The following is a 72,089-nucleotide window of genomic DNA, read 5'->3' on the forward strand; positions in this document are numbered from 1 at the left end:
AAAGGAACTGACTGAAAGTAGGATGTGGAGTCCTGGAGAGTCTAAGATTTCGTTGGCAAAGAAGACTGGGACTAGATGAAGTAGTTTGAGGAATTAAAATGGTAATTAACCAAATGAGGAGAATGGAACCTAAATGAGAGGTCAAAGGGTGGGAGGAGACAGGAGTGGGACAAGTTAGAGGATACGGGGGGGGGTGAAGAGGTAGGGAAGAGATCATGTTTGGAAAATATGGGTGGATGAATTTATACTTCTCCAAAGCCTAGAATGGAATCCTTGTGTCAGCAAATATCTACAAATGACTGACAAAATATACCATCACCTTCTAGTGGTGGCTCACATACAAGATGACAACCTATTGGTATCACTTGCTCTGTGGGCTCAAAGGATAGGGGTTTGTTCAGTAGATCAAAAAGTTCCATCCCACTGATTACTCGGGTGGATATCAATGGAATATCACAGGATGGATTTTCTGAGATATACTCAGTTCCCTTTCTTAAACAGAAATTACACAACACAATGACACCCCCCCCCAGCCATATCACAAATGGTAATATATTCAAACATGACAAGAACAGAGCTTGTAAGTGAGGCACTCAAAAGTTAGGAAATAAAGAATCAAGGTTACAGGGGCAGGCTTATCCAGCCTTCTTTGGCAGGTATGTTATAGTACAGTCTTTTAATACTAGTTTATTTATTATTTTTTCCACTAAACCTGTTCTACCTGCACAGGATGGGTCTGCTCTGCAGAGGAATCAGGATTATGTAGTGAAGGAGACTGTCCCTTTTAGAACCCTGGTTTCATTTATTGCATATGTTACAAGATGAGCACTAACAACTGCAGCAGAATTCAATGGGAGCTGTGCTTTGAACATTACTTAGTGTTATACAGCACTACTGTCTCAAAAATCAGGTCCTCAGTGGCTCAAACTGGGCACCCAGAGCTTTTTCAATACTTTTGACCTTACTCTCTCTGTGCTTCCCAATCCGCATTTTCTTTCCTCCCCCATCTCATCTTCTACGGGTATTGTGAAAAGCAGTGTATTAATATCTGTAAAGTGCTCGGATACCATTGTGCTAAGTGCCATAAAGAGCCTATAAGGAATTAATAATTGTGCGTTGAGAGCAGGATTTGAATAGTGTCCATTAAACAAGCCAATACTGAACCAAAGGTAACCAATTATTGAATAACATTATCCCATATGCGCAAAGGGGTCTGTGGAAAAAACTAGTGCATGATAACTTAATTTAAGGCTGCATCATGATGATTATGCACGAGGGGACTGACATTTCCTACACATAGGAAATACGCATTTCCTAACGCTTAAGTGCTTGACTTTGCAACACTGATAATGTTCTTCTAACCTCTTTTTGTAATATAAAGGGAAAAAAATGAAGTGCAAGTTTAATATATGTAATATTATTTAATACCTTCCACATTGATTCTTGGTTGATTGATTGGTACTGGATAGATAGAGAGACAGAAGTTTTGATGATAATTTCAAATACAAATTATGCAGCAGTCACTGATACTAAAGCCCCTAGTATCAACTGTTTTACTGAAGCCATAGAAATAGTGTTCAAAGAAATTATCTGTGAGCGGCAGAAAATGCACCTTGACATCCCCATACAATGTTAAACAAAATTGTATTAATTAACATAGATTTTTCTCTATAGTATGAACCCCTCCCTTAAGTAGAAGGTAGAGAAATGTGAAATTTTAGAAAAGAATTATAAATAACGAAAAACAGATAATTTGAATTTAACAGAACAAGTAACTCTGATTTACAAATCCAAACCCAGCCCCTGTACACAAAATTCCAATGGAAATGATAACCCTTATGGACTATTTCCTGAGGTATTAAGACACTTGAATAGGCATTAACTCTGTTTATTTTAATAATTAATAATTTCACAAGGATTAAAATCTCCAGAATAATTTCCCTACTGATTTACAATAACCAAAATGTTTTAGTAGTGGACAGGCATGTCTTTCACTTCACTTCGCTAGCATTTGAACAAACATTTATTGTGACCAGTACATACAGCTCTGAGTTCCTTTTGTTTCCCTTAAAAAATCAACCTAGAGTAGTTATAACTGGGTTCCTTTCTTCCTTTTTTTTCCCTTCCTTCCACATTGGTCTCCCTTCACTACTACAGTACCTGTGAGCCAATGAGCATTTGAAAATGTTTGGTGACCTCTTGTAATATTAGTTCAGTCTTATAAACTTTGATGTTCTGCAACTTGGCATATGAAGACCCAAAGAGAATTCATTTGCTTGCTTTTTGACAGAGTGCAGAGTACATCAAGACAACCTGAAAGCAGTGGGTTTTTTTAGGTTATCAAAAGTGGCAGCATCCGGACCATAAAAAAGAACAAACTGTTCAGATAGTCTTCCCTTTCAACGTTTCTCGGTGCTGTGTGCTGGTGGAAGATCTCTGGTGATAACAATAGTCAGGATGAGCCAAGTGTTCCACATGCATTAAGGTTTCCACATTCCTAGCATAGTTAGATGTCTTTTCCAAACAATTTACATGATTCTGAAAAGTCACTGGCTAGACCTGGTAATACAAGCATGTGAATGTTATTTTTCTTTTCCTTTCACTCTATGCTGACTTCTTGGGTGGAGAACTGAGCCATAGCCCAGAAATGGACTTATACCAGGGTGATGGGGCCCCTACCCTCTTACTAGAATGAGAAGAGGATCCAGGGGTACCTGTCCCCTTTCTCCTCCTTCACCCCCCCCGCCCTTTGCCTCGCTTACATTTTGTGTGCATCCTGTCTCTGGTAGAGGTCCATCCCCCCTGGTTTCCTGGTTGTCTAGTTCTGACTCGTCTCCCCACTTTCCTCTTCCTTCCTTCTGTTTCATCTCCGTCTCTTATGCCTGTGCTCCAGCGGTAATGCCAGATACAAATTCACAGAGAAGCCTAAAGTAAGATGGTCACTGGGTCCAGGTGCAGGCAGAGCTTGATGACACAGGAAGAGAAAGTAGGGGGTCATGTGATTTAGGGAGCCCTATATAAACCCAAGCCTCAGGCCAAGGGAGGCAGTCTGGCTGTAGGAGTCATTGTGGATGGGGCCTGCTCTGTGATGAATGAGGACTCGAGTCCAGACTGTGGTGAGAGGGCTCAGGTGGTAGCCCCAAGAGAAGAGATGCTGGGGAGTTGCATGGGAAGCAAGCTAAGTACCCCAGGAACTCTTTGTTTTGTTTTCCTTTCTACTTGGAGCCTGCCCCCAAGGGGTATAGCAAACCCCATGTGGGATGTTCCTTTGAACTGGGACTGGTACTTGCATTTTGTGGTTTGCGTTTTCCCCAGCGGGCTGAGTTGTGGCTTTAGGGGAGGCCACTGAAAGGGGGTGACTGGGGACACCTCATACTTGAAATTGCACTGAATAGACATAGGATAAAGACTAGAGAGTCTTCTGTGGCCCTCTGGAGGCTGAGCTTGCCTTACAGGACTGTAGGGCAGGAGATGGTAGGGGAAAAACAGGACTTAAGGCTCCTAGCTGCCTATGTGGCGATACTGCAGGTGCTGGGACCGAAGGTCATGGGACGTGACTGGTGTGGAGCCAGGAGCTTGTGGCTCTGAACAATGGGCCCTGCCGGAAGGCTCAGCAACAGTAAAATGGGATGAGACCAGGGGGAGCCTTGGATCAGACAGGGCCCACCTCTTCAGAAGTATGCCTTGCCCTCTGTGTGCAGCCTCCTCTACTAACTTTTGAAATAAATGTGTGGTAGGTGAGACTACTGAATAGGGGAAAGACCAAATGGTATAGATGCTAATATAGGCCTCTAGAGGTGAGGACCCTGTAGCAACACTCATAAGCAGCCTACAACCAGTATCTTTTTTTCTTTTTTTTATCTATATATTCTACCACCAGTGTCTTGGACACTGCTGATGTACTTAACACGTGTATTCAGTTGCTGCTCAAAATTACTCTCTCTCCAAAAGACTAATGGAAGCAAGGCTTGTGCTTCACTTTAACGCCTTCAAATTATACATTTACATTAGACCTAAGAAGCATATCAAACTTGTAAATTATAGATGGACAGCTAGAGCCAAGTTGTACTACACAGTGCTTCAGATAAATATCAGTAACTTAATTTCAGGTCTAGCACAAGATTGGGATTAGAATGTGGCAAGGTAGACTTCATGTGAACAACAAAATAACTCTTCTTGGTCCTCTTCCCCACCCCTCTTTCATTTCATCTCCTTGGGACTTGCTGTTTGTGAACAGCCATGCAAATACTTTTTAATAGGCATGTTCAAATACCAGTATTTCAATGCAAACAATTTTTCTTCTGTGAGCAAGAATATCTGTTAGGATTTGCTATTCATTAATCTCCTGATATTAAAAGTTTGTCATCCACTAGGAATCCAATACAGCATTGTGGGATGTAGGTAACCCATCACAACTAGAATGAGGTAAGAGCTGACAGGAACTATTCATTTAAAAAATACACAGGCTGAAAGACATTTGTCCAAACTATTCAATGAATCCTTATGAATAAAAAATATTTGCAAGAACATGGGCCTCTCTGCAAATGCTTCCAAGCAGCAACGAGCTATATTCATTATTTAATTTATGAATGATAAATATTCAGTTCCAGTTGTGCAACCTAGGAATGAAGGCAAAAAATGTACAATGAAGTTTGAATTCACACTTGCTCATGCTTCAGAGTATACGCTAGCCCTGGCCACTAATGGGATACAACTTTGTTTTTAAAAAAGGTATAATAGCAGCACTTGCCACATTGGGGTGTTGTGAGATTATTAATCTTTAGCACCTACACATGATGCCTCTGCACACCTATATACAAATGAATAATGATGTCTTGAACTAATTGTCCAAGTTAACAACAGAGCAAGATCCCACTTTAACACCACTATCTGGGGTACACGGGCACAGAGCGGTAAACAGGGCTAAGCGAAGTATGGGGACAGAGTGGACAGGGGAGGCAGGAAATAATTATCTATGCAATTCAGTATATAAAAGGTAATAATTTTGCTGCTGGTATAAACCCACAAGGAGGAATGAGAGGAAGAACTTTACTGAGAGGTGTCCTTCCCAGGGCTAATCCATCAATGATGTATTTTAAGAACCATCCTTTGCCTGTGACTGTGCCCAAAGTAAAAAAATTTAATCCCAGCTGTTACACAGTTTCTGTTCTGATCTCCATAGCGAGGTCACATTCAAGGTTTTCTTGCTTAAAATAGAGATTCAGCATCTTTATTTTGTTTCTTATATGGCTCTGAATTTTCTACCAGTTCTCCCTTGACTTGATTTGCTGTGGTAGTGTGTTAGTACTAAAATCAATGATCAGTTTTAAATCTATAAATGCTGCCATAATTCGGTTCCAAAGACCAAAAAAAACTAACAAACAGCAGCGAGTTGATAGTGATATTTTATTTAGTTCTGAATTCCCCAGTCAGATGAGGCACAGAGACTACATGCCTAAAGCATACTTATTCAGCTTACAATATTCTTGGTGGGTATTTTATTCTTCCTTTAAACTGAGTGTGAGGAGTTCATCTAAAGGATACATGCCAGACCCACACAACCGCTCGCTATGTCTAGCTATTCTTATCACTAGACACAGAGTAGAAGCCACTCCGGTGTAGGAATCTGCACTGAGGTCAGGTGCAATTGGTGAGCAGACGGCCACCTTGACTCCCCCTTAGGTGAGTTTCATGCTTTTACACACCAGCACTTGAACTTCCTTCCTCTCATCAGTCCTGGGCACAGACTGGCTAGATTTACCTAGTGTTTCTGTAACCTACCTCTGGTAAGATGCAGGCATGACCTCTGATGGCAGGTACCAACTGCAGATAAAGGGGCCTTGAATGAAGCATTCAAAGCTCCGCGTCTTCCCTCGCTTAGGCTGATCGAGTGCTGGGGTCAAGGATTCGGCTCCTACTTGGCCTTCCCTACTGAAGCAGGTTTCGATGTGGGCCTCCCTCTTTCATGTCACAGCAGATATCAGCTTCCAAACTGTTGAGCCACTGTCTGGTATTACTGCTCAATATGCAACTTCCATCTGGGAAGATTGTAAGGACTGCAGCTTTCCATCAAGTGCTGTTTGCTGGACACCCCATTCACACAGAGGGCTGCCCAAGAAGTTCATCTTGTACAGTGTTGTTTTAAAGCATCTGTCTCCGGATTTCAGTTTGTTCAGCTGGATCCACACTCCTCTGTCAAGATTGTGCCCAGCCTTTGGTGCTGGTACAAAACACTGTGGAAACAGGTCTGGCCTTTCCCCGCAGCTGGCCCACTCCAGTGATGCCCATAGATTCGGTTCGGCACCCACAACCTCTTCCAGGAGCTTGCGTGCTTCATATAGCTGTGACTTCTTGAAGCCTTTTCGGTCTTCAGTGAACAGTGATGGAGCAGGTGATTGTCATCATGTCTCGCTTTTATTGCCAGCCATGATAGCAATAAAATGGTCTGCATTCACACTTGGTGTGATGCTGAGCGTGTCTGTGTAGGTTATACAGCTGTTTGGTTTTTTTTTTTGATACTCTGCACGGGGGTGACTTTCTCTGCACCTGCACTCCCCCCGCTCCACCTGAGAGCACTGAGGCAGGAGAGAGTAGGGGAGGTCTGGGCCTGAGAGCAGAGTGAGGCTGAGGGGGGGCCAGGGCAGCGTGGCGGGGGAAGGGAGGTGTGTGCTCCGCGGCGCTAGGACCCCGCGGGGCACGGACTGGCCCGGGCAGCACCTCCCCGCCGCTTCCCCTAGAGGGCGGGCGCGGCCAGTCGCCGGCGCGGCTCCCGCTCCATAAAAGGGTCGGGGGCGGAGCCGGCTCCCGGCTGGCGCTCGCGATTGGAGGCGGCGGCATATAAAAGCGGCCGGCGCCGCGAAACAAAGCAGTGGGTCGGAGCGCGGCGGCGGGGGAAGAGGGTTGGGGCCGGGGACAAGGACGCGGCTCGCTCGGGCTCTTCCTCGCTCGGCTGCCCCCGCCCCCTCCCTGCCCCCGGCGCGGCTGGGCCGCCTGCTTTCTGCCGGACGGGGACGCAAGGCGACACCCATGAAGGAGAGAAGAGCGAGCCAGAAACTCTCGAGCAAGGCGGTCATGGATCCGAACCAGAACGTGAAGTGCAAGATCGTGGTGGTCGGCGACAGCCAGTGCGGCAAGACCGCCCTGCTCCACGTCTTCGCCAAGGACTGCTTCCCCGAGGTACGTCCCGGGCCGGGCGCGCTGCCCCCGGACCTGCTGTGTCCAGCCCCGTAACGCCGGTAACCACCTCTCTCCCCTCCTTCCCTCTCTCTTATTCAGAACTACGTCCCGACCGTCTTTGAGAATTACACGGCCAGCTTTGAGATCGACACGCAGAGGATAGAGCTGAGTCTGTGGGACACTTCGGGTAAGAGCTGTGCACCGTGGCCCGCGGGGGCTTGCGTTCCCCCCGGGCCCTGTTCGGGACGTGCGGAGCTATTTCTGGCTAAGATCAGGGACTGCGGCTGCCCCTCCGCACCAGGAGCTCTTACTGAACCGCTTATTTCCTTCCAGTGGAGATCACAAGTGCTCCCTCATGTAATAGTCACCTGTGATTAGGAGGTGACACTTTTTATGTGCCCCCATTTCATTTGGTTTCTCTTCCTCCTTCCCCCTTTTTTCTCTTCTAAAAGTTCTTGTGGAGAGTAGCTCAGCAGATGGGAGACCTATTACTATTGCATGTTGTGAGCCTTTCATCTTAATATTTGTCATTGCTGCTGTGAAACCCAGCGTGGGCTCTCCTTGGGTAAAACATGATTATACAGAAACAAGCAGATTAATGCTCCTACGGACATCTGAGCTGGTTAGGGGCATCTGCCTCTCTGACCTGATTTTCTTTTTTTGCTTACTAAGGGCTCCATCCCATAAACCCCTGTGCATGCATGCTTGGTTATCCCTTGGGCAAGCCCAGGCAAGTCTCTCACTTCAGTGAGACTACTTGAGTGAGTAAAGGGACCTAGGTGCATAACTGTTTGCAGCACTGGGCTGTTAAATGGCAAGTGAGAAGGCTTTCACAACACTAACAAGTATTTGGTGAGGAAGGTAATATAAGAACAGGAAGTCTGTGGTATGTATGATGCCTGAATTGAATTAAAGTGGATGCAGCCAGAGTTACAAATACAGGGGCTGCAAATGATCCTATTCCAAGTCATTTCCCAACTCCTTAACCTAAAATTAATGCACTTGCCCCTCACTGAACTTTTTTTTTTCTTTTTGAACTCCTAGTTTTCCCCACTCTCCCACCATGTACAGACTGATCAACACTGGCCATTCCCTTTCTTTGCCCCTCCTGGCCAGTGTGCAGAGAGGAAACCTTACCTACAGCTCCCTTTCTTCCATCTCCACTGCAGGGGTGTTGAGGGCAGGGCTGCAAGCTGGTGCCAGTGCTTCCTGTGGATTCCAGTCCTGTCCCTGAGACAGGGCACATGAAGTTACAGAGAATGGATACCACTCGGGGCGGGGGGAGGCTTTTTGGAGGAAACCGTTTTTGGTGGGAGGGAGAGGCCTTGGCAGAAAAAGGTCAAACTGGAGACTGAAAAGGACAACTTTTCTAGAGGCAGGAGATGCTGTACAGAAAGCTCTTCCTAAGGGACCAGCTTGAGGAAATCGGAGAACAAGGGGACAGACCCCACATGGAACGGACATGTTCCTTGAAAGACAAAGAAGGAGTATGAAAATGACTGACTTCCTAGTCTGATTTCCCTAGTACTGTTGAAGTGCACTGTACAGAGAACTCCTCTAGGACTTCTGGAGGGGGAAAGCAGAGCTCCTGAGGCACAGAGAAATCTTGGAGGGTAGGTGGTGGAATGAAAAGGGCCCAAGCTTTAGAAGGGAGAACAAAGGACAGGAGGCAAAGGAAGGTAGAGAGAGTGCACACCTCGATGGGAGGAAGACAAGGGTGTAAAGAGCATCAGAAGGCAATAAAGACAACTGAACATAGCGGTTGGCATGCAGCGAGATGCCAGTGTGGAAAGGGAACAGACCACCCAGTGTGTGAGGGGAACACTCGAGTCAGAGCAGGAAATGGAGCCCCTGTAGGGCAGGGGGATCTGAGGAAACCATTCCATATTGCTTTCCACTTCATAGCATTGGGAACAAAGCTTCATTCTAGCATAGGCCTTGCCTAGCTTTTATCAGAAGCAGATGAAAAAGTACATAATCCAGTTATTTTTGGCTCTACAGTAATTTTCCCAGGGTCCTAGAGACTTTTCATAAGAGCATCAAGTGCCAAAGCTAGTGGCTGTTTGTATTGGTGCATAAGGCTAGAATCGGGAAGGGAGTTGGGAAGATAAATCATTGTCTGATGAGCCATTGTTATCTTGTGAAGCAGCAGGCCATATGGGATTCTTGATGGAATCCACTGTAACTAGATAGGAACTAAAAATTCCCAAGTGCCCTGATGACCCTGAAGAGCACATTACTTCTATTAGCACAACTAGAGTGCTTGCTTCCAGATGTGAATGGCAGCTGTCCTGGACCAGCAGCTGCATCTGGTTCTAATTCTCTTATCTACAGAGGGATATTTTACTTAGCCATTTGCTGTACGTGAAGGGTGGAGATGAAACCCCCATTTAATAAGGAGATTGTGTATATTCCAGTGGAAGGAGAAAAGGCATGACTTCAGGAGGAAAACTCTCAGCATATGGCTTGTCATGAGAGAGAGGTCATCTCTAAGAGGTCTGGATGCTGATGTCAGGGCTACATGGCCATCATCCTGGCTGTGCAACTTCAACTCCCTGTGAGACACCAAGGAGAAATAAATAAGATGCATCTACATGGGTGTTAATGGTAGATGAAGCCAGCTCTTGGAGTGCCTTGCAGAAGGTTCTCTTTTATATTGAACTGATTTCCAAATACAGGACTTCCCTGGCTCTGAAAGGTGCTAGAGCATTAACAGGTAGAGGTCTAATGGTGAGCTGCCACTGACATCAAGAGGTGGCAGAGGGAATAATCTCTTCTCTCAGCTCTAAGCACTGCAACCAGAAAAGCGACCACTTCTTCCACTCTCACCCAATTCCCTCCCACTCCTGTTTTCAGGAAAAAAAAAAATACTGACTTGGATGCCTGGTGGTGGATCAAATTTCAAAGGCTAACTGAAATGTTAGCTAATGGTCAGTGATTCAGACCCACAATGTGGTGGTGGTGATTTTTGAGGGGGGGGCCTGATTCTCAAGCTACCAGCAAAGCAGGTCAGGATCACTTCTTAGATCAGCCACTTCCCAGCACTTATGCCCTACTGTACCTGTTTATCAGACTGAGAACTCTGCTCTGTGCTGGACTTGAATCAACTATATTCAGTATCATTCTTCATGTTAGAAGCTGTGGAGAGAGACTGGAACTGGGAACAGCCCACAATCTGTTGCCAATTTGAAACCACCTGAATGAGAGCTCATATAATCCAAGAGTGGGAGAGCTGAAGTGGCAGTATCAGTAGCTGTTGGAGCATGAGGGTCTGGAAACCAAGGCATTAAACTCTTTCCTAACAAGAAAGCTGAACAGCCCCTCTGCTCCTCCATTTTCTTGCTCAGTTCATATCCTATGTTGATGCTGATCTTGATGAACACAGTTGTTCGTCCAAGGGGGAGATGGGGAAGGGTGTTGATTTGGATACCAAAGCTAAATTTAGGAAGATTATTTTGTTAAAAACATGGGAAGCTTTTGGATGCTGATTTTGGCTTTCCTTATTGTGGCTGATTTTAGCAGTAAATGATCTCAAATTATTGGAGTGCTATGACAAAGCAGGTAGCTTTATTACCCAGGGTAAATAGTAGCATGTTTTCAAAAAGCAAAATACATTTGGAAGTTTGAAAAGCTAAAATTAGCATTCCAGCAGTGTAATAAAGCATGATGACTAGTTTGATTTTTGTTTTCCTTCATCTTCACTACTGCTTCAAAGATTTAAAAAAAAATGACTCGCTCAATAAAAACTCTACAAAAATGCACTAAATTTCTAGAAAATTAGCAGTTAATAATAAACTTACTCCAAAATGTATGTGTCTGTTTTGGATTCATGAAATTATGATCCCTTCAGAAGTCAAAGTCTCTGATATGTAAACATCTTAAACTGGCCTGGAATAGTAGTCCAGACATGCTTGGGTAGTGGAACATTTTGCCTTTTCCCTTTCAGGGAAAAAAAAGAAATGGTCTAGTAGGAATATACATCTTAACTGCTTCTTATTTGAGACCTGATCATGAAGCTAGCAGCAGATTTTTTTTTTTTCCCCCCCTGAGTTAATTCCAGATCAGCCTGTTAACTTCTTAACAATTTAAAACTAAAACCATCCAAGATGTAAACTTGAAAGATCAAATATTTGGTTTGGTATATATAAGTGCCATATAATCCATCCAGTGCCTGGGAAATTTTTTTTTTTCTTTTCCTTATAAAAATGCAAACATTATGCATCAAGCTGGCAAGCATGATTAACACCTGTGATCAATTAAAGTTGGTGATATTCTTGTTCTGAGTTGAAGAGCAAGATAGTGCCATCATGGAGCCTGATTCTTCTTCTGAGGTGACTAGCCAGGAGCCCAAGTGTATACTGGGAAAAAAAATAAAATCAACCCTGCGTGATGTTGAGATCAGACCTTAACAGTGGAATGAGTTTTGGTTATACCTGACTCTGCCATGCACGTTAGTAAAATGTGGGTCCAGAATAGCATCATATAACTACAAAACACTTGAGTGAGGATACCACAACTTAGCATCTCTTTTATAAAGTACTTTACAGCCAGTTTATTGGGTTGGGAACTTTCCTGTATTTCAGGGTCATTAAAACCCAAATAAATAGAGGATGGTAGTATATGCTTATAAATGTAGGTGGGATGGGAAGATTAATTAGCCAAATACTTTCTGGTTTATTCTTAATCTTTCAAAAGATTAAAATTACACAATGTAAAAATCTTGGCAAGATGAGATTTAGTCAATTAGGACTACAAGCACTTCTTTTTTTTAAAGTAAGGTTGTCTTGTAGCAATAGAATTATACTACTATTACAGACTGGAACAATTAACAGTATATGGTTAAGTATCAGTATGTTGACTTTGAATAGCCAATGAAGAAGTCTTTCTAACAAAGAACCTCCAAAATGTTATTTTATGGAAACTATGACTATTATTACAGGTTGCCAGCTTTCTTCTGGCTATTTTTTTTTTTTTTATTGATACAGTAAAGTTGTCTGGCAAAACATTTGCATCATGTGCATATCTCCCTCCAGTTATACAGTTTAAGCTGTTTTTGTAGCAGACACATGAAGGTTCAAGTATTTGAAAGTTGAAGGGAAGGACTTTGTGCTGAAAATCTTAAGAAAATAATTTTCACTGAGACAAAAATTACTATGGGACTGTGTGGGGTGAGGGGGAGGGGAGTTGCATATAATTAATCCAAAAGGCCTTAAGAGTTTCAGAACAAATTAGCTTTACTGTAATTTGGATGTGTACAATGTGTTCGGTTTCTGTGTAAAAATATAACGTTAATTATGAAGGGTTTTTTTACTGAAACATTTTCTAAAAGATATAAATTGGACTTCTGGCCTGTAAAGATGGAACTTAATATTAAAGAACATACAAAAATGGAAAGTGCCGTAAGGAGATTTCATGTTTTCAAACTCTTTCAGATCATGTACTAGTTCAGTGTTTCCCAACCTTTTCCAGCCCAAGGCATACTTACATTAATCAACATTTTCCATGGCACACCTGTTAAGGTATTCCCCTTCCTCATGCTTATTGTAGCTCATTGCTGTGGCTAAATTTCACAGCACACCTGTTCACTTCTGACTGCATACTTGTAGTGCAGCACACTGATTGGGAAACACTGTACTAGTTAGAGTGGAGTCTAATTGATTCCCTCCCTAGGATGGGATTCTTGCAATCTGTTCTCCACTTAAAAATGCAGCTAACTAGGAAATGGAGAAGACTATATGCTATTCCAGGTGGAAAAAAACAATAATGATGTGGCAGAGAGCTACTAAATCTGTAAATACAGTAAGTTCTTCTATATGTAGTGGAGCAGATAAAATATTGAAGTCAGCTGTAAATAAATGGCTTCCCCTTAGGGTTTAATAAAGAACCACAGAGCATTAAAAGAAAAAAGCTGGCGAGAGAAACTAAGTGAGAAGTGTTCTACTCAGTTGCCACCAGTGGTTTGGCACGCTTATGAACACACACACCTGGTAACTGGACAGTTTGGGGAACTGATAATGGCAGAAGTTGTTCACCTGTTGATCACTGATATTTGACCTGAAATAGCCATAAATACCAATATGTGATGGCTTTCATAGTTTGGAAGTAATGAAACCATGATTTCTATTGTACTGGTGTCTGCAGTTTCTTTTAACAGTATGTGTAATGCAGGGCCAGTCTCAAAGAAGACCAAGAACTGCATTAGGTGAGATGCGCAAATTGCTTAGAGTTGGTCACTTCATTCCAGGACTGAAATGGAACAACATTTGTTTGCATTACAAGAAAAAAACTCTTAGTTCTGTGGATAAGCAGTGGACTTGCATTTCCAGTAATGAATTGGCTTACAATAGTACCTAAACCCTGATCCAAAGAAACACTTCAAGCTCATGCCAAGTTCTGTTGGAGTTAATGGAGCTACTTCAATTTCTCTTCTAGATCAGGGCCTCTATATACTGTAAAAAACATTTAACGTCAAGTTCTGCTTTTTTGCACTCTGCCTGAAACCTTAATAGCTTCTGTAAGATCCTAAGTTTTGTAAATATCTAGGCATAAAGCTGTTTTTTCTGACTTGCCAAATAGGATTAAGAAATTAAAAATGCCATTCAGGCAAACATCTACTGTAGAGTAAGATGAACCTGTTGTGCACTGTTAATTACCCCTGATAAAAATGTGTTCATGATTGCAACCAATCTGTTCTTACAAAGCAAAGACAACTATGATAGGTTTCAAGTTTTATCTGGAGTGTAGCAGTTGTAGCTGCATTCTGTCCCTGTTCTTCAGGGTTGGCATGATTTCAATCTGTAGACTAACTTGAGGAAAAGATCGAACAGAGCTGTATTCAAAAGATCTGTTTAGGCTTGATTCGCATTCCTAAGATTCTTTAGGTTCGGAGAATTTATTTGGATAAAGTGATGAAATGCTATATTGAAAATGAGTCATGCATTCAGTCTTTTGGTTCTTTTGTAATTGTGCCATAACAAAGGTTCAGTTATTGCTGCTGAATGAAACCAAGAAATATATATTTCTCTTACAGTGAGCATGCTATGCTCTCAGTACTTAAATGATTCCTGCTAGTTGCAGCCTATGCTTCCTTAGAGAAAAGAATGTGTCTATTGTATCCAGATTACTTCCAAACTGATAGATCATGTTTAAAAGCTACGTTTAATTCTCTTAGGTTTCTGCATATTTTACTAAGAGATTAAAAAAGAAACTTAAGAAAACAAATGTAACTCTTGTTGGCATGGTAAGTGAAATCCCTGGCCTGACTTGAATGAGTGGATGCCTGTGCATACATAAATACATATTGATGTACATATATGGTATATTGCATCCTTGAAGTGGTGACTGAGTACTTAGGTATGTGTTTAAGGAATTACAATTCTGGGTGAGGCTTTTTAAGACTCCTCTTAGCTGGCAACTTTTATTTGGCCAAATATTAATGATTCTAAACACAAAGGGCTAATCCTGCCTTTACTTGTCTAATGCCTGTTGAGGGAGGTATGCTGTGGTTCCCAGAACTAACTAGCTATTGCAAAGTAGAATGCAGTTCTGCAAAATGATACTGGGCTCTGGTTGAGATGTGATGCACCAAAACATATTTGCCAAGGACTTTGAACCTGGCTACATGACTATTGAGTACACTAGTCCCTTGATATTCTGAAATGCTTGCAGTACTCAAGCTGGGCCAGGGAGAGGTGAAAAGATGACTCTTTCCCAAGTCATTTATATAACCTAAAACATTTTATTGTAAAAAATACAAGAAAGCACAATAAACCCACTGAAGTAGATGTAAATTGAGTTGCACTAGTGATAGAGCTGCACCAGTAGAAAGCTAAAGCATCTGCTTTGTATTTTCCCTTGGTTCATGGCTGTTTCCTCTTGTGTATGTTATCTAGATAGTTTACTTAAGTCTTTTTCCTCTTGAGAGGCCAGGTAGGATGAGGTACTTGTTCTACTAGATAGCATCAGGAAGTTTTTTTGAATAATAATAAGCATAGAATATAGTATTGTGTTAACTCTGAAAAAGCCTCCTGATCACAGAACGTTACACAAAGAAGTTTAAACTACTTTGTGGAGCATAAAAACTTAAATATAAAATGTGAGCCTTGTCCAGTCCACAGAGTAGGTCAAATTTAGTACTTGTTTACATCAGAGCATATGTAAATATAGTTTCTATAGGTTTTATCATGAAATAAAGCAGAATCTGGCCCTGAAGACTGCATATTTATCTTGTTAGACCTAATCTATTTGATCTATGTTTTCTCTAGTATCCTGTTCAATGGATAGTACTCAAAGGTTGTTTTAAGGGCAGCGTTTGAAGCAATGGATAGCTGGATACGACATTGTTTATAGCTGTTCTGAAGTGGCGGGGTTTGGAGGGAAAGTCCAGTTTCAACAAATTACCTTCTGCTACCTAGTTTGGTAATGCTTCATTCCCCATATGTTACTCCTCACTTCAGAAACAAAATTCCTAAGATTCCTTTCGGCTTCCTTCTGGTATAAACTGTCTAACCGAAGTGGTTTGATATGTTCTCACTGTTTCCCTTATTGCTTTGTGCAACAGCATGAGCTGTCTGTCAGGAAAAAACTTTAGGAATTCTTTCTAATCTGGTTAATCATGGGTGTAGTTCAGCCTTGAAGATATTTTACAGTCAATTAGCCCTAGAGGAGGGAAAAAAAATCCTCTTTTTAGAGGAGGAAAAAAATCAGTGATCTAACCAGCTCATAAGTCAGACATCAGCATTGTTGAAAGTTATGCTGTTACCTCAAATAACACATGACATCTGTTGGGCTCACAGAATAGAGAAAGATGTATAGAAACATAACTTTTGTTTTGGAAGTCATAGTTCCTCTTCCATTACAGCTCTGACTTCTTAAAATCTAGGCCTCACTTCAGCTGGCGGCCTTGCCACCCACATGCTCATGATATACCCTGTTGATTCAGGTCCTACTGAGTAAACTCTCACAGATAAATAGAGTCTTCTCCATAAGTTAAAGAAGACATGCCATCCATGCAGAAGGTAATTTGGCCCATAAAATTCTCTGCCTCCAGGAGTTAGTACCAATTATGGCTTCAATCCTGCAGATTTATACATATGCCTACTTTTATATCTGAGTAATCCCAGTGTGGAACCAAGGGTACTACATAACAGTATGTGAAACGTATGAGTACATCTTTGGAAAATTTGGCCCAGGTTTATGCCATCAGTCTAATACAATAGCGTATGTTTAGGGTTTTCTTTCATTTGATCAAACCAGTTTTATGGACTTGACTTATATATATTTTTACACAGGTATATATACCTGAACAGTTCTGTTTGGTCAGTGAGACCTTCATCTTAGAGATGACAAGATTGCAATTTTTTATACCATGCAGGATGCTGAATAAAACTACCAGTCTGGGGGGGAAAAAAGGCTCCTGAGAATTACCATTAACCATAACAATCAGAGATACCTGTGCCACTGGAAACCTTTGATTATCCAGATCAACATATTTAAATCCTAAGAAGGAATGTTTTCAATGAAAGATATTTCTGAATAGTGCAGAGAAATTTTCAAACTCATTTTTTGGGGGACTCATTTCTATTTTCATGCTATAATTTTTTCATTTGTGAAAAGCGTTGACAAAATTGTGGCATGTCTACTTTGCAGAAGCCTTCTGGTTTTCTTTGGTAAAATCAAAGCCCTGCAAGCTGGCCTTAGAATCTAACTTTGGTTTGACTTGCAGTGCCATAAGATGTGCATAAAGCAAAAGCTAATGGGGGAAAAAGGATGAACATCTTAGAGCATAATGTTTTGGCCAAATTCTGTTCCACTACACCAGTGTAAATCTAGCAGTTTCATAGATTTCATAGACATTAGGGCTGGAAGGGACCTCGGGAGATCATCGAGTCCAGCCCCCTGCCCAAAGGGCAGGAAGTCAGCTGGGGTCATAGGATCCCAGCAAGATAGACATACAATTTACTCTTGAAGTTGCCTTGGATGTTTCTTAGTGTAAGTGATAGTATAACTTGGCTCCTTGTTTTTAATTGGGTTTATTATCTGTTCTGTTTTGCTGACTTTATGTTACTTTTCCTGAATGGAAATGGGTCTGAATCAATTTCAGAATCTGACAGTACCCAAATTATGAAGTTTTGATCTAGTTGAGAAAGCAACAGCCATCCCTTATCACTCTAATAGATAGGCTCTAAAACCCCTAAATTTGAGAGAACTGGAGTTGAATTTGGAACCATATTTTGCAACTAGATTGCATATCTACTCTTGACTAGGAAAGGTGCCTTAAAATAGGGAGGGCTATGAGGCCTACAGTGCTATTATGAGAGTGCTTCTGGAAGAAATGAAAGATTCCAGTCATTTGGAGATGCACACAAACTAAAGAACTGACAGTCCATATTTTTGGACCATATCTAGCTCCACATTTAATTCCAGATCCAGTTCCACTCTTTAAATTACCAGGAATGTCACAAAGGCTTTTGAGCTACCAGTGGAAGACATGTTAATTGGGCACTGGCTAATTATATGAGGAAGAAGTCACTTTTGTTTATTGCCAGGCAAGAAAGGGAATTGGAGCATGGGAAAGTAAGCAATACCATGCCATTCATAAGTTCTTTTGTTGGTTTTTTTGTTTGTTTTCTTAATCTCTTTTTATAAGTGTGTATGACTAGCAAAAAAAAATGTTAATTAAAAGAAAAAAAAAATCTGTCTTTCTCAACAGGATCCCCTTATTATGACAACGTGCGCCCGCTCTCCTATCCAGATTCTGATGCTGTCTTGATTTGTTTTGACATTAGTCGGCCAGAAACCCTCGACAGCGTGCTAAAAAAGGCGAGTGTTTGAGAAATATATTTTAAAATTCAAACTTATTTATAAATAGACTGTATTTTAATGTGTCACTGTTTCCAGTCACATAATCTTCAGCATGTAGTTAATTTAAAGAAGAATACACTGCACGTTGTGATGCAGTGTGCTTGAATCTTAGTTCCTTACCTGAGAAAAATGGAAAATACTCAAACAGGCATTAGGGGAGTAGAGTTAATGCTATAGAAATATACCTAGAAAGGAAGCTTCTTTTGTAGCTCTCCTCTTCATCTTGACTTTATGACCATAAAATACATGTTCAGGGAAGGGCAGGAAGCAAGTAAATGGGTGTAGTAAAAACAAACTTGGGGTAGGTTGCATTGGCGGAGTTTAAAGCTGGTCTACCCAGCCTTTAGACCCTGTCATAGCTCTGACACCACTCTGAGGTAGGAATACGCAGTCATGTTGAACAAGAAGCCGGTGACAATCTGACTTTTAAGGAAGTCTTGATGCCCTGGAGGAGGTGGCTTCAAAGAGCAGATTAGAACTGCAAGCTTCACCAAACTCCAGAGTGCCGGTCATGCTTTTTAGATGTGCAGTGGACTTTAGTAGAGTGTCTGAATTTTTTTTCCCTGCCTTCTACCCTTTCCCATAGCACCTCAGAAAAGTGAAGCTCAGGTAGACTTGAAAGTCAGGCCCCTTGCCTTTTGATTCGCCTGACCTTGTCCTCTTGATGGAAGGTGGGAAATAGAAATGCTGTGATATTAACTTTCGGAGTCTGAGTACTTTTTCCTGGAGGCAGTTCTGTGGAGAGCACTTAATGAGCACTTCAAAGTTAAATAATATTCCCCCATCAAATCTTAATGATTCCAAGATTTGTGGACTTAGTCTGCAAATACATGGCTTTTTTTAGCATTTTGAAGGACTCTGTTTTGAGTTTTTATTTATTTCCTAGTGCTCTCACTCAGTATTTGCATAAAATATAAAGAATTCTGTATGTACAGGATTAAATATATTTATTGATTACTACAAGGTGGTTCTCTGCAGATTTAAATAGATATTTTTTTTAGTGTTATGCTGGCTTATGGCTACATTCTGTGATTACCTTTTAGCGTTTTGTAGTCATATGAGACGTTCTGGTGATTCAACTTTTGAGAAGTTGTTTTAAACTAATGGCAACACCCTTCATTATTTCTGCTGCAATGTGGGCAGAGCCAATGAGTCATGGAACAAGGAATTAGATTGCAAATTGTTTACTGATTTAAGTAGGAACAGAGTTTAACCCTGTGAACCCTTACTCATGTAAGTTAAATGTGATGCCATACAAGCAGTTTCACTGAAAGTCATCTGAACTGGTGAGTTGATAAGGGTTGCAAGATCTGGCTGTCAGGCCAATGCTAGAGATCTTGTGTTGGTTCAGATGCACTAAAATCCTTGTAACCATGTTACATGTTGGCTCTAGGTTAAAAAATGCCAATGATATAAACTTTAAATATGCTTTTATAATTTCATTCAAACTATTAATTCTTTTGCTTTTCTTTACTATGACCCTTCTATGAAATAGTTTATTGCATCTGTATAACAACAGTAATATTTTACAGTGGAAAGGTGAAATCCAGGAGTTTTGTCCTAACACCAAAATGCTTTTGGTTGGCTGCAAGTCTGATCTGCGAACAGATGTGAGCACACTTGTAGAGCTTTCCAATCACAGGCAGACACCAGTATCATATGATCAGGTATGTTGTTGCATTTCTTTCTCTTCTTTTTAACTCCACCTCCTCTTTTTTTGCACTTCTTAATTGTTGATGGAGAGCCAGTCACACAGTTATTTAAGATTTACCTTCTCCTTGGAAGAAACACCTCTATTCTGTACTTTTCTTATTTACATTAATTGAGTTAAATACCTGATAGTATGTAGTGATCAGTGGAGTTGTGTATGAGAACAGCTTACATTAAAAATCAAAGCCTTATGTATTCTTTACCTCCAGAATGATGTAACACAAGTAGACCTCGTGGCATCAATATAATCCTAGCCCTTAAAGATACAAGTTCACTTTTAAAAAGGTTCTCGTTATGAAACTAATGTTTTTCAGCATCTATAGCCTGAAACAATAGCTTAGATGTGTACTTGTAGCCAACTTCTGGGTTAACTCTAAAGCATTAGGAGTTGACATTTAAAAAAATGTTGACACCTTAAAATGTCAGTGTTTAAGTAATTTAAAACTGGTGTATTTAAGAAGAATCATCTAGCTACTTGTGCTTGTCTTGCAGTTCCAAACTGTTTGTTGTTTTGCCACAATATCCAGTTTTCCTTTCCTAAAACCAGTCTCTGAGGGAGAGCTGCTTTACACGTCTTGTGGACAGCCAGAGTTGGAAAGGCTGACAGGAGCTCTGGCTCATACTGCAGCCTTTCCTGGTCTACTTTCTCTCTACTAGTTCCTCCTGGAAGTAGAGGCATATTAAATGGTTATGCCTGTCCTGTAGGCTTCCATTTCTGGGAGATGCCATGTAGGGTTGGACCAGGAAGGGCTGTAGCAGGAGCTATCACTCCTACTTGTCCTTCCCACTCTAGCCATCCACAGGACATATGGGGCAGTTCTCTGCTGGATATCACTAGCACCAGGTAGCACAACTGTTGCGCTCAGCCTACCTCAGTGGTTTTCAACCAAGAGGTGCCATCGTGTTCAAAGTTGTGGAGGGGTGCTGTGACTCTGAAAAGGTTAAGCATTGCTGTGGTTAAGTAAAGGCAAAGCTACAGGTTATTTGAAAATATACATGAAAAACTGACAATTTTGCACCCTGCTGTGCCTTAACACACATGCATGAAACGAGTTTTGCTTGTCAGCAGCTTGAAGTGAAGTTTCCCAGAAACCCCTGCACCTATCTCCTTGAAACTTGGCAGGCTTCATGCCCTCAGAAGGGGCTACCATACTTGCCGTGTTCGCGCATCCTCACTGTGTCCTTTCCCCCTCTTCCTCCTCTCTGTACTTTCTGTTACCCTGCAGCCAAGCCCAGCTTCAGCTTCAAAACTCAAAATGCTTCAACTGCCCTCATTTCATTTTGAGGCTGTTTCGAACCCCTTCACTTCATTTCGATTTCTCTGTTTCAAGCTCAAAATGAGTCAAAACTGCCACAAAACAAAACAGCCAGCGAAATTTTGCACAGCCCTACTGCCTACTTAATTGCCTTCAGTGAGCTTGCTCAGATGGAACTGACTGGAATCTGGAAAACAATTCTGATATTCAAGAAGGCATGCAGTTAAGGTCACTGAATAAGAATTGCAGGGTGTTTAGTACCTGTGATTATTTGTTCCTTTCAGAGGAACTCTGTCATGGCTAATAGTCCTTAGTACATAAAGAAAGAGTGTGTGTATGCAGGGAGAACTTACCAACAAGCAATACAGTATAACTGTAGGTCTTAATATTCAGAAATGAAATATTTGCCTGCATACAGAGGAGAAAAGAAAATTGCACCTGCACTCTTGACACCAGAATTGTGCCTTTCTAAAACTCGGGCCAAATCATAGAGTAGTTTGTATGACAAGAGGACCTAACAAGATTTAACTCTGTTATCAAGTAAACCGAGCAGTCTATTTGTAACTGGGGATGTGTCACAGAGTTGTGTTGGCCACAATCCATGTGATTACTTACTGGTACTCTGAATTAAATTCCAGTTCTCTTTATTGATGGTGGTTTCACTGCAGTTGAAGAAGAAACTGTCAAAGTATGAGCGCACAGAGCTATACAGCATGTGAAATTGTATCCATTTAAGTAAGAAGTTTTTTAAATATTAAAGTATGTGCTCAATAACTCAGAAGTTGTAACTGTAAAGAAATCACCAAAAAGTATGGAATCAGATTTGTCAAAATAACTCCAGTGCAGGGTGATCAGCGAACTAGATAAGAATGAATCCATAGTTCATTAATTTAAGTCTAGCCTATGTTGACAGAGACCAAATGTTGATACCATCTGATCATTAGTTCATGATTTTATGAAAACAAATAGGTAATGCAGTTCCTTCTCCTCAGTTTTAGATTAGAGGCTGGATATGGACTGATTTCACACTTAGGACAGATTCACTGATTTGGTAAACAGGAGCTGCCACTGCCTAACAGATGTCTTTTCAGTGTAGAAATAAAAGGACACCATTCTTGAGGCTGCTTCTACGCTACCTTTCTTGATGGAGCAAAAGATTCATCAGACTCAAAGAAAAACATATTGATTTCCCCCACTCCCCTCCCTCCAGTCAGGAAACTCATTTATTTTGGCATTTTGTTTATTTGGGTTGTTTAGATATTCATGTGCTTATCGTAAAACTGTCAAATGATGATGAGCATTCCCGAGGCAGGGGAGGGAATGTTGAGGTACTTGTATAATTCATCTTGGACCAAAATCCCGTTCTGCATTTTGCAAAATTAGTTATTGGCTCCATTCTTCCGTCTTTGCTTTGGAATTTTCAAAGTATTACATATGCAAAAAAAAAAAAAGTCAAAGAGTAATTTGTATGGTTTACTTGGAATGAAAACTTCCTATTGATTGAAATTTCTTCTTTTTTTTTTCCTCCTACAGGGTGCAAATATGGCCAAACAGATTGGAGCAGCTACTTATATTGAATGTTCAGCTTTACAGTCAGAAAACAGCGTAAGAGACATTTTTCATGTTGCCACCTTGGCATGTGTAAACAAAACAAATAAAAATATTAAGCGGAACAAATCACAGAGAGCAACAAAGCGAATTTCACACATGCCGGGCAGGCCAGAACTATCAACAGTAGCTACAGATTTGCGAAAGGATAAAGCAAAGAGTTGTACGGTGATGTGAAGGATCTAGATTTCCTTAAGAAGGAGGAAGAGACAGTGTGTTCAGGAAAGGTGAAGACTCAGTGAAGTACGCAGCCAACTGGCACAGAACATCAGCTTAAGTCAATACTTTAAAGGATACTCTTCACCTTTTGTGTGTGACTGTATTTAGGGATTCAGAAAGTAAACCAAGCAATGAAAACAGATGGATCTAAATGAGATGGTGTCAAAAAATGTTACATGGAAGAAATGCCAAAAGAGGAAGATATTTGAATGTGCTAAAAAAAGCGATGTAAGGGAAAGTAGCACCTCGGAGAAGAGAGATGTCTTTGACTGTGCTTTGTTTGTTTTTCTTAAAGCTCTATTCCTGGCTACTACTTTGATTTAGTTAAAATAATATTTTAATGTTCCTTTAAAAAAAATGAATTAAAGATATCATTAATATACCCTCTTCATTGAGGAGCTAGCCCTGTGACCTTAGAGTTTGGTTTTTCCAAAGGATATGATCTAATTTCCTACTGGCTCATCATTTAAATGGAAATTATATCAAGGCCCATGGGTCATCCCAGAGGAAAACAGCATATGAGAAGCTTTGAAATTATGCCTTCCTGAGATGGCTGCATAAGCTAAATTTGAACAAGTGGTTAATGAAGACCTTTGGAGACTTACCAGTATTTTCAGTGCCCTACCACAACAAACATTAAAATGAAATAGAAAAAAGTACCTACCTGTTACAGAACTTTTGAAAAGATTTTTTTCTGTTCATTGTGTGATGGTAACTAAAGTGGTGATGCTCTTAATCTTTTATGTTGACATCCCTCTTCGTAATGTCCCGATATACTGTATGGATATGTCACTGTAGGCAAAATCAAATGAAAGGTGATACGAGTTACAGCAACAAATAATCATTAGTTCAAAACACATTTTTACAGCCTTAGTGCCCAATGCTGTGAGATCTTAAAAACCCACAATTTCTGTAGTCTTCAGGAGTGGAGGAGCTTGGGGCCTTCTCAGTATCTGGCCCTACATACATATAAAGGAGAAGTGCTATTCTGTGATGTGATTCTCTGTAATTATACTTAAACAAACAAAGAAGTACACAGGTGAACCAGAATATCTAGTATATTATACACTTTCACAGGGATGCCTTGGATGACCGTCTTTTTAGTACAGATTTCATTATTCTCCTAATGAGTACTATGAGGAAATGGGGCCTATAGAACTGTGGCGCCTTAAAGGGTCCCCAGTGGAAACTGGATAGTGCATTAATCTTAAAGGACTAATAGGTGCATATCCAGGTGGTGATTGTTAAATGTTGGTCAGGTTTTTTTCACATACTGATTACTACTGTTACATGAAATAAATCAGTCTCTAAAATGGCTTGCAGATGTTTAGTGACCAATTATCTTCATGGCTTCTCTTAAAGGATACTGTAAGCTCTGACTGTTTGCTATAGCTTGTTTGAAGACAAGCGTTGTTTCCAATGATAATGCTTCATTTTTGAAGTATTAAAGTGGTGTTCCCATTAAGCTGTGGCAGGGTAAAGGACTTAGGAACTGAATACACTCAATGCCATGTGTTACCAGCACTTTGTTTCTTCTCTGCAAGAAGAGAAAACTACCATTCCAACCATTTTCCACAAAAAGACACTTTACCACCATAATACTCTTCTGACTGATGCAGCAGTATGCTTAGGGCAGTATTACAAAATAGCTGGCAAGTGCTTTCTGTATTTAAATATTGTAAAAAGAAAGTAAGTTATAACTGTCATAAAACAGGAATTCCATTACTTTTTTTAATGTTGAAGTCACTTTGTATGTTTGGTTAATGTTTCTCCAGTATTTATTAAAATATCTTTTTTCCTTTGAATAAAAAAGTCAGTGTAAGTGACCTCTGTACAACAGTTCATTACAACTTGAGTGTACTGTCCTGAAATACTTGGCATGCATGTTAAAGTACATGCATATCTACATAGGGGAAATCAATCCTAGTTTCCTCTCACGGAAGTCATTCTGCTTTGAAATTATGACATTCATAACTGTGTCACATTTCCCAAAAGTTATGGGTGGGCAGGGGAGAGGAGGAAACTTACGCAAGTTACAGCCTTGAAATCATTGGATCCATCTGTTTTTAAAGGAGCTTCTGAATACATGCACTGCTGCATGTTGTATGATTGAACTTCGCAGACTTTTCCCCCTCCCTCCACTGCTCTTAGCAATACTAAGGGGTTAATATATTTTACTCTTAGGACACATTCTTCAATAGCTGTGCTGTATTAAATAAAAGCAAATTTTTCTTCAACATTAGGCAGGCATATCTTCCCTTGTTGTGATGATGTTCATTTTGCCATTGGAAGGTTCAATTTCCAAGTTTCCCTTTATGGTATTTCAGAAATGCTGAATCCAGGCAGGTCCATAAGAGTCTTGTTCATTGACTACAAGGGTCAGATTTCATCCAGAACGTTCCAAGCTCTGCGAGAGCAGCAGTTACCAGTAATATCTCTTAATTCTTGTTCCTTTTATTCTCATTTCCTTTTAATAATCTTTTTATGCTGGACCAATCATAGTTGGAACATCTCTAATCAAGAGTGTTGTTCTGAACTGCATATAACAAGAAATAATCCAGTTCTCAGTTATTTCCTCAAGTCCTATAAAAACTGAGCCAGGAATTTGTGTAAGTTCCCAAGGACACTTTGGGCTCCCAAGCAATAGCTTATGCTTGCTGGTGCTTAAAGTTCTTGATGAGTCTTCCCTACCACCCTCTCCCCCCGCCCCCACCTTTTTCTTGGCATAATTGATGCGAGCTTGATAATGCGTAAAAAGTAATTTTTAAAAAGCAGTAATTAATTACCACGTAAAAAGAAAGGCTTCCTATTGCTGAGAGATTGTACTGGACTTTGGTGGTGCAATGAGGCCACAGATGGTGGACACTCAGTAGCTTTATTCACACATCGTGATTGTTCAGACTGAGTACTCTTAATTCAAACCATAAAACTTCCCAAAATTCCTGTTTTGAAATAGAACATATCCGTTTTTTCAAAAACATCTGATCTTGATGCAAAAATATCCAGTGATAGAGATTCCAGTGACCACCTCTGTCAAAAAAACTTTGAGCTTTATTTCTAGTTGAACTTTAGCTTCAGCTTGCACCTATGTTTTATCTTTGATAGATGGAAGAGCACTCATGAATTTTGTTTCCCATGTGGGTTCTTATAGATGTGGTCAGGTCACCCCCTAAATTTCTCTTTGCTAAACTGATTGAGCTTCTTGAATCTATCGCTAAAAGCATACTTCCCAATTCAATCAATGTCATGGTTCCTCTCTCAATCCCCTCCAATTTATCAGCATCCTTCTTGAATACTGGAGTCAAACTGGACCCAAGATTCCAAGAAAAATCAAATCCATGCCTAATACAAGGTAATACAACTTCTCTGCTTCTACCCAGAAGTCCTAGCTTGTATATCAAAGGATTACATTGGCCTTTTTGGTCAGTACCAGTATGTCATGGGAAGCCTACATTTAGCTGATTTCTACCTCAAGTCCTTTTCAGAATCACAGAGTTCCTCTCCATTCTGTACCTATACTTGTATATCTCATAGTATGTCTTTGACGATGAAAAAACATGTACTGCTTGCTTCCACCTGGCTTAACAAGTGATACTGACTACTTGGTATCAGTGACTTGTGACCTAACCCAGTTCCCATGTCTTAAGAAGATTTTATCAGTAATGGAATCAGTATCATGAAAAAAATGTTAAATAGCTCAAAATCAAGAAATTGTTCTAGTGAAACTTCAGTAGACATACATGTGGTTGATGACAATTCCCCAAATACAAATACATTTTAAGGCCAATCGAAATAATTGACTGGTTACTAATCCATTTAATGTGTGGCGCATGATTTGATTTTATTTTAGTTTCTTAATCAAAATGTCATGGTGCACCCAGTCAAATGCTGTACAGAGGGCTAAGTATGTTACACTGGCACTATTATTCTTATTTACCAAGCTTGTAATCTCCTATAAAAAAAAAAGATATCAAGCTAGTTTGACAAGATCTATTTACCATAAATCCATTTGATCGGCATTAATTATATTACCCTCTTTTAATTCTTTATTAATCCAGTCCCATCTCAACTGTTCCATTATTTTTCTCAGTATCAATGTTAGGCTAAAAGGCCTATAATTACCTATGTCACCCTGTTTACCCTTTCCAAAACCTGTCACATTAACTTTTAGTCCATGGGAATTTCCCCAGCATTTCAATACTTACTGAAAATCACAATTACCAATACAGAGAGCTCTCTAGCCAGTTTTTTCTAAACCCCTTGATATAAGGTGTGATTGGAAAATATTTCTTTATCATATGATATGAATATATCATGTGTCTTTGATATAAATACAGAACAAATGAATTTATTGAATAATTCTGCCTTTTCTCCATCATTTGACAATGCTGCCATTTCCATCCAGTACCACTGTTAGATTTTCTTTAGTTTCTAAGATATTTGAAAGCCTCCTTATTGTACTTTACAGGCCATAGATTTTGCTGTGTGTTCTTTTGCTTCCCTTGTTAATTTTCTTTCATTTCTGTAATGAATATACAATAAAAGCTATCGGTTTCTCTCTCTTTTTTTAAGTATAATTTTCACACGTAAAAAAAGAATTGTAATCAATATTGGAACTACAATTCCAAAAAACCAATTCTGGGAACAGGAGCTTAACCATGTGCTTTGTAAAGACACTATTTTATAAAAATCCGTGTAACTTGCATAATTCACTCTACATTTTAAACCAAGGAAAATGATTGAAAGAAGAGTTGCTTTCTTCAGATGGAATTTCTGTGGCTAATGGTATGTATAGAAGTAGAATCCACATCACTAAAGAAGCACATTTTTGTTTGCTTTTTGATGTTTGTGAAATGATCTATCTCCTTAAATCTATGGTTAAGCTTTCTAGTGAAAGAGGTGGTAAATCACATGTTCTTTTATTTGTAATTTGTGGTAAGTGTCCTTTGGTAAGAAAAACATTCTAAGTACTCTTTTGGTTTCTAGAAAATAAATGTGGTAAGTTTCTATTTGTTAGTCTGTATGCAGAAAGACATGGTGTCTGCCTTTTGATTCTTCTGTTGCACAACTAGGTTAGGGAATCATTTATAGTAACTGAAACATTTTACTGGATATGTACACTGCTGAAAAATGTCAAAACATTTAACAAGAGAACAGTGCAACAAAAATCCCCACAATATTTTACGATGCTGAATTAGAATGGACCTGAGGCCAGTTTCATAGATTCATAGATTCATAGATGCTAGGGTCGGAAGGGACCTCAATAGATCATCGAGTCCGACCCCCTGCATAAGCAGGAAAGAGTGCTGGGCCTACATTACCCCAGCTAGATACACATCCAACCTTATCTTGAATACCCCCAGGGTAGGGGAGAGCACCACCTCCCTTGGGAGCCCGTTCCAGACCTTGGCCACTCGAACTGTGAAGAAGTTCCTCCTAATATCTAATCTAAATCTGCTCTCCTCCAGCTTGTGGCCATTATTTCTTGTAACCCCCGGGGGCGCCTTGGTGAATAAATACTCACCAATTCCCTTCTGTGCCCCCCTGACGAACTTATAGGCAGCCACCAGGTCGCCTCTCAACCTTCTCTTGCGGAGGCTGAAAAGGTCCAGTTTCTCTAATCTCTCCTCATAGGGCTTGGCCTGCAGGCCCTTAACCATACGAGTGGCCCTTCTCTGGACCCTCTCCAGGTTATCCGCATCTTTCTTGAAGTGCGGCACCCAGAATTGCACGCAGTACTCCAGCTGCGGTCTGACCAGCGCCCGATAGAGGGGAAGTATCACCTCCTTGGACTTATTTGTCATGCATCTGCTGATGCACGATAAAGTGCCATTGGCTTTTCTGATGGTTTCATCACACTGCCGACTCATGTTCATCTTGGAGTCTACTAGGACTCCAAGATCCCTTTCCACTTCCGTGCCACCCAGCAGGTCATTTCCTAGGCTGTAGGTGTGCTGGACATTTTTCCTCCCTAGATGCAGCACTTTGCATTTCTCCTTGTTGAACTGCATTCTGTTGTTTTCTGCCCACTTGTCTAACCTGTCCAGGTCTGCTTGCAGCTGTTCCCTGCCCTCCGGCGTGTCCACTTCGCCCCATAGCTTAGTGTCATCTGCAAACTTGGACAGAGTACATTTCACCCCCTCGTCCAAGTCGCTGATGAAGACATTAAAGAGTATCGGTCCAAGCACCGAGCCCTGCGGGACCCCACTGCCCACACTCTTCCAGGTCGAAACCGACCCATCCACCACAACTCTCTGGGTGCGACCCTCCAGCCAATTCTCCACCCACCGGACTGTGCAGTCATCCAAGTCACAGCCCCTTAACTTGTTCACCAGGATGGGGTGGGATACCGTGTCAAAGGCCTTCCTGAAGTCCAAGTATACGACATCCACCCCTCCTCCTGCGTCGAGGCGTTTTGTGACCTGGTCATAAAAAGAGACTAGATTGGTCAGGCACGATCTACCTGCCACGAACCCGTGCTGGTTTCCCCTCAGCATAATTTGTCCTGCCGGGCTCTCACAAATGTGAGCCTTGATGATTTTCTCAAAGATTTTGCCAAGGATGGAGGTGAGACTGACTGGCCTATAGTTACCCGGGTCCTCCTTCCTCCCCTTCTTGAAAATGGGAACCACATTGGCCCTTTTCCAGTCCTCTGGGACTTGACCCGTGCGCCACGAGCGTTCAAATATTCCCGCCAGTGGCTCTGCAATGATGTCGGCCAGTGCCTTCAGTACCCTCGGATGGAGCTCATCCGGGCCTGCCGACTTAAAGGCAACAAGATAACCAGCTAATATGTGTGCTGTTCAGTCCCTATTTAACTATATACTAAAATACCTAGAAAATCTAGAGGCAAGGACAGGAATCTGCTTTCCAGATGAATCAGTTACCAGTCATCACAATAGCAGGAATCAGGCAGAATACAAAGGAAAGCAAATAAACGTCCATAGAATCATAGAAAAGTAAGTCTGGAAGGGATGTAAGGAAGTCATCTAGTCCAATTCTTCTCAGGGCAGGATCATCCCTATCCAAACCACTCTAAACTAGTGCTTATTTCACCTGTTAAAATTTTCAGGAACAATCCAAAATATTGTCCAAACAATACAACCCCCACTCAGGTTTCTTAATCTTTCTGGGTAATTCAACTCAATAAAAATAAATTTTAAAATTTTGCCAATTGCTTGTTACACATTTATGTGCACAAATATATAAGCAAAAATACCTCTTCTTGTGGCCAAAACTAACAACCAGTAAACTGCCTGGTTCAAATATAGTCCAGATCAGTGATACTAAATCATAATGGCGCAGTTCCTTTTCCTGTCTGTAGTTTCTACCCAATTCCCAGCACAGAAAGAAAGCACACCCGTCACAATAGAGGTTCTTGCTTGCAGTCTCATGCTAAAGATGAATGCAAGTGGAAATAGTTTATCACCCCTAAACAATAAGCGAGCATCTGCAGGAGTGATACAGGAGACCTTGTTCTAGGGACAGAAATTACACGTAACCACTATAAGCAGTCAGAAACCAGTTCAAATGTGTAACATAACAGAAGTTCAGTACACATAAGCCACTTTCAAAATGGCCGAAACTAATTTCAGATAATCCTGGATGGATGTAGTATCAGACAACTGATTTACTTTAAACTAGTTTACTGAGCATCTGTCCCAGATCCCCTCCAGATTCAAGTTAACTCACAGCCCCTCAGCATCCCGGGATGCACCTCCCCGCACCCCGCACCCTCAGCAGGGTTAGCAGGCTAGCCTTAGCCCAAACTGTCTGCTCCAGCTGAGCAGGGAGGTGTGCTTGACCTCATTGTCCTTGTGGGCTTGAGGAAGGAAGGGTTTGGGGCTCTGTAGCTGCGCTTGGATGTAAAGGTACAGAAAACACCTGCTCAGAAACATCATAGCAATAGAGGTCTCTAGAAGTCATCAGATTCATCCTCCTGCTGTGATGCTGGGTCAGATTTACCTAGACCATTCCTGAGAAATGTCAGGCTGACCTGGTTCTGAACAGCTCTGGTTTGTTGGGGAGTCTACAACTCTTCTTCTCCTCTTCCTCCCTCCCCCGCAAGTTCCAGTCTAAACTAAATCTTCATTGTTGTAAATGTGACTATTACTTAACCCTTCATTAATGAACATGGAAAACAATTGATCCCCATTCTATCTATCTATCTATCTATCTATGACTTTCAAGACTGTTGAACACCTCCTCAGTCTTCTCTTCCCTAGGCTAAACAAACCCAGTTCCTTCAATCTTCCCTCCTAGGTCACATTTTCTAAACTTTATGGATTTTTGCTGCTGTCCTCTGGACTTTCAGCCGTTTGTCTAGATCAGTAGTTAGTGATCTTTCCAGGCAGAATGACCTAGTTTGGGTCACAGGTAGAGGGGCACAGCAGAAGCGTCTGCCACCACAGCTTCTTCCCACCGTGTTACAGGGGAAAATGTGCATTGCCAAATGTCACTGAAACCCCACATGTGTAGGCCAGAACCAATGACTCTACAGGCAATAGGCTGCCAGCCCCTGATCTATAGCTTTCTTAAAGTGCAGTGCCCAAAACTGGATGTAGTCCTCTGGCGCTGAGCAGGGCAGAATGATTCCTTCAAAGGCTTTACATATGGCAATCCTGTTAATGCATCCCAGAAAGACATTTGCCTTTTTCTGCAATAGCATCATATCATTTATTCATAATTAGCTTGCAATTCACTCTAACCATCAGCATGGAGTACAGTAGTGATGCCTAGCAAACTTTATCCCACTTGGTATTCATTTTCCTCAAGTGTAATACTTGGTGCTCACTTTTTGGAATGCCATCTTAGTTATTTCAGCTCCCATGTACACAAAGAGAGGACTTTCCCACATTTTGCCTCAGGACAATTTCTGAGCTAGAAGAAAGCCCCATGACCTCCTTAGGATTAAAGTAAAACTGGGTTTAGGGCCCTTGCTATGGGCATTATAGTAATTGCCCTTTCAGGATTGGGAAAGAGTTTTTCTCTTATTGCAAGACTGGCCTGATCAGGGTAGGTTTTTCCCTTTCGTCTCAGCAGTCTGAGCCCCAGAGGATAAATAGGGTTTTAAATTTCATTTCACCATGACTTGGCAGATGCCAGGACAGGTAGAGGAATTGCTTTCCAAATATACTAAAATTGGAAGAAGATTAGGAGAAGGAATCTTTCAGGAAAAGGTAAAGAAAGGCCCAGAGCTCTGTCTGGCACAGCAAGAAGACAATCCACTCCTTCCCATTCCCTTCGTCTTTGAACAAAGTGAGGGAAGATGCAATAGTGTCAAGGCTATAATGCAGGGAACAGGCTAGCTAGTGTACAGTTCTGTCACCAGCTGTCCACCAAGTAGAATGGAAAGGAGAGAGGTTAACATATCAGTTCAAATGCAAAGGAAGGGTGACTTACCCTGGACAAGTTATTTTCACATAGTTACCAGACAAGTTAATAACTTGGTGACCTAGTTAATCTATATTCCTGGTGTTTTGTCTTTCTTCCAGGATAACAGGTGCCTGTTTAAATGATCATATTACAACAAGTGACATTTTCAGACCAATATTTATATTGTGTTCTGCCAGCATGAATTTAGAGTGACTCTGTGGTACTTATGCCCATGTCAATCTGGACTAAGCACCTCCACAGTGCCCAATATTAGATCAAATTATTAATAATATAGTGTATGTCAAAATATGCCTTTCATTTCTCATACAATGCATTAGACAGCTTCAGATACCACTTGTCTTCTATGCACATTGAGCATTACATTGTCATTAATAGTGCATGGTTGACTGGAGAAATGAAAGAAGCCATCAAATGCTTTTTTGACACCTTCAAAGGAGGAAATGATGTATGCGACAGCTCTATTTCTTGCCATATGGTTTAATTGTCATAGAATGTATTTGGAGGGTTTCACTCCTATTTGCTGTGCAACATGCATAACAACAGTTTTCAGTCTGTCTACCTAAAAAGCTTAGGTTACAATTTCAAAGGGGCCATGGGCACATGCACTATAAACAGCCTCAAAAGCTGCATCTGAATTCTCAGAGAGCAACAATGGCTAATTCATGCTTTGCGAGGATTTTTTTTCCCCCTCCACATGTACTGGGCTGAAAGGTCAGAAGGTTGGAAAAGAAAAAATATTTTTTTCTTTTTTCCTCTGGCTTTGTTACTGTGTGTCATGCTGGACCTCAGGTCTGGGGAGAGGAAAGGGTGACCTTAAGGTTAGGAGGAGTAGCCAAGGTCTGAAGGGAGTGTGCTGGGTCAGAGCGTAGGGAAGCCAGGAAGTCCGAAGCCAGGAGATCCCTCTGGGGAACTGAGTCAGAGGTCCAGAGGGTCAAGCAGAGTGTAGGGTCAGGAGGCTAACTAAGTCAGGTATCCAGGAAATCAAACCAGAATTGGGTCAGGTATCCAAAGGATCAGGCCAAACTTGGGGTCCATGTTCAAGCTGAGTCTGCTATCTGAAGAGTCTCTCAGGAAGCCATTAGCAGCACAAGCAAAGCATGCAGCAACCTGGATATAGGATTGAACATTGTTGTCCAGACACTTCTTCTCCTGGGTCAGGGGTTTATACTAAAAGGGATGACAGGTCAGCTGACCTAGGCTGGCCACTTTGGTGGCAGGGAGTGGGTATGTGGCTAAGCCCAAGGTGCAGGATCCTGTTCACCTGTATCTGCCCCAGTGCTAGGCAGGTGCTGGACCAGGATGAGCAGCTGTGCCAAGCAGGCTAGGTTCAAAGGCCTCAGCCTGACACTACAATAGGTCTGATGACCAGCCAGCTGCTTCAACTAGAACAGATTGTCATTACCTGCTTGCTTACCTGTGTCTACACAGGGAACACATTATGCTCGTGCTATGTGTACGTCACACATCTCATCCAGAAAAACCAGTTGTTTCAGACTCTAGGATACCAGCATCTCCCCTCCACCAGGCTAATTCATAGGACTTAGGACCAAAGGGTAACATTTTCTTAGTGCCTGAGTTCATGGCCAGGTTACTTTCGGAGATGGTAATTTTTTGGAAATGCTTCATATACAGCAGGGCTGGAATAGACATTCACAGGCCATCTAGCCCAACTCCCTGCCTGAAGCAGGATCATCTCCATGTAAACCATCCCAGACAAATCCGTTGTTTAACCTCTTAGCAAAACTACAGTCAACCCTGACACAAAACATGATATAACACCTTAACCTGCCACAGGTAAAGCAGGGACACAACAGCAGCCAATTTCCTGCTGCTGTAAAGGTTGTTAACATACACTTAAGAGATCCCAGGTAGAAGTCCATGCCTCCTGCTACAGAGAAAGGCAAAACCCACAAGTCCATACCAATCTGACCATGTGGTAAAAGGAGCACATCCCAATCAAAATCCCTAGATTTGACTGCAGTTAACACCCAATGTCTCTGAAGAAAGCTTAAGAAAAACCCTGCCTCATATAGCGGGGCTGGGAGAAAAGGTAGAGGGGGAATTCCCCCCAACCTCACGAAGCAATCAGCAAAGTCCATAAGCATGGGAAATACTTATAGAAGAACATAGGCATCACTTACATTAGCAAGAAAAGTCTGTAAGTTGTTCACATAATTGATAATAGGAAGATATCAATGTGTTACACTGCTTCCAGTGGGATCCCCAAAGGTTTGGTGTTGGTCCATAGCTATTCAACATTTTTGTCAATGATTTCCATGTAAAATATTATAGTACGCTAATATATATTCTATATAGTGATAGAAAAGCCTTTGCTGCTAAGATATATATATGAAACAAAGATTGATAGGGCAATGTATAATGAGGGAACAGGTTACTGTTACAAACTGATGGATCACTTAATTAAATGGTCACAGAATGTGTTCTTATACAACTAAATCCAATGTAAAACATCTGAAAGCTAGAAATGCAGGTTATACTGACAAAGTAGGAGACTCTTGGGGAAACAATAGTTTGAGGAAGGACTTAGAAGCCATCATGGGTACTTTTCTCAGCATGTGTTTGTGGTGTTGTGGTAGTTCCTCAAATGAATAAAATGGCAACATGACAGTATTGCTAAGGCTGCTGCTAGGACCTTGTGTCGAGTTCTGGGGTTTACACTCAAGAAGGATGTAGAGATACTAGAGAGAGTTCAGAGGTAGGCCACAAAAAGTTTCCAGGAATTGGAAAGCAAGTCCTACCATGTAAGACTTAATGGGAGCATCTACACGTGCAATTAGGGTGGAGCAATAAACTCCAGCCCACATTACACCAGAAGTTATTGCTCCCAGGCACAATGTTTGAATGGGAACCTGGGACCACTACACATTGAGCCAGGAACAGTGCAGCCTCGGCTGGCAGGTGCCTGGGGGACCAGCCTGCCAGCCCAGGAGTGCTCTGACCTGGTTCAACATACTGCAGAGGGGCTGGCTAAGGCGCAAGGATGCTCCAGTGAGGGACTAGCCAGCAGGCAGCCCCTGCACTGAAGCACCCTTATGTCCCAGGCAGTTGTGACAGGATCTACACATGTGCTGCTGTGAAGTAAAAAACTCCACAGTAGATTAGTACTTGTATTTACAGGTGTTAACCTATTACAGGGGTAATTAGTTTTTTCCACCCTAATAGCACTGCTTATGTAGATTCTGAGACATTTACTGTGAAGCTAATTAGGCAACTGCAGTACACATGCCCAGTAGAGCCCAACCTATTCAGTTTATCAAAGAGAAGATTGAGAGGTGACTGTGAAAAGATACTTACACATGGGGAAAACATTTAGTACTTGGGAACTTTTTCCCTCACTGACAAGGGCATAATAAGAACCAGTGGTTGAAGTTACAGAAATTTAACTTTGAAATCAGATGCAATTTCCTAACAATGAGGCAGACTGAACATTGGGACAGATTAGGAGGGACAGTGGTGGATTATCCATTGCTTAAAGTCCTAAAGGCAAGATTGCATGGTGTTCTAAAACATATGCTTTTCATAGATTTCATAGACATCAGGGCTAGAAGGGACCTCGGGAGATCATCGAGTCCAGCCCCCTGCCCAAAGGGCAGGAAGTCACCTGGGGTCATAGGATCCCAGCAAGATAAGCATCCAATTTACTCTTGAAGGTGTTCAATGTAGGTGCTTGAACCGCCTCCGCTGGCAGACTGTTCCAGACCTTGGGGGCTCGGACAGTAAAGAAATTCTTCCTTATGTCCAGCCTAAAATGGTCTTGCAGGAGTTTATGACCGCTTGACCTAGTCATCCCTTGGGGCACTCTGGTGAACAAACGTTCCCCCAGATCCTGGTGGTCACCCCTGATAAACTTATAGGTGGCTTATCACTTATAACTTATCAGATCACCCCTGAGCCTACGCTTTTCCAGGCTAAAGACTAAAGAGTCCCATGTCTCTCAGCCTGTCATCGTAAGATCTGTTTTCCTGACCTCTGATCATGCGTGTGGCTCTCCTCTGGACTCTCTCAAGCTTCTCCACATCTTTTTTGAATTGTGGAGCCCAAAACTGGACGCAGTACTCCAGCTGCGGCCTCACCAAGGCCGAGTACAAGGGGAGAATGACGTCCTGGGATTTGCTCGAGAAGCATCTATGGATGCAAGCCAGCGTTTTGGTCGCTTTACCAGCCGCAGCATCTCATTGCAGGCTCATGTTCATCTTGTGGTCAATGATGACCCCCAAGTCTCTTTCTTCTGTAGTGCTATCCAACATAGCACTGCCGAGCCTTTAAGGATGCTGCAGGTTTTTCCTCCCAAGGTGGAGAACCTTGCATTTTTCGGTGTTAAGCACCATCAGGTTCTCGTCTGCCCATTTGCTGAGCTTGTCCAGGTCAGCCTGGATCACCCGCTTATCTGCTGGAGTGGATGCTTTGCCCCAAAGTTTGGTGTCATCAGCGAACTTGGCCAGTCCACTCCTGACTCCAATGTCCACACCATTAATGAAGATGTTGAACAGTATGGGTCCAAGGACAGAGCCTTGAGGGACCCCACTGGTCACAGGGCACCATGATGAATGACTGCCATCGATTACAACCCTCTGGGTCCGACCACGGAGCCAATTTCCCAGCCAGAGGATCATGGTGGAGCCAAGGCCACAACTGGCCAGTTTGGCCAAGAGGTGATCATGGGATACCAGATCAAAAGCTTTTTTGAAGTCAAGATATATGACATCAATCTCTTTTAATCAAGCTTTTGAGATAAATTCTTCAGCAAGTATGTGCTGGGGTATGGGATCTGACTCTGTTCATCTCCATTCTTCATTTGCTCAGAGATAAACAGGATTGTCTGTATTGTCCTCAATACACTCACAATACTTCTAGCTGGGTACATGTACACGAGATGTTACTGTGCATTTATTTAGTAGCAGCCCGGCAACGCACAGTAATGGTAACATGGCCCAGCAACGGCAGAAGCCACAGTAGGGACCCGGCTCCAGAGAGAGACATGCGGGTGAATTCCCGCTGTACCCCTGTGAGCCCAGGGACCCCAAGGAAGAGACCCAAGACCCCTGATGAGCCCCAGCCTGCCCGCAGGTAAGCAGAGGCCTGTGGTGGGAGGAATGTAGCCAGCTGGGAGCCGGTTGAGTGGAGGCAGAGAGGGTTAGGCTCCCCCCAGCTCCTACTTTGTCCAGCCACCCAAGGAGCCACATGACCAGATCCTTGCAAATAGGCCGCACAAACAGGTACACTTCTGGGCCCGGCGTGCCAGTTAGTGTGGAGTTTGAGCAGGAAGGTGAGCGGAAGGGCCTGAGGTCCTGCTTGTGAGCCCCCTAGGGTAGACAGTTCCAGCCACAGCTGGCCTACTAGTGGCATGATGCAGATGGGCATGCATTGCAACCCAAGGGTCCCCTAAGGGTCTGCAGCCCCCACTCCTGGCTCCTCAGAGGCCTCCACCCAGACAGAGCCCACGGTTTTGGGCTCCACACAGACGGAGCCTCTGGCTCTTGGCTGTGGGGGCTTCCTGACACTCTTTCAGGGTCTGGGGTCTGAGAGCATGGCCACCTCCCCTTGTGGGGTCTGCTCCCTTTTGGGGTCTCTGGTGCACCAGCTGGAGGACCTCCAGGCCCCAGTCCAGAGACTGCGTGCCATCAGGGACTGTCAGGAGATTGACTCCTACTGCCAGGCCTTTCTCCCCTGGGAGATGGAAGGTAAACCATGGTCACTCTCCAAGACAAGGGAGGACTCAGGCACCTCCCATTCTGTCCAGGCAAGGGGTTGGACCAAGGTGGCCAAGGGCCCCAAGGCCCGCCAAACCAAGGTCCCCGCCCAACTGGAGCTTTGCAACAGGTATGAACCTCTTGCAGCCCCAGGAGAACCTGCTAAGTTGCCAGCTCCTGCAGGCAACACAGGCTCAACTGTAGCTACTGCCCCTGCTCTCCCTAAGACAAAACGCTAAATGTTTGTCATAGGAGACTCCATCCTGAGGGGGACTGAGGAAGTAATTTGCCGCCCCAGCCACTTGGCTCAGGAAGTCTGCTGCGGAGAAGCTGACTCCAAGACATTGCAGAGAAGATCCCTGAGCTTCTCTGGTCCACTGACCACTACCCTATGCTCCTTATTCATGTGGGCACAAATGACTCGGCTCGGAGGACTCCCAGCCTGGTCATGAAATGCTGCAGGGATTTGGGAGCAGGGCTTAAGGGGTTGAGAGTGCAGGTGGTGTTTCCATCAATCCTCCCAGTCTCGGGCTACGGGCTGAGGAGGGAGAGAAGGATCAGAGAAACAAAGACTGCAGCACTGGTGTCATCAGGAAGGCTTTGGCTTCTATGACCACAGTCCGCTCTTCGGAGAGAAAGGGAGCGAGCTGCTTGGAAGGGACGGCGTCCACCTCTCTCCGCTGGGGAGGAGGCTCGTCTCAGCCAGATTGGCTGACCCGCTCCACCAGGCTTTAAACTAAGCCCGCCAGGGGATGGAAGGATTACCGCCACTGCTGATCCGCTGAACAACCCTTGCAAAGCCAGCAGGCCAAGGCACTTAAGGGACCCCACCACTGCCCCAGCCCTGGAGTGAGCTGTAGGCAAGGCAAGGGCTCCCAAAGGGACACTAGACTGCCTGTGCACAAATGCCAGGAGCTTGGGGAATAAACAGGAGGAACTTGTTCTCCTGCTTAACACAAATAACTATAATGTCATAGGGATAATGGAGACCTGGTGGGACTCCACCCATGACTGGACCACAGGTATAGATGGCTATACCCTGTACAGGAGGGATCAAGTGGACAAAAGGGGCAGGGGTGTAGCTCTCTATGTCAAGGAAAGCTACGCATCCCTGCAAGCTGACACTGGTGCCTAAGGTGGGTGACTGGAGACCCTCTGGGTTGAAATCCATGGGGAACACGGTACAGGGGACACAGTGGTGGGAGTCTACTACAGACCTCCTGCCCAGGATCAAGAGCTTGACCAGGAGTTCGCCAGCTAACTGGCTGAGGTCACACACTCCCAGTCCGTTGTTGTTATGGGAGACTTCAACTACCCAGACATCTTGTGGGAAGAGCGCTCGGCCAAATCTGAATGGTCGCAAAGCTTTCTCTTGTGCGTGGATGAGCTCAGGAAGTCTATGAGCTGATGAGAGGTGAAGCGTTGCTCGACCTGGGTCTGGCAACAGGGGAACGACCTAATCAGAGACCTAATGATCGAAGGGAAGCTGAGTGACAGTGACCATGAGCTGATTACCTTCACAATCTGCTGTAAAGCAGGCAAGTCAGTCAGCAATACAGAAGTCCTCAACTTCAGGAAAGCTGACTTTGACAAGCTCAGGAGGCTTGTCAGTAAGGCCCTAAAGGGACACAACCCAAAGGGGAAGGGAGTTCAGGATGAGTGGTTGCTTTTCAAAGGAGCGATCCTGGATGCACAAGCAAAGTCTATTCTGTCTCGGAGGAAAGGCAGAAAAAGGGCACAGAAGTCCCCTTGGCTTTGCAGGGAGCTAGTGGACCTCCTGCATCTAAAAAGACAGACCTACAAAGGATGGAGGCCTGGATCCACCTCCAAGGAGGAATACTCTGCACTGGTCTGGACCTGCAGGGAGCAAACCAGGAAACCAAGCCTGCGACGAAACTCCAACTAGCTACAAATATCAAGGACTACAAAAAGTCCCTTTTTAGGTATGTGGGGAGCTGGAGGAAAAGCAAAGGGCAACATTGGACCCCTGCTGAACCAGATGGGACAACTGACAACCAACAAGAAGACTCAGATAAACATGACAATGGAGAGGGGATAGTGAATAAGCAGGTTGTCAGCTGCTAGGGGGAGAGAGTCCTGAGTGGAGACTGGAAGAAGAGCTTTTGGGGTCTCAGGACTTGGAAGATTGGAAAAGGAGCATCAGTATAGCTCAAATGAGGCTGTGCAAGCTGGATTAGAGACAGAGGGACTGCTTAACCTCTTTGGAGGGTCAGGGAGAAGCTCCACCTGGCCTCCTTTACAATTTTGCTTCGTGAAAATAGGCTGTGTTGGGTCTCCCCAGGGGGAGGTAAAGTCTGTTTCTCAGGAGCAGAACTGGATGCTAGCTCCTTGAGTCAGGGCCATAGAGAACCAGGGAGAATGAAAGAACAAAAGGCCTGGGTCTCAGAGTGGGAAGGAGCCTGGGCTCCCCTCCTGCTCTAGAAGCCATGGCTGGGCTGGCTGTTGGGGCCCTCACTGGGATCAGACAAGGCTGTAGTGATTCCATGCTAGCATCCCAGCTGGAGGGCAGGTGTGCATTTTTTCCTTCCCTCTACCTTTTGAAGCATTAGAGGGTGGAAAGAGTTGGAGATGGCTCCTGAGCAGAGTGGCTCACGCTCCATGATTGTACAAAGAATCAGCCTGGAAATCAGGTGTTCCAGGAGAGCATTTAAGAACTGGCTGATGCTTCTTGCTCTCATATTCAGGGTTCAAGCTACTCACAAGATTTGAGGTAGGAAAGGGATTGGCAGGAATCTTTGGGGGTTCTTGCAGTCCTTTGCAATATGGCATGTGGCATCAGTGGGATCACTCTGCAGAACAGCATGAGATGCCTGCTAAGATCAGCTAGGTATCTCTTTGCCCTGCCACCACAAGACCACAGGTATTGGTGATTTCTTAGTTTCTCCCACTCCCTGATTCCATCCACATTCTAGTTTTCTAGGACTGAAATATTTTGCCTAAATAATGTTTGGGGCCTGACATAGATTATTTGGATGAAATATAATGACCTATGATGTACAGCAGGTCAAACTAGATGAGCAAAATAGTCTGCTTCAGCTTATATTTCTACTAACCTATGACTTGATGTTTGCTACACAACACTGCTGCATGGACTGCCTATAAGTAAAACAAACAAAAAGGCATCCATTAGCAAATGGCACTCCCCTTCTCGAGTCATATGGACCATGGGCAGAAAGTTCAGGAGGAAACTTATCGCTCCAATAGAAATGATTTTAGGCAGCGTTGCCAGGCTGTCTTCTGTTACTTTCCAATATATCACATCTCATTAAGCAGATCTACTATTGCTTCTTCTACAAGCAGGAAATTCCAAGGGCATAAATGCACTTACAGCTCTCTCCCCTGCAGAGACTTCTCAATCCCTCTTGTCCTGCCAGATCCATCATTTTAAAATAAAAGCACTAGGCTTTCTGGAGCAGAGATCTTCTTTCATAACCCAGGGGAGTCTGACCCTAGGTTTATTTAACTTTAAGTAATTGTAAAATAACAGTATGAGTTGTATCGAAAAAGAGGGCTTTATTGTTTGCTCTTTGGTATTTTCAGCATATAAGCGATTAAATGAGAATTATGTTAATGCGTGCACTGTCTATATAGTATTAGTTTTTATAGAACATCAAGAAAGTAGTTCAAAAACATCACTATGCATAATATCCTCATTACTAGTACAGCAGGGGCTCAAATTTTTTGAACAAGAGAGCCAATAAGCAACAACAATAATGGCTTATTATAATATATTTAAAGCGCTGGCTCTGTTCATGACTGTCCAGGATCCAATTGTGATAGTGACAGTGAGGATAGTTACTGTGCATATAACCTACATCACTACCACAGCAGCATGAGAAATGACACCTTTGTGACCTGTGTATGAATATGTTACCCATACAACTGAAGGTTAGCTTCTACCTAAGTGCTTTTCATCAGTTTCTTCAGGATCCAATTTCAACTTGCAGTTTTGTACAGATACCAGGAAAGAGAATGATTGGTTAAAAAAAGATGGAGTGAATGCTTGTTTCAAGTTTAAAATCTGCAGGCAATATGCTCAGTTGGTATCAAATTGATGCAGCCAATGGAATTAAATTCATTTATGCCAGCTGAGGATCTGGCTGTATAGTTTTGTCTTTATGTACAATGCATAAAGTGTATTGTATTTATCGACCTGGAAATCACCTTCATCTGTGAGTAATAGCTTGGACTAGTTCAGCCAGCATCACACATTCTAAATGCATCAGGAGAATCTGCAACTATTGCTGCCCTTGCTGAAATCCATTTTACCACCAAAGAGAATTACTCTTTCAATCTTTCCTACTGTTCTTGCTGCAACATAGAATTGGTTTATGGGTCTTTCATACGGCAGGCGGGATAAAAATAAAAAAGACTGGAATATATGCAGCTGCAGGTGTAGTAGGTCACTATTTATAGTACGAACACAGAAATGGTTTTGTAGCACTGGTTACTGCCAAGCAGAGAGAGAGCGAGCGAGCCTCTTTCAATATATCCTCCTTAGCCATAGGTGAATTCAGAGGCAGTAAAAGATGTGAAATTAGCCACAAATACTGTTTAGTAAAAGTATAGGGAGAATGATGGTAATGCTGAAAGAAATTCTGCTTTTTCATAAAACATCATCAAAAGTGTTGAAGAAAATGTTAACCCTGACTGACAAGACTATTTTTTCAAACTCAAGTTACACACTGTGCAAGTGAATCATATCACTAAGATCTAGTATGGTTATTATTTACTTCTATTTCTGACTTTCCTAAAAAAGATTCTGAAGCTTTTAGTGCAAGAAAAGTTATACGTTGCCCATTTACTGGATTACAGTGTTCTATTTTGCCAGTGAGTTTCTCTTCCTATTTGGCTTGTGTACATCTCCTTTGCATACTGAGCTGAATACAGCTGTGGTGCCTATAGAAGCAGCTATGATTCTGCATACCAGGCTATGTGGTAGAAGTTAATGTTCAATAATTACTTATGACTTTTTGCAGGAATCAAGATAAAAACGTTATTTGATGCAAACAAAACAAACAGAATAAAACCCTCCTTTCTCCACATCAGTGCAGCATTAGGATTGTGCAGTTAAGCTCCTCCCAAAAATCAAGAGATGTCAAAAATATGTTTAAGATGTTAAGCTTACTGTTGGCATCATTATGCAATCTTTGATGACATAAGAACATAAGAAGTGCCATACTGGGTCAGACCAATGATCCATCTAACCCAGTATTTTATCTCTGACAGTGGAAGGAGTGGCTGCTTTAGAGAGAGAGCATTGAACTGCATGCATCTAGAGTGAAAGTATCAAACTCATCTGGCCATATGGGCTGGATGAATGGTACAGGGATGATCCACAGAACAAACTGAGCCCACAGACTAGTGTGGGCTCTGCACTCATCATGCACCCTGGACCAGCCCCACCTAGAACATGCAGCATGCGACAAACTGGCTCTGTGTTGGCATGCAGGTGGTGCCTACTGCAGGTGGCACATGGGACTGGTCAGAAACTCAGAGGCAGTATTGTGGGCTGGACGATTGGGTTCTGTGGGCCCTATCCAGTCCACAGGCTGAACCTTATAAACCCTTGTTCCAAAGTGATCTAACCCCTGCCCATTACTCTCCTTGGATCCACTGTCTAACACGTGTTTCCTCTAGTGAGGCCAGAGGAGACATCTCCAACTGTTCTGTTCATTAGCTAATAATGGAGCTAGTGTCCATGAATTTATCTAGTCCCTTTTTGAACTTGGCTATGCTATCTGTCTCTTCAACCTCCTGTGGTAATGAGTTCTACATGTTAACTATACAACTGAATAAAAAAAGTACTGTCTTTTGTTAGTTTTAAATCTGTCTCCTGCTAATCTCAATGGGTGTTTCAGAGTTCTGGGACTTAGGAATAAAATGTGATCATTGTTCACCATTATTTCTTAAGTTGGTGATTCTCAGCCAGATGCTGCAGTGCTGTGACAGCCTTTGAAGGGTGCCACTGGGAAAGAGGAGATAAGCAAGATAAATGGTAGTTCCAGTGAAGAGATACGTGCAGCTTCTCCTCTTCCAGCACCTGGTCCTCCCCCCCATCCCTCCCACCATTAACTGAAGTGCAGGCTCCTCCCTGCTGGCTGCTCCTCCTCCTTCTCTGCCCCTGTTCCAGCAGGAAAGCCAATGGTTCTCAACCTGTTCAGGTTCAAGGTGCCTCTTGTTAGATTCAAGACACCACCTTGTTAGACTAGAGGCATCCCTCAGAAAATGCCAGCTCTTAGCTTTCATTTGTTTTTGACCACAAAAAAATAATAGGTCAATTCTTCTGTTTCAGGGCTCAGAAAGAGCACAACAGGCCAGAATGTTTTTAACATTAGAATTCCTATGTGAAATCTCTGGGTTGACTTTGTAAATCATGTTTGCACACCTAACAGTGTTAACATTGTGTGGTGTCCCACAGCACCCTTGAGAGGATCTCAGTATACCCCAGGGTGTCGCAGCATCTTGCTTGAGAATCACTGAGGTAAGCACTATAATAAATAAATTGAGTTTGAAATGATGTGCTGCTCAATTCACAAGTTTTGCAGGGATACCTCAAGTCTAAAAAGATTAAGAACCACTGCCAAATAACACATGCACACTGATAAATAACACCTCTGCACTGATAATAAAATCAGGTCAATAACCGTGAACTTTGTTGCACAAAATCCCCTTTTTCTCTCAGACCTGATAAAGAATGCATTGTATTTAAAAGCTTGTCTAAGTCTATTCCAACCACACAGTTGATTCAATAAAACATACCACACACCACAATCCTTGCTTATTGCATAAAGCTATGAATCAAAATCCATATAGGCTAGGGAAAGAAATTACACATAAACCAGTTTAAGTGATTGGAAACTGGTTTAAATCTGTAAGAACAGAAGTTCAGTGCACATAAACCATTTTAAAACCAGTTTAAGATAAATCTGGATAGATGTAGCATCAGACGTAACTAATTTAGATTAAATTTATTTTCTGAACTTCTGTCCCAAATCCCCTCCAGATTTAAGTTAACTCACAGTCCCCTAGCATCCCAGGGTGCTTTGCACATCCCCTGAAAATCCCCCCTTGCAGTGGGGGTGGGCTAGCCTTGACCCACACTGTCTGCTTCAGCTGAATAGGTAGGTGTGCTCTAGCACCCTCCGGTTTCTGGCCTGATCTACTGCAGGCATGTGGCTGAATTTCCAGAATCAAAAGTGAATGTCTGTTCACTTGCTTATCAGCTCAATCTATGCAGTTTAAACTAACATGCAAAGATTGAATCAATTCAGCCTCAGGCATTTTGACTGTCTGTACTTAGCCATATAGGCATCCAGTTCTATAGTATAATTTTAATGTCACATCAAAACATACACGTGCCTGGAAGTAATAACACACCATGCACCTCTTGGCTTAATTCTCAGCAGTCTAATTAGGCTTCCTTGTTGCCATGTGGACTCATCTTCTAGCCTGAGCAGTCATGTATGTAAAGCATGTTTAAAGGTGCTGATTCTGGGCATGGTCAGTTTGTGGTCTAAATATGGCCTAAGGGGTGCTGAGTGTTTATAACTTACTTTTGAGGCCAGTCATTTAAATAGTTACATTTTTTACAGTTATGAAAGTAGCATATGGAATATGCCTGTTGCAATTCTTTTGTCTACCTAAGGTACTCATTTTTATACTTGGGCACTTAAACAATTGGCCATAAATGGAATTCAAGCATTCTCATTATATCTGAAAATTGTGCTTTTGATTTTAGGCAACTAAATTTAAATGTTGGCCAATGTTCAGTATCACATTGATATAATGTAGGTTTAGCATCTCAGCAGTAGACAGACAACTGTCAGTTACCAAGATCAGCTGTTGCTGTCTAATGTTGTTTTTTCTCTCTGTGATTTCCAGGAATGCAAATTGATTTTCCTCATTTTGTCCTGGGAAATGCCAATTTGCTGTCAGTCTCCTGGGATTACATCCATCCATCCAAAGCTGAGGAGGGTACATAATCCACATTAAATTGAGTAATTCTTGTACTTATTTCTGAATAAGTGTTTCAGAACAACTTTTGTTTAGCTTTATTTTGTAATGTGCATGGGATTTTGAAAGAGAAATTTCTTTTAGAAATTCTATCCTAAAATACTTCTAGTCAAATATCAAAGCAAAAACAAACATTGAATAGCTCTTTTCCAAGATTATGTGATTTTCTTGCTCTTGCTCTTAAGCCTCCATTACTTCCTGTCAATTGATGTTGGAATTTGTTGGCTAAATCTCAGATCCTTTGACAGGCTTTCATCTATATAAGTACAATTGCTTCCTGTACTGGTAACCTCTGGAATTCAAAACTTGCTCTTTCACTTTAAAAATGAAATGATAGCTTATAATCCTAAACCTCCCAAGTCTTCTTTTCCTGTTTCTTTCCTTGCCCTCTGAGATACATACCTGCATACCTGGGGATGGATATGGACTTCTCTAACATTGCCGCTTTTGCAAGATATTTTACAAAGGACACTGTACACATAGGCACACTGATTGTTTTTCTTTTTCCAGAATCTCCAAGATCAGCAAAACTTTGTTCCTCTGTTCCTTCCTCGATTTCTTTCCTCTGCTCTTTATGCACCAGATTTCCTTTTAGTTAGCTGTTATTGAGCAAAATTGATTTTGTTACCTAAAATGATCAGCATAGAGATTATTCATAATCATAAAATAATTTTCCCACTGCCTTTGCTGGTTTTTAAATGTTTATGGATAGGCTGTAAGTACTGATAAGATCAGTTTAGGTCATTCTAGTAGATACTTGGGCCTGAAAAGAAAATCATGAATTCCTGAGCACACTGAAAAAGTTGGAGTCCTTCTTTGGATCCAAACTTTCAAGCTTCGGCACATAGACCCACTCAGAAGCTTTATAGAGCTGTTTTCTCTAAATTATTATGGTTTGTACTTTAGAAAGCTTGGGTATTGTTTCCTGATTTTTAGGATAGGTTGATATAGAAAAAATGGCTACTGATTTTTGGTTGTCCAATTTGACACATTAAGGGCCTGATTTTCAGAAATGATGATAATCCACAGCTGGAGTCAATGTGAATCACACTACTTTTATGAAGACCCTAAGGCCACATCCAGATGTGCAGGGGCATGTCTTTGCAGCAAAAACAGCAGTGGCAAAAAATTATGGCACTACTTTTTTCTGCTGTGCATGCCCCTGTACTTCTGCTTTGTTCTGCTTTTGTGAACAAATTGTTCCACTTCAGGCAAACTGCCCTCCCCTAGCTCCTCCTGGCTCCCAGCATACTGGTGGAGCCAGGGTACAACTGAAGGAGAAGAGATGCTCTGGGCAGCAGCCAGAGTGTCACCTTGGAGGACCAAGACTCCATGGCTGTCAGTGCACGCTCCTGTCACAGGTGCTATGCTACATTTTTTTTTCTTGGCACTTTGTTTTTGCTACCAGGATTTTCCGGAAGCAAATTTTGGCCCCACGCTGCAAATTTGCAGTGCATGACACATTTTAACATTCCCTGCATGTGGGTTGCAGTGCCACAAAAAGGTTTGGGCACCGCAAACCGCTTGTTCCTGTTCATCTGGGTGTGGCCTAAGAGGTCAAAAGAGGTGTATTTTAAAATAAAAGTGAAGGTTACATACTGTACTCCATCTGGTCATCCAGTGTTTATTTTGTCTTTTTTCTGGATTGTCTCTTTTAGAGTAAAAATTCTGTATGGCAGAAGCCTCTCTTCCCCTGTGCTCTGTACAGCATACGGTGAGGCCTATGTTAAATTTTTCTACCAAGATTGCCTCAGGCTAGAAAGACGAGTATTTCTGAATATGTTAACTGTTCCTACAAACAGCGTTTGCTTACTACGGAAAATATACATTGTTTTTTGTTGGAAAAATGTCCCCAAACCTAAAATATTTTGGTTGCAATCCAAAATATTTCAATTTGGAAACCTTGCCACAGTGCCTCATCTAGTGGTGAGCCGTTCATGGTCCAGGGAGCAATGTTTGTGAAATCTTTTACTGGGTCAATTTACAGCTGGGAGAAATGTTAGACAAACTAAATACCCTTCCTCAGGTCAGAGGGAAGCTCGTTTAATATATGCCTCTACAATATGCTGATCCAAGTCTTGCTTCTCACGGTGCTTAATGGGAGCTATAATTCAGTAGTCTCATGGCCCCATATTACTTTTTGAGCTGGGCTCTCATGACACATAAGAGCTCCCTGGCTCCCATGATGCACCTCTTCACATGAGGAAGAAAACTATGCATCACAATATAGCCTGAACAGGAAGTCCATTTTGTGGAACTACATCTTCAATGGGGAGTAACAATTCAAAATTACAATATTCTTCTTTTAAAATTTTGGCTGAAATTGTAGAAAGCATTTTTTAACCAGCTTTACAGCTGGCAAGCAGTCAGGGTTTAAATATAATTGGGATTTTACAACAGTTTGAAAATACAATTTGTTATATACTTACCAAGTAAAACTATTTTCTTCAAAACTTACCAGTATTTTGGATTTCTTCTGGATCCTAATGAATTATCAAATTTATTCCAACTGCTCTGCATTCCAGAATATAGGAAAAATGATTTTTCACCTCTAAAAATAGGTTTGTCTCCCTAGCTCAGCCCTTCAGAAGTAAAAAGTTCATTTTGCAGAACATGGTAATTACTTAAATGGCATGATCCCAAGAAATGCTGAGCAATGTTAATTCATTACTATATCAGGCCTCATACCACAAACCAGTACAACCAGAATTATGCATAATTTTGTGGGTTTTCATCTTTGAGTTTTACATGAAACATTTGCTTGGTTTTCCAGCATATAAATTCACATGCCAGAGTTCTGTTTTGAACTTTGGATTTAAAACAAAGGCTTTCAAGGCAATCATGAGGTCATGGCTTTCTCCCCTTCCTTTTCCTTTGTGGACTCTAATCTATGTTAAATGAATATGCAGGACCTACTTTGTATTCTGCTTCTAATAAGCACAGTCATACAATGGTTTAACACCACTGTATTCAGAAGCAACTCCGACCTGATTAAGACTGGTATAAATCAAAGTAAAATAAGATTCTTTGCTTTTAATGGCACTCTCCAAGATTTAGGCATCTCTGCTAACACATCTACACCCAGGATCGGAGCAAGTGCCTGGCTGTAAGTCTGAATCACCTGGGCTTAGCACTTAACACATATTTTAATTTGAAATTATTGATGTGATAGAAAAGACAACAGAATGGGAAGAAAACTCTGCATTAGCTCCCCTCCAGTAATTTTTTTGGAGGTTAGTCTAGTGAAAGGAGGCACACACATAGAGCTCATCTGAACTTTCTGAAGATTTGGAGTAAATCTCCTATTACAACAGAGCTTTGTTTTGAAAATTTGGTGGCAAATTTGGTTAATGCCTTAACTTCTCACCTCTCAGTACTTGGGTTCAGATCTCTCATGCAAGTTACAAATGGAAACAAATCTGGCGATTGCAGCATTTCCCCAGGTACAGTCTTCTGTACACCTCAAGTAGAACGGGAAGATTATTTTAGGTTAAGATTAAAATTCATGGACAGAACTGACAACTGTGAAGAAGAGTTTTGCATGGTTTCTGCCAGCACTACATCTACATCTACCTTGAGCTATTGTCTTCATTCCTTCACTTTCATTGACAGTTAAATAATTTAAGCATTTAAAGAAATTACATAAACCTGCTTCTCCATGTATTTACGTATTTTTTAAATGTATGTAGAATTTCACTGCCTGATCTTCTGATTGCTTATGTGAACAGAAAAGACTAGAAGTTTTATCGCAGAAGTTCCTTGCTAAAGCATAAAAAGGTTATCCATTGATATAGTTAATATATACATATCCAGGACATGAACAATGAAAGGGGCATATCCTGAGTACTGCTGAGTTTCAAAGACCTCTAGCTGATACAACAGGCATTCATGGGGCATTGTCATCAGACATGGATGGGGTTGCACAAATGTGATGCATTTTTCCTGTACCTCCAGCTCTATGCTGAGCAGAACTGAGACAGACAAAAACCACTGATCCATTAATTTGTAGAAGTTACAGACCTGGTCTAAAATATGTGGCACAGTGATTTTATTACCTATTTCTTCAAGTGGGCTCTAATATAAATAGAAAAAAAACTCCATATTTACCAAAAAACAAGAATACTTCCAAGTTATATTTGGGCAGTCACTTCTGAACACAATTACAGTATTAATTATATAATGTTCTGAGAGTGTAAGTTTTCTTTAAAACTATCTGTAAGACTATATGCAAAAGTTATTCATTTAGCTTAATCCCTGATGTAACAAGATTTGCGGTCCACTGTAGTGCTGACAGAAAGGTATCATTGACTATGGAGAAAAGTGTAATAGGAACGAATAGACTAGTAGAATAAATCCAGATGGATAAACTAGTAAAACTCCAACAGAGAAACTTTTCCTACTACTACCATGGATGGAAAGAATAGACATGCAGTAAATAAGAACCATAATATATTTCAAAGACACTAAATGGAATTATAAAGAAACAGTCTCTCATAATTAAAAATCTATTAACTTTATTGAACAGTGCAACTTTTTTAATTCAATCAGAGTAGACCTAATCTAATTCACAAAACTGGAAGGCAGAGTGCTTTTTTTAAAAGTGGGTGTACTGAACAATGGGCTACAGCGAGTTGTTGAATGACTTTTTGTTATAGGTCACTTTGGCTACTTTCAAATCATATAGAACAAACCCATTAAACTTATTCTGTTAGATTACATTTGTCAGATTGCTTAAACCAGACAGCAAGTAATTTATTCTATAGCATGTCTAACATTTAAGGAAATATCCTTTATTTGATGTTCTGGAATTTAGTCACTAATGGTAAATGAAATTGTATAACTAAAACCCAGTATATTGTGCTGAGAATATACCCCCTTAGTCTTTGCAAGACAGTAAAGGTCTATTGAGTCATTTAGCTCTTCTTCTTGCCCATCAAACACTGAGCCGTAGCAGTGCTTTGTCCCACATACTTTTAGATAGTTCAGGTACCTCTACCTTCTTCCTCGGGAGGCCATTCTGGAATTCCTGTGCTTCAAAGTTAGGTTATTTCCACAGCTTTCCCCTACTCATCTCATAGAAGCAGTTAGGAAAGCATTAAAAGCTCTGGAAAATGCCAAAATGATTCAAGGTTTTTTAACTGGTTCAAGCCCATTTACTTTTCTAACTGATCCTGAAGGGGGAGCAGTAGATTTTTCTGAGGAATACCTTTGCTTTTATTTAGCCAGAACACAAAAGGCATGCTAACTGTTTCTAGCCTAATGTATGTAAAGATATAATAGGCCCCAGAAGACATCATAAATCAAAGTGCTAATATTCTGCTGTGTTCCTTTGTCCGAAGCCATCGCTTCTGGTCAAAACTTGCATAGGGACATGTCAAAGTGAATCAGTCACCAAAAACTGAAAGATGGAAAAGAATGAAATCAGATTGGTGATCAAGTGCCTCCATAAGAAAGTCTTGACCCCAAGAAACTCCATGAGGATTGGTGCCAGCACTGAGGGAGGATGCCCATTTCTATGCCATAGTAAAAACCTGGGCACCTGCTGATGAGTGAGTAAGAATCAAAATGGAGCATTCCTAAGTCTGATGCAATCCACGGTATGGTGATAAATGCTGAAGATCAACAGCCAGGCCCATAACTGAGAAAAAATGGGCATCAGCACTGCATCTATGCAATCTGTTCTCAGTGAAGACCCTGGCATAAAAAGATGTTAGTGAGATGGATGCCCAGAGTGCTGAGTGCTAATCAGAGAAGAGTTCAACTTTCCATGTTCAGGGAAGCTTCAAGAACACCCATGATAATTCCTGAGGATGGGACAGGGGTTTGTCACTTTCATCCTGAGACCGAACACCAGAGTACACAGTGGAAACATTCACAGTCTTCTTTTCTGACCTTTTAAAATTCTTTATTGTCACTTTTATAGGCTTACTCATGCTTGAAAGGCTTCAGCTTTGCACCTATCTGGGACCCTTGCAGGAACAAGTCTCACTCAGTCCTCGTATGTGGGCTACATTTAAATCTTACAGACTTTTTCTGCAGAGCAACCTGTCCTATCCTTTCACACACAACTAAGGCTCATCTTCAGATTCCCCAATTCTGTCTCGGCTATTGCACTATCCTCTTCTCTGGCCTTGACAAACGCAATATCTCTCTAGACTGCTGCTGCAAAGACCATTCTCCTAGGTTGTCATTTTAGCCTTATCAGCCCACTCTTTGTTTGGCCCCCACTTGTTCCTTCTCCTTATCACAAATGGATGTTAGTTGTTTTCACTTTTAATGCATTTACGTCTTTTCCCTGCTTCTCTATCATTTTAGAATCTGTACTGAGAGATCTGTTCCTGCATCTATTGCCCACTTCTGCAATTTTCAGACACCTGCATACATTCTCCTGTATCACCCCATGTGTACTCATAAAGCCACTTCATTGTTCTTCTCCAAATCTCTCTTTGAAACTTGTCTTTATTGGGATACCTGCAAAAATGTGACAATGGTTTGTCTCTGGGTGAACTGGGACTGCCACTTTGTCTGCTGACCAATATTTTCTTGTTTTCTCCAGGTACTGGTGTCTTCTCTTACACTTTGCTTTTAAACTCTTTAAGACAGAGGCTGCTTCTTTGTTTTTTGTACAGCGCCTAGCATAATAATATCCTGGCTCATGATCATGGCTCTGTGGTGAGATAATAATACAAATAATAAATCAATTAATGATAATAATAAGTCAGAATCTGATGTAGCACATTTGCTCCATTTAAATACAGTGGGCATCTATCTATTAAACCATTATTTGCTGCTGTTGATGGCAGTGGTCATAAACAGGAGGGTAATTCTGAAGAGGATAGACGTGCTTGTATATTGAAGAATGTATTGTTTGGTTTCACATACCTTAATTCTGGCAAGATTCTCTGGCATTATAAAATTCTTTCCTTTTTTAAAGGAATTTTAAAAGAAGTACTCATATAATCATTAGAACATGGAAAATATGCATTGAATGCATATTCATATTTAATTTAATGCATAATAGTCATGATCATATCCCTCCATTTTACCTTTTTACCTAGTCACATGCCCTACAGAATAAATTTTCAGAAGTGATTAGTGATTTTGTATCCCAGTTTCAATGTGATGCTGCGGCTAGTAGAGAAACCAAACCGCTGGCTTGCATCCATAGATGCTTCTCAAGCAAATCCTGGGACATCATTCTCCCCTTGTACTCGGCCTTGGTGAGGCCGCAGCTGGAGTACTGCGTCCAGTTTTGGGCTCCACAATTCAAAAAGGATGTGGAGAAGCTTGAGAGAGTCCAGAGGAGAGCCACATGCATGATCAGAGGTCAGGAAAACAGACCTTATGATGACAGGCTGAGAGCCATGAGGCTCGTTAGCCTGGAAAAGCGTAGGCTCAGGGGTGATCTGATGGCCACCTATAAGTTTATCAGGGGTGACCACCAGGATCTGGGGGAACGTTTGTTCACCAGAGCGCCCCAAGGGATGACAAGGTCGAATGGTCATAAACTACTGCGAGACCATTTCAGACTGGACATAAGGAAGAATTTCTTTACTGTCCAAGACCCCAAAGTCCGGAACAGCCTGCCATCGGAGGTGGTTCAAGCACCTACATCGAACATCTTCAAAAGCAATTTGGATGCTTTCTTGCTGGGATCCTATGACCCCAGCTGACTTCCTGCCCTTTGGAAGATGATCTTCCAAGGTCCCTTCCAGCCCTAATGTCTATGAAATCTATGAAAATTTAAGAAACCTCAAGATGCTTGACTTTCAGAAGTGCTGACCATCTGCAATATGAAAAAGGAATCTCAAGCGGACATTTAAAACCCAAGGTAGCCCAAATTAATATTTACTTATGAAAAGGTAGTATGGAGTGATAAACATGATGAAAATATATATGGAAATGCAGAACTAAAAGAGTGGAAAGACCAAGGCTCATGAATGTTCTCATGGAAAAAGAGAAGCTCAAGGATCCCAACACATTTGCTGGGAGAGTATGATATGTCTACATTTAAGAAGCTAGTCCTGGACCTTCTGCAACATTTTGAATATTTCAGGTTACATCATAAGTAGACTTCAGATACCAGAACTGAGCTAAGAGGTACTTGTTCATGTTTTATTTCATAGCCCAGCTGCTACTGTATATGTCTACTGGACCTAACATGGATCTCCTTTAAGCCACTCTGTATAAGTCAGTGAATTACTTCTGATTAACAATGGTGTTTGAATCAGTCACCTTAATCAGAGGGATGAACTTGAGATCTCAAAACCTATTGGTCATGGGGGAAAAGCTCAGCTCTCTGAAGCTCCATTAACATCTGTTTAATTAAATCTTTTTCATTAGGGCTGGATTTGACATTGTCTGTTTATCCACGTGTCAGTTAAAATTATGTTTGTCTTGATTTAGGGACAAAGACATTTTGTAAAATTAAGTTTTTCATTGCTTAATTTTAGAAGGCTGGGCTAGCTGTGATAAAAACGACATGTTCCCAATTAGAGATTTGAGTAGATTGCTACACAACTCCATAGAGGTAGATAGAGGGTGCATCTACACAAGACACTTTACTGCACAGCAGACTCATCTACTGCACAGTAAAGCACACTGTACATGTTGGGAAGATGCATTCCTGGAGAAAGCTTACTGAGCATTATTTTACTGCAGAGTAGTCTTACAGTGCATTAATAGTACATGTAGACATACCTAGAGAAAACTTCTTTTCCATAAACTGCTAACTGGCTACTCCCTCTTACACAAATGGTAAATAGTTTAATAGCCAAAATAAATAGTTTAATTTTTATGTTGAACTGATTGGAAAACCTCATTTCTAGGTTAAGAGAGCGCACACCATACAGAGAGAAAACTACATTTGTGTGAGCAAAAGATAGTTGGCCTACATTAAGCCTTAAAATCTTCTGTATTGCAGACAATAGGTAAATACACATTTTTAAAAGTACATAAGTGATTTAAGACCCTAAATAACCTTTGACTCTCACTAGGACTTAAGTTCGTAAATCTTTATTTCCTGTTAACAATATTGTCAGCAAAACCTACAAGCAAGTGCAAATGAGATTGAAAATGATTTAATGATGTTTCTGTGTTCATAATACATGATTTGCTGTAGTACATTAATATGCCTGATCTAAGTTTAGATATCTGTTTACAAGACAGTTAAGGACGGCAGATCTGAAACCTTAGACATCTTCCAGATAGTGGATCCCTTTACCAGTAATTATTATATGTTAAGCATAAAGAATGCAGAAAATCCAAGGATTTGTACAGGTAAAAGTGTATCATGTCCAAATGGCTAAAATGTAATGGCAAATAAAAATGGAACCTTGAGTTGGGTGGGAAAGTGTGGGGAAATAAGATCCAAACAATACAAATTCAAAGACAATTATAAGAGGATTGACACTCTTATTAATGGTTAAATACATCTGTTCTTTTTTGAATAGGAACAGATATTACATATTTGGAAGGTAGGAAAAAACATGTCTAAAAAGTCTATTAGGGTGAATAGTGAAATATTTGGCTTCTGCTTTGCCTAGTCCCTTTTATGTTTATCAATAATTTTAATAACTATTCCATTTCTGTTTTTAAGAACTGGACAGAAACAGACATGCTTGATCAGACTTCCTGTAGAACCAACCTGTTATATTTAGAGGAAATAAGAAGGATTGTGTCAAGATTAGAGGCTGAAATGGTGCAGCCGCATGAATTTGGGTGGTTTTTAGCAATGAGGAAGGCTTTTCATTTCTGAATAGGTGGTGGGGGAGTGTGGAGGGAGGGAAGGCCTTCTGAACCATTCAAGAAAATTCACAGCAGGAAGAGCACAGCTATGTGAAATTCACTGAGATCAGCAAGATCTCCCAAGTTCGAAATAAATGACTCTCTATCTTCTCCTCACTATGAAACTCTAAATAGTACTATGCTGCTTTCTTGGAATTCATCATTTATAAAACGAATTTAAAAGCCTTTGCTTCACATTCTTATTGGGGAGCATAAAACAAATTCTGATCTTTGCTGGAAAACAATGTTGATATCATTGTTCTGTTGTCTCTGGCAACAGCAAGGCCATAAGGCTCATCTAGTGTCAGCTGCATTCATGTGCAAAGTAAAAACTGAACTGAGCACATTATCTTTCCGCCAAAATTGGTCTTTCAGACAGTACCAGACTCTTTAAAGGATGTCGTACACTTGAAGGTTGGTTATTAGTTCCAAATGCTGCAGTAGCATCTGCTCTCAACTAGCTAGAAATCATGTTTAATAACAAGAAAATCTACTTCAGCCAAATCCCCACTGGGAGGGCTTTAGCCTGAACAAAAGGCCCCCACTACCACTGATTTCCATAACAGATGTAGTATCTGATGCATGACAGCTCAGTGTAGTGTTGCTCCATTATTCCCCTACATATCCATCTGCAAGGAATGGTTCTTTCATTTTATTAATTACTTTAGTGTGCTACACAATATATTGTGTTGCTTGGAGAGTAAGTTTTTGTGCTTCATGGTACACTGATCATGATAATAGTATTTTTTAACCTTAATGTTAAAGGTCATTATCCATTCCTTTTTATTTTTCACTGCATATGTCATACCCCAAAAAATACTGATGATTCCCTGGCGTGTCAAATATTTCACTTTAAGATAAGGTGTCCTTGTCAAAATAACCATACTCTCTTCCCTCCACAAATTTCTCCTTCCTGCCTCCCCAGAATAGCTAGTTAATCTTGGTATGGCTGGAAAGTTCTAGTTTTATAGCAATATTTAGCATATTTTCAATCACTGTCTTTTATAAAAGTGCTAAAAAAGAACACTTGACTTGAAGAAAACTTTCCAACCTAAATCTATCTATCCTTAGGGCAACAGACTGATGCTACAAAGACAGGTTTAATTATGACTTTAGAATAGAATTAAAGAAGAGAAAGGGGGGGAGATGTATGAGAAGGAGAAGAAAGAGAGAGAGAGAGATTGAGCGCACCACACACAGGTACCTTAAATGTAAGCAAAGAAACCTTAAACCATGACCGGCCAAGCAAACTGAGCACTCTAAATCCTCTTGTACTCCATATTTGCCCCAGTAGTGTGGGAAGCACCATTTTTGTTCATGCACCACTTTTCCCAATGCACGTCACACAGTCACAGGTATTTAGTCACTGGTTTAGAATTAAATCTATGTCAAGGTCAGGAACATTATAACAATCTGAATGAATTAACATGAATAAAATAATCTGAGCTTGTGTTCGTGGCTTGTGCACAGCTTGAGTGCAGCTTTTGTTACAGATTTTGAATGAGGCATGAGAAATAATAATGCAATGTCATACAAAATATAAAAATAGGTGTATGCACAAAGGCAGTCTACTTATAGCAAGTGCCTTCTCTTATAGTGTTGAACATTTTTCTGTTAATTAATTTAACGCAAGACATTCAGACATTACATCTTAGCTGCCTGTAACTGAGTAAGAGAATTGTAAAAGGGTTACAATACAAGAATGTAATCTGTACATACAAAATCTGATGCTCAGCCTGTTTTGTCTTTTCTAGATAATGATTGAAAAGCAATTAATGAATTGCATAAACTGCCAGAAACAATGACAAATTCCAGTATGATTAGTGTGAGTACTTTCCCAATGTCTCTGATTATGATGTTATGCATTTTCACCAAAACAAGTATCAAGTAATGAATAACTAACTTTGTCCTGAGTGACAGGACAGTGGCTTGGAAATGTGGACTATCACTGCTTGCCATGTTCTTGGTTTTCAAAAAGCAACTGTACTTCAGAGAAGCTGTGAACTGAGAGGAGGCCATGTTGCATGCCTTAGCATGCCAGTATTTAATCTAGGTAGCTGTGTTCTATGTATTCATTCTGTTGGAAAACCTTAAGGTCAAGACTTCCCACAATCAGCCAAATTTAGTCCTATGATTTGTACTACAATATTATTATTTTACTTTGTAATGCAGTATTGCCTACTAAGCTAGTCATGGACTAGAACCCAGTTGCACTAGACTCAATGTAAACACATATACCACAAAGGCCTGTCCTCAGGGGGCTTGAAGTCTAAGTGATGGTGAATGGGCAACTGGTGGATGCAGATATTATCAGTTTACTTGTGAGTAAATGATTCATGAGTAAATGTTCCCAGGCAGGTGTCTACACGTGCAGGAATGTGGGAGAAGATTTACTTCTCCAAGCAGCAAACTGCTTCCATTTCTTGTGGACCTGAAAAGGGCCTCTGTTGCCACCAGGGTGCTAGCCCAGGGGTGAAAGGGAGCACAGGGCCAGGAGACAGCTCTCTGCCTCCAGGGGGCTGCCTGCTGCCAGGGTGGGGACAGGGGACTTGGAAAGAGTGGCAGGGGAGGGGCAGGTCCTAGCCCCCTGCCCCATCCACCAATGGGACAGCTAGCAGGTAACTCACTGCTAGCTGTGCCACCAGTGGATTGGGGAGGCGGGCTGGGACCTACCCCATCTCTGCAGCTCTTTCCAAGCACCATGCCTCAATTACTCAATCCAGGCATGGAGCTGGGACCTGCCCCTGATGGGGACAGTTCCAGCGCCTCCCCCCTCTTCCCCGCAATCACAGGGTGGAGGTAGGGAAGCCTGTTCCCTACTCAGCTCTGTGAGCATGGAGCCAGGTGGCGAGCAGGTTGGGGAGCCAGTGGGGAGCTCTCTGCTGGCAGAGGTTGGGGAACCTGTTCCCTGCCCAGCTTCATGAGCATGGAGCCTGGCAGGGCACAGGCTGGGGTGGGGAACAAGCTCCCAAGCCTATTCTCCATTCAGCTCTGCCCTCACGGAGCTAGGTGAGGAACAGGTTTCCCAGCCTCCACCAGCAGGTCATGTGGCTGGTGCTGGGAGACCCTTATCCCATCTCCTGGCCCAAGCTCTGAGGTCACAGGGCTCCAGCTGGGAAACTCTTATCTCCCAGCACCAGCTCTGTGACTGAGGAACTGGTGCTGGAAGATCCTTACTTCTCAGCCCAAGCCCCTTACAGGCCTTGAGTTGAGAGATAAGACTATCCCAGTGCCAGCCCACAATCATGAAGTTGGCACTGGGAAATAAGGATCTCCTAGTCCCTGCTCCCAGATTGTGAACTTGGAGTGGGAGGCTTGGGACTCCCTGCTGCCGGGGCGAGGGGACATAGTCTCCACCGGGGCTCCAGTGGCAGAGCCAGCCCCCGAAGTTGGTAGCTCCCAGGGGGCAGGGAGCAATTTCCCACCTCCTCGTGGCCGGCTGACCAGGAGGAGATTTGCTTCTGGTCAGGCGTCTACATGAGCATTACTGCACCATTGCTAATCATGAATAAATTTGCTATCTACTATTTGTGAAATTTCTGTGAGACGGCCAGCATTTAAAAGGCTTGCCAATTCATAGATTCATAGATTCATAGATGCTAGGGTCGGAAGGGACCTCAATAGATCATCGAGTCCGACCCCCTGCATAAGCAGGAAAGAGTGCTGGGCCTACATTACCCCAGCTAGATACACATCCAACCTTCTCTTGAATACCCCCAGGGTAGGGGAGAGCACCACCTCCCTTGGAAGCCTGTTCCAGACCTTGGCCACTCGAACTGTGAAGAAGTTCCTCCTAATATCCAATCTAAATCTGCTCTCCTCTAGCTTGTGGCCATTATTTCTTGTAACCCCCGGGGGCGCCTTGGTGAATAAATACTCACCAATTCCCTTCTGTGCCCCCCTGACGAACTTATAGGCAGCCACCAGGTCGCCTCTCAACCTTCTCTTGCGGAGGCTGAAAAGGTCCAGTTTCTCTAATCTCTCCTCGTAGGGCTTGGCCTGCAGGCCCTTAACCATACGAGTGGCCCTTCTCTGGACCCTCTCCAGGTTATCCGCATCCTTCTTGAAGTGCGGCGCCCAGAATTGCACGCAGTACTCCAGCTGCGGTCTGACCAGCGCCCGATAGAGGGGAAGTATCACCTCCTTGGACCTATTTGTCATGCATCTGCTGATGCACGATAAAGTGCCATTGGCTTTTCTGATGGTTTCGTCACACTGCCGACTCATGTTCATCTTGGAGTCCACTAGGACTCCAAGATCCCTTTCCACTTCCGTGCCACCCAGCAGGTCATTTCCTAGGCTGTAGGTGTGCTGGACATTTTTCCTCCCTAGATGCAGCACTTTGCATTTCTCCTTGTTGAACTGCATTCTGTTGTTTTCTGCCCACTTGTCTAACCTGTCCAGGTCTGCTTGCAGCTGTTCCCTGCCCTCCGGCGTGTCCACTTCGCCCCATAGCTTAGTGTCATCTGCAAACTTGGACAGAGTACATTTCACCCCCTCGTCCAAGTCGCTGATGAAGACATTAAAGAGTGTCGGTCCAAGCACCGAGCCCTGCGGGACCCCACTGCCCACACTCTTCCAGGTTGAAACCGACCCATCCACCACAACTCTCTGGGTTCGACCCTCCAGCCAATTCTCCACCCACCGGACTGTGCAGTAATCCAAGTCACAGCCCCTTAACTTGTTCACCAGTATGGGGTGGGATACCGTATCAAAGGCCTTCCTGAAGTCCAAGTATACGACATCCACCCCTCCTCCTGCGTCGAGGCGTTTTGTGACCTGGTCATAAAAAGAGACTAGATTGGTCAGGCACGATCTACCTGCCACGAACCCGTGCTGGTTTCCCCTCAGCATAATTTGTCCTGCCGGGCTCTCACAAATGTGAGCCTTGATGATTTTCTCAAAGATTTTGCCAAGGATGGAGGTGAGACTGATTGATTATGGGGAACCATTATCATGCACAGGCAGTTTGCTGTGAGTATTCTGCACTGGACTATCTTGGATGGTGCAAATGCACTTTTTCATGACTGCATATGTCTACGTCTTAAACCAAGGTCTTGGCAAAATTTTCACAGCCAAAAATTTAAAATCTGCCCTTGACAAGTATTTCACAGAATCTGCTTTTCAGGGAAGAGACCTGCTGCTAAATTTAGTCAGTAAAATTATGATTAGAAAGAAAAGGAAAACTAGGTCTGATGTTTGCAATTATAAAGAAGTGAATTCAGTTGCTTTTCCTCAATAAAGGATGCCATATGCTCTCATGTTTTGTAATACTTTCTCTAGTCTGTTTGTAGTAGATTTCAGGTGGCATGTGTAACAGGCTCTAAATCTTCCCAGAGTATCGCATATCCTGCCAGGAGACATCACTGTCCTTTGAACACCCTTATATGTTGCAATTAGTGCATTCATGTATAATTCAGATTTGTTCTCAGAGTTATCACTGTAAGCTCCCCCAGCCCCCGCTCCTCGATGCATCACTTTGATATGGCCAACACTTCATATACAAGCCAAAAGTGTCATGCTCCCCCTCCCATCACACACTTTACTTTTGGTGTTTCACTTTATAATTCAGTGACAGTTTACATCTCCCCTGTTTGAATTTGTTCTGCAGTGCAGTTTAGGCACATTTCTGATTTTTCAAGCATTAAGCCACTGTCTAAATTGCTGTTAATGGCAGATTGCTTTATTTTGTATATTATTTATAGGCAATTTATGTATTTTATTAGATATTCATTTACTTTCTAGATTTTTCTTTGTTGTCTGAACAATTCTTCACATTCGGCTTTAAAAACTCTTACGTATTTTTTTGCGGATTGGCAAAGTGATTAGACTTATCCTTGTTTCTACAATTCCCACAACACTGAACATTATTAGTCCATATGAACTATACACACCATGGACAGTAATCTGTGTTACTGACACCATCCTGTTGGGAGAGGGGGTTGGTGGCGGGGGGGCATTTTTATTACTTCTTTGACTGTGTTGGTCACAGTTATGTTCTCTATGCTTCTCCAAAGGAATTTGAATTTTAGTTTGTTCTGCTGCTTGATTGATGCACATTACCTGCAAGATTTATGTCCCTGAATATTCTTCCATATTACTTACTTCTGCTCATGAAAAGTCACTTCAATGCCAAATTCCATCCCAGTCCAAAATCTCAAGCCTGACCTTTTGCTTTTAAGTTGGTGACAAACATTTCTAATATTTTTCTCTCTCTGCATACCTTATTATTTGGAAGATATTATCTTTTATAAAATACTGGGGACACAGTCATCAAACCCTTTTCAGTCCTTTTCTAATGCTTTCTTTCTCTTCCTTATTGTCTGCCACAGTATGAAATGCATTGTTTATATGCAGCACACTTCATCTGCTGCCATCAAAAACACAGCAGGTTCTTTTGTGCCCATCTTCCATTGCTTTCATACACATTTCAAATTGCTGTCTGAGTTTTATCTAGGTCTCCTCATCATATCCCATCATTTTAAGGCAAATGAAGGATTAATACTATTATACTGAGAGTTTTTAATCATTGCTATAAAGGGCTTCTCTACATACAGACACTAAGGAAAGTTAAACTGAATTATATTTTGAAGTGGGTTAGTTAAAAGTGCATTGAACCCCTGTGTAGACACCCTGTTCAGAATTAAAGTGGCTCTCAACTGATTTAGTTTGCTTAACTTCCAAAGAGACTTAAGGTATGTTTAATTAAGGGCACTTTAATTCTGAGTAAGTGTCCACACCCAGGAATTCAATGCACTGTAAATTCACATCGTTCGTTAATTCAGATTAATTTCCTTGAATGCCCCTTTGACTCAAAGACAACCATACACTTGGTTAAAACCAAGGCAAGTACCCTTCTTTCAGCCTCCTATTTCCAGGCAGCTAAACGACCCAATATGTAGTGAGATATATGAAAATAATAGAAACTACTACTCAAGGCAATGGACCACTTGACACAGCCTCAGCAAAAATTAAATCAGATAGATGAACAGGGGCTTTCCTGCAATAGGCTGCAACCAGACAGAGTAGAATACTGGGTGTAGCCATGTATGTCTATTTGCATGTTAAAAGTAGAAAGCCAGAAACAAGGAAAATGAGAAGCTGTGATGAGTGCAATTCTAAGCAGAAAGACAGAGTCAGAGTCCTTGGGGCAAAGACCAGGGGAGGAGACAAGCTTGAGGATTTCAGAACAGAAACTGCCCACTGCTGTTCCTATTGTGGTCAGGGAAACAGGACTTTGTGCACATTCTTTATAAACAGAATGGCATTAACAAATGCAATTGATTGATATTGACAGTCCTTCAGGGTCTCCAAATACTAGCCACCTGCTTGAAGCAAAGAGAGAAAAATATGGATATCACAGCTCACTATTTTTATTTCACCTTCAAGTGCAATTTTAATTAAATATTTGCAATTTGGTTATTCTTTCTTGAATCCATCCATACTCTGACTTAAACTTTTTATACCATGGAGCATTTTATGTGCAAGTGAAAATATAATTTATATAAGTCTAGATCCTGGCCTGGCTGTTCTCTGTCTCATTCCTGAAATTGTTTCCTTTCTCTGAGTAAGACACTGAATTAGCTGAAAGCTGGCCTTGCTGCAGGTTTAAAAAAATGTATGGAACTTGAAACTTCCCAATGAAATTTAAGCCTGTGTAGCACAGGTATTACAAGTGCTGAAGAAAATCACCTTGCATATATTCTGCAAACCACAAAAGAGGCTACATTTGTCAAATAAGTTACTTGTTCCAAATCATTTATATGACTCTAAAGCTTAAGTATTTGCTTGGGTGTTCTCTGAAACAGTATTATTTCCATTAAAAGAAAAAAATGACTGTTTCTGGTGATAATGCTCCTCATTTTCCACTTGCTATTTTCCACCTGCAATTCTACTTTCATTGCAGATAGCTTCCCAAGGAATGAGGCCTATTGCTCTGTTCTCCTATTGTGGTGTGAAAGATGCAGTCATGACTTAGTGAGTGAAGTCACTGCAGCAAAGGGTAAATGGTGTATGAAGTGAAGACAACCTACTCTAAAACAGAGTGAGAATGATGATGGCATTTAATGCTCTAATGCATTACGTTAAGACACACATTTGCTAGACAACTAAATATAGTAAAAAGAAACCCTCTAGAGTCACCAAGTACTCCTCCTTGCTCCTTGGATCACCCATTTTTCTTGCATCCAACAGAAACTTTCCTTCTTCATCCCTCAGAGCCCTTGACCTCTCCGTCTCATCTCCTCCTGCTACCACACTAGAAGGACACCATGGCTCCACTTCATCGACTTTCCCCTCCAGCCTATTCATGGAGACTGGCCCTAGCCATGTGGACAGGGGCTGTTGGAAAGTGGAGTCTGGCTGCTGACTGGATCTGCCATTTTGCCCACCCTTGTTGTAAGGAGACTGATTTAGATTAAGCCCTCCTGGCTCACCAAGGGAATTGGTGAATGTCTGATTGCCAAAAAGGAGGCGTACACCCAGTGGAAGGGAGGGGCTATCACCAAAGAGGAGTATACCTCCACCACTCGGGTCTGTAGGGGGGCTGGTAGGAAAGCTAAGGCAGATACAGAATTAAGGCTAGCATCAAGGATTAAAAAAAGTCCTTTTTAAACACATAGGGAGAATGAAGAAGGCCCTGGGTAATGTGGGGCCCCTGCAGGATATGCTTGGCAAACTGGTGGTCACACCAGAGGAGAAAGCAGACCTCTTTAACAATTTCTTTGCCTCTATTTTCCTGTGCAGGGACTGGAACTCCCTTACCGAGATTTAGGATAGACTCGGGAGAAACTCCATCAAGCCTAGGGTCAGGGAGAACAGGGTTAGAGAGCTTCTGGAGGGGCTGGATGTGTTCAGACCAGCAGCTCCAGATACTGTCCATCCCATGGTGTTGAGAGAATTGGCAGGGGTTATCGCTGGGCCCCTGGCACGGCTTTATGAGCACTTGTGGTGCTCTGGCCAGGTGCTGGATGACTGGAAGAAGGCCAATGTGGTCCCCATCTTTAAAAAAGGGAAGAGGGAGGACCCAGGCAACTACAGGCCTGTTAGTCTTACTTCAATCCTGGGGAAGCTCTTTGAGAGGATTATCAAGGAGCACATCTTTGATGGGTCAGCAGCGGGGATGATGCTCAAAGGCAGCCAGCATGGTTTCATTAGAGGCAGGTCCTGTCAGACCAACCTGATTGCCTTCTACGATCAGGTCACAAAATCATTGGACGCAGGTGTTGCGGTGGATGTAGCCTTTCTGGACTTCAGAAAGGCCTTTGACACTGTCTCCCACCCCATTCTCATTAAAAAGCTAGGTGACTGTGGCATTGATGCCTACACAGTCAAATGGATTGCAAATTGGCTGAAGGGTAGTACTCAGAGAGTGGTGGTGGATGGGTCATTTTTGACCTGGAGGGAAGTGGGCAGTGGGGTCCCCCAGGGCTCAGTCCTTGGGCCCACATGGTTTAATTTCTTTATTAGCAACTTGGACAACGGGGTGAAGAGCAGCCTATTTAAATTCACAGACGACACCAAGATTTGGGGTGAGGTGGCACGCTAGAAGGGAAGGACAGATTACAGAAGGACCTAGACAGGTTACAGGGGTGGGCAAATGAAAATAGGACGGGGTTCAATACTGACAAGTGCAGGGTGCTGCCAGTGAGGTGCCAATCTTCAAGAAAGGGAGGAAAGTGGATCCGGCTAACTATAGGCCCATTAGCCTGACCTCTATCCTGGGGAAAATCTTAGAAAAGTTTATTAAGGAGACCATCCTTAATGGACTGGCTGACGCCAACATCCTAAGGGATAACCAGCATGGGTTTGTTGTGGGTAGGTCTTGCTTGACCAATCTCATCTCCTTCTATGACCAGGTGACCTATCACCTGGATAATAGAGAAGAGATTGATGTCATAGATCTTGATTTCAAAAAAGCCTTCAATCGGGTATCCCATGATCACCTCTTGGCAAAACTAGCCAACTGTTGCCTTGGGTCCACCATGATCCGCTGCGGGGAAATTGGCTCTGTGGTCGGACCCAGAGGGTTGTAATTGATGGCAGTCATTCATCATGGTGTCCATCATGGTGACGAGCGGGGTCCCCCAAAGCTCTGTCCTTGGACCCATATTGTTCAACATCTTCATTAATGATGTGGACATAGGAGTCAGAAGCAGACTGACCAAGTTCGCCGATGACACCAAACTTTGTGGCAAAGCATCCATGCCAGATGAAAGGTGGGTGATCCAGGCTGACCTGGACAGGCTCAGCAAATGGGCGGACGAGAACCTGAGGGTGTTTAACACCGAAAAATGCAAGGTTCTCCACCTTGGGAAGAAAAATCTGCAGCATCCTTATAGGCTCGGCAGTGCTACGCTGGCTAGCACTCCGAAAAAAAGAGACTTGGGGGTCATCACTGACCACAAGATGAACATGAGCCTGCAATGTGATGCTGCAGCTACTAAAGCTACCAAAATGCTGGCTTGCATCCATTGATGATTCTCAAGCAAATCCTGGGATGTCATTCTCCCCTTGTACTCAGCCTTGGTGAGGCCGCAGCTGAAGTACTGCGTCCAGTTTTGGGCTCCACAATTCAAAAAGGATGTGGAGAAGCTTGAGAGAGTCCAGAGAAGAGCCACGCGCATGATCAGAAGTCAGAAAAACAGACCTTACGACAACAGGCTGAGAGCCATGGGGCTCTTTAGCCTGGAAAAGCGTAGGCTCAAGGATGATCTGATGGCCACCTATAAGTTTATCGGGGTGACCACCAGGATCTGGGAGAACGTTTGTTCACCAGAGCGCCCCAAGGGATGATGAGGTCGAATGGTCATAAACTACTGTGAGACAGTTTCAGGCTGGACATAAGGAAGACTTTCTTTACTGTCCAAGCCCCCAAGGTCTGGAACAGTCTGCCATCATAGGTGGTTCAAGCACCTACTCTGAACACCTTCAAGAGCAAATTGGATTCTTATCTTGCTGGGATCCTATGACTCCAGCTGACTTCCTGCCCTTTGGGCAGGGGGCTGGACTCGATCATCTTCTGAGGTCCCTTCCAGCCCTAATGTCTATGAAATCTATGAACCAGCAGCATACCTATAGGCTGGGGAACTCCCTTCTCAAAAGCACAGTGACAGAAAGAGATCTTGGAGTCATTATTGACTCCAAGATGAACATGGTATGACAATGCGAGAACATGGTCAGTAGGGCTAACCGCACCTTGTCATGCATCCACAGATGCATCACAAGCAGGGCCAAGGAGATGATCCTCCCCCTCTATGCGACACTGGTCAGGCTGCAGCTGGAGTACTGCATCCAGTTCTGGGCGCCGCACTTCAGGAGGGATGTGTACAGCACTGAGAGGGTCTAGAGGAGGGCCACCTGCATGATCCGGGACAGCAGGGCAGACCCTATGAGGAGAGGCTATGTGACCTTAACCTATTCAGCCTTCACAAGAGAAGGCTGAGGGGGTACCTGGTGGCCATCTATAAACTTACTAGCGGGGACCAGCAGGGCTTGGGAGAGATGTTGTTCCCCTGAGAGCCTCCCAGAGTAACAAGGAATAACGGCCATACGTTGCTAGAGAGTAGGTTTAGACTAGACATCAGGAGGCGCTTCTTCACAGTCAGAGCAGCTAGGATCTGGAACCAACTTCCAAGGGAAGTGGTGATGGCTCCTACCTTGGGGGTCTTTAAGAGGAGGCTCGATGTTTAACTAGCTGGAGTCATCTGTGCCCAGTTTTCTCTCCTGCCCAGGACAGGGGGTCGGACTAGAAGATTTACAAGGTCCCTTCCGACCCTACATCTATGAATCTGTTAATAATGGTTCAGGTATGATCTTCACCAGTTGAATGACCAGGCTTAATCTCTCTATCTTCTGGGTATACCTTGCAAGTGGCCTTCCAACTAAGAAATAGCAATCTTCAATCCCAAGGTGAGCCTCCAAAGCATAATGGAAGAGGTAAAGGTCTTAAAATTCTATCACACACTATAAGGACCTCCAGTATCCAAAAATAGTTTACTGTTGTTGACAATAAGCCGTAACTGCCTTCTTGGCAAGGCTCAGGACAGCTCAGTGGCTTAGGAGAGATATGTCCTTAGTAGGATGGCCACGACTCATTTTTCCCTTTCACAGTTAGAGTGCTTCGGTCTCCACTCATTCTTACCTGCCACAACTTTGATGGAACATCTGGGAATGGTCCAAACCCCCAAAGGGAAAAATGGTTACCAGTCTCTTGCACTGCTGAACCTTCTGGGTTAGTTATGAGGCCTTAGGGGCCTGAATGGGAGCCCCTACACTCCACCTCAAACCTTTGTATGTTTCAGCTTCACAAAACTCTAGGTCATTTCAAAAGTCTTGTTTGAGCCCAGACTCACAGATGAAAGCACCAGGCTTTGGCATGGGGATCCCCAGCAATCTTTTCTGGATGACTATAACAAAAGGTGAGCATCTCAGCTGCTCCTTACCCATCCACTGCCTGGCCTTTTCTGGCATCAGATCCCCTCCAGGTCTCAGTTCCAGGGGCTTCTTAACGTCTATAGCTGATCCTCTTTGCCAATCCAGCTCTGCCTCCACTCTGCGGCTGGAACTTGCAGTCCCTGCCAAGGTAATAACTGGGCTTGCAGCAGCCATCCAGCTGTCCTGCATCAGAGCTGGTGTTGCTTTTTGGCTCCACCCCTTGCTCCCAGCTGGACTGGCCCCTCTGGTGTGCCTGGAAGCAGGGATCAGCCTCGGGCTGGTCCTCACGGCTCTCAAAGCAACCCACAGTCTGAGAGGATCTTGGACATGCTAGAAGTAAGGGAGGGGGTGTGAGTGGGTCTCTCCTACCTTTCCTTCCTACCGCTCTGCCACAGTTGTATCTCATCTCTCATTGTGAGAACCCTCCTGAACCATGTCATAATGCTTTCAAGTCCATTAAGAGTGTCTATGACATGTATTTGGGTATTATTTTATTAGCTGTCCTAAAATATATATATATAAAACTCAGCAAAGAAACAAGCTGTAAATATAGTAGATAAAAACTCAAATGAACACAGATGGTAGATCCATAGTCATAATTAAGATTGTGGGCTAGCCATCTGTGTGCACTTGGGCTTTATTTCTTCCCTCAATTATTTGAATAAGCAAACATCAGCTGGACAATTTCTGAGACGCTGGATGTTTCAGAATGAAACTTCATGGAATTTAGAAAACCATAAAATCTGAAATGTGGATATGAGATGTCAATCAAATTCAAGACAGGTAAGCCTAGAGAAAAACAACTAAACACAACTAAACAAGCTTCACTTCGGAAGCTGATATGATGCTACCCATCAAGATGACTGAAGGTGGACATGATACATTCCTATTTCTGAATATGGACAAAAGGAAGAGGCACTGCAGTCTGGACAGCTTGAAGCATGCACTTCAAAAGATAATTTAAAAAGGAATGTGAGTGATGAATGATATAGAAGAAGGTGGTCTGAGAAGCATTTTGAGTTGCGTAATAAGGAAACTGCTTCACAGGACAAATAATGACAAGCCTTCAGGATTATAGACTTGGGAGGTATGGGAAAAGCAAATGTGAAATTTGAAACACGAGTGAGGAAGAGATTTTTGGAATTCAGAATGAAATATAATATCCATTTCAATGGGCTGTGTGGAAGGAATTTACTGCAGTCACAAGATGAGGAGAGGAGAATGCTGAGAGGGAGGAGAGGATATAGCGATAGAAGGAAGTATAAATTAAACTACACAAAAGGTGGCCAAGAAGGATGATATAAATAAAAGGCAAGATTGATCCCTTCAATAGGAGGATTAAATGAAGATTTAGTAGTAAAGCACTGCTTGTTGCAAGCCTATATTATCTCATCTCTTCCTGCTGTAAGATTTCTTGTATCTTTCTCTGGAGCAACTGGTTTAGGCAACTGTCAGGGATGGCTTACTGGGCTAAGCTGGTGTGGTCCTGTACAGCAATTCCCACATTTTGATTATTTTAATATTTCTTTGTTTTTAGTTAAAATTCCAGCTTGTATTTTATATTATGGAAACTATTTTAGTATCAGACAGTATAAAGAATAAGTGAGGATGTGATGGAAAACGAAAATGTTAAAACTAAGCAGCAAATTTAGGTTCTTACAGGTGACTGCAAAATTTCTCAAGCGACAGACCTGACAACTCTGTCTGCCTACAGTACATGCTCAGTCTTAGCTGACCTTGCTCTTTCTTTCTTTGTGCTTGGTTGTGCAAGCTTACTTTGTACATATTTACATGTTTCCTCTGCTGGGATCTGGGTCAAATCAAATGCGCTTAAATCTTTTCCACATGTTTCTCTAGCATGCCAAGTTTCCCAAGTGGCTATGTGAACACACTTTATAGCGTAGTCTCCAGGAAAAAGAAATAGTTGCAGTGTTACTATTAGTTTTTCATTCAAACTAAATGAATACATGATGTGCGAGTTGTTTCCAGTCCTGTTGTGAAATGCACTAGGCTGATAAAATGCTGTGCGTTACTTACCATGCATCACAGTTCAGGGTCAAGTCTCTTTGGTGAACCAGAGCTGTGGCGGACAAGCTAGTTTTACAGTAAATCTACTTGCAACGGACAGGACAATGGTACATGAGCAGTACAGACCTTACCACTGAACCCTTTAAAGGAGAACTATAGTGAGAACTTTGTAATATAGGGCTACATCCCACATTATACAACAACCTATCATAGTCGGTGGAATTACTCACAGTGCATTAAGTGAAACATATGCAAAAATCTTTGCAGGATCAGGATGTTAAGGTTTACAAATATACTTGATGATCTCCCGAGGTCCCTTCCAGCCCTAATGTCTATGAAATATATTATCAGTGGGAGTGGTGAAACCACCTATTAGTAGAGTTGCCTGATATTTTTTGTTTTGAGGGAGTCCACCTCAGGTTAATGTTTCAGGAAAGTCTTATAAAAATAATTCAACTGTTTCTGAGCATGAGGGAAAGGGAAAATAAATAGTTTTGCAATATTGAAAATATTTCTATTTTCTTGAGGAAGCTCTAGCACTCTCACCATTTGAAGAAAGGATTTACATTTGTTTTAGGAATGTGGTCTTGGAGTCAGGGATATGCTTTCCTCCATCTTTGTGAAAATCCTCCCAAATCCTCCCAAAGCAAAAAAAGCCTTTGTAAAATTCACAATTTGCACATGCATAATATAGGCTTATGTATGAATGCCTCATGCATCCTGAGACTGGGGGGCATGGCAACCACATGCAGGAGGCAGTGGCAGTGGCGGTGGTGGAAGCGTGGCGGTGGTGAGCGGGGATTGCCTGCAGGCGGCTGCGGTGACATCAGCGGTGAGGGCAGGCTGAGTGGGGACCGCCCTCAGGTGGCCGCAGCAGTCTCAGCAGAACCCGAAAGAAGTGGCAACAGCAACTAAAACATGCCAGGCTCTCAGCCCTAGCCCCGAGCGTGCCAGCAAAACAGCCAGGCTCCAACCTTTGCCAGTTTGCTACAGGGATTGATGCCCCCCACACGGCATTGTCCCACTCAAAACCCAGAAAACAAAGGGGAAAGGAGAGGGAGAGAACAGAGTTCTCAAGCCCGCAGGCAGACTTTATCTGCCTGTACCTAAGGCTTTCCCTTCACATACCTTCAGTTTGCTTTGTCAGTGAAGAGCAGGGGGTGACACCCTTCCCATGGGAAAGAGGCTTTTCTGACTCCCAAATCAGCATTCGGGCTTCACCTGTCACAGGAGAAAGGGAGCACAGACACGGTGGCCTGACCCTTACATAACATTTCTGACCTCCTCACTTGGTCCCAACCAGAACCAGGTATTATCTGAACAGCGTTAATGCAAATCAATCATTTCCAAAGTGGTCAGCAAACCCTGGGGAAGGGGCCGGAGTCACCAACCTGGTTCCACAGGTTCCTTGGAGGGAAGCTGAAGACAAAGGGTCTGGACGCAAGGAGGGGGGATGGGAGGTGGTTCTCTCCAGTTCTAGAGGAAGCAAAATATACAGAACAAGCAGGATACGCAGCAAAATAAAAGCAGAACACACTTGGGCACACACAACTCCAAGTGTGTGTGGGTGTTACACTTAAATGTTAGCAGCTAAAACCTCTGAAAACGCCACTCTTACGAGCATGCTCCAGCTATTCCCAGTGCTGACCAGCCTATACATGTGCAAAGTGACTAAGTATGCTCCTCTCAACCTAGGACATTCCCTGTCGTAGCTGTTGCCAGCTAGGTTGGGATCAGGAACACTTGCCATGACGCTCGTGTACAGGGACTAGAAAAAACAAAAGCCAGAATGAAAGATGGTAAAGGGATAGATTGGGACTTGGTGTTTGGGGAGACTGGGATGGGGGCCGAGAGAAATTGTGTT

General features: G+C 42.4%; 1 protein-coding gene across 1 annotated transcript; it reads left to right on the forward strand.

The window, feature by feature from the left end:
• Positions 1-6,855: 6,855 nt before the first annotated feature.
• RND3 (Rho family GTPase 3) lies at positions 6,856-27,393 on the forward strand. The gene is made up of 5 exons (XM_090045771.1): positions 6,856-7,176; positions 7,276-7,363; positions 17,888-17,997; positions 19,572-19,706; positions 22,539-27,393. The coding sequence occupies exons 1-5, from the start codon at positions 7,027-7,029 to the stop codon at positions 22,788-22,790; spliced, it is 735 nt and encodes a 244-aa protein (XP_089901897.1). The 5' UTR covers positions 6,856-7,026; the 3' UTR covers positions 22,791-27,393.
• Positions 27,394-72,089: the final 44,696 nt, after the last annotated feature.

Source organism: Crocodylus siamensis, chromosome 4 (genome assembly GCF_052110815.1).
Source record: "Crocodylus siamensis isolate JL-2025a chromosome 4, ASM5211081v1, whole genome shotgun sequence".
NCBI classification, from domain to species: domain Eukaryota; kingdom Metazoa; phylum Chordata; order Crocodylia; family Crocodylidae; genus Crocodylus; species Crocodylus siamensis.

Excerpts from the sequence above, each read along its gene's own strand:
- RND3 (XM_090045771.1), top strand. The coding sequence starts at position 7,027 with ATGAAGGAGAGAAGAGCGAGCCAGAAACTCTCGAGCAAGGCGGTCATG. Across the intron at positions 7,364-17,887 it reads GAGTCTGTGGGACACTTCGG|GATCCCCTTATTATGACAAC; the intron begins GTAAGAGCTGTG and ends CTTTCTCAACAG. Across the intron at positions 19,707-22,538 it reads CACCAGTATCATATGATCAG|GGTGCAAATATGGCCAAACA; the intron begins GTATGTTGTTGC and ends TTCCTCCTACAG.